The sequence below is a fragment of the Cryptomeria japonica genome, chromosome 2, assembly GCF_030272615.1.
Source record: "Cryptomeria japonica chromosome 2, Sugi_1.0, whole genome shotgun sequence".
Lineage (NCBI taxonomy): Eukaryota > Viridiplantae > Streptophyta > Pinopsida > Cupressales > Cupressaceae > Cryptomeria > Cryptomeria japonica.
The window spans coordinates 149,854,303-149,926,391 of record NC_081406.1 but is presented as its reverse complement, the minus strand read 5'-3'; the positions used below and the strand labels follow the sequence as shown (position 1 = coordinate 149,926,391).

The 72,089-nt window shown below is 34.9% G+C and overlaps 2 protein-coding genes across 6 annotated transcripts; one reads left to right on the top strand and one right to left on the bottom strand.

Annotated features, from left to right (window-relative positions):
• Positions 1 to 6,384: 6,384 nt before the first annotated feature.
• On the bottom strand, positions 6,385 to 9,039 carry LOC131071356 (myb-related protein 308). The gene is made up of 3 exons (XM_058007161.2): positions 8,743 to 9,039; positions 7,822 to 7,951; positions 6,385 to 7,460 (listed from the first exon to the last, which is right to left on the bottom strand). The coding sequence occupies exons 1-3, from the start codon at positions 8,873 to 8,875 to the stop codon at positions 6,746 to 6,748; spliced, it is 978 nt and encodes a 325-aa protein (XP_057863144.1). The 5' UTR covers positions 8,876 to 9,039; the 3' UTR covers positions 6,385 to 6,745.
• Positions 9,040 to 25,815: 16,776 nt separating this feature from the next.
• LOC131071355 (myb-related protein Zm38-like) lies at positions 25,816 to 48,044 on the top strand. Of its 5 annotated transcripts, none has more exons than XM_059216475.1 (5): positions 25,816 to 25,940; positions 26,800 to 26,935; positions 27,754 to 28,406; positions 46,372 to 46,501; positions 47,328 to 48,044. In XM_059216475.1, exons 3-5 carry the CDS (start codon positions 28,286 to 28,288, stop codon positions 48,040 to 48,042), a joined length of 966 nt encoding a protein of 321 aa, XP_059072458.1. In that variant the 5' UTR covers positions 25,816 to 25,940; positions 26,800 to 26,935; positions 27,754 to 28,285; the 3' UTR covers positions 48,043 to 48,044. The 5 variants fall into 5 exon arrangements, with proteins under 5 accessions (XP_059072458.1, XP_059072457.1, XP_059072460.1 ...); XM_059216474.1 differs by lacking the exon at positions 25,816 to 25,940 and adding an exon at positions 25,964 to 26,447; XM_059216477.1 differs by lacking the exons at positions 25,816 to 25,940; positions 27,754 to 28,406 and having other exon boundaries at positions 25,966 to 26,935.
• The last annotated feature ends 24,045 nt before the right edge of the window (positions 48,045 to 72,089 follow it).

Below are 72,089 nucleotides of genomic sequence, written 5' to 3'. Positions count from 1 at the left end.
CATGACACCAAGATTTATACGTGGAAAACCCGGTAAAGGGAAAAAACACGGTGGGAAGCCTACCCATAGTTAGATAATACTTTTGCAGTAAGTATGTGAATTACAATTGAGGGGCTTGCACTTGCAGGAAGGAAAATAGCCTAGAGTGTACTGCTCATCACAAAAGGACTCTCATTGACTACATAGAAGTCCAGACTACAATGCAAAGAAGTGTTGAACTGTAAAGATAGCATCTCCTATGCCTGAGTACAGTTTCAGTTAAGCTAAATACCAGAGAACTAAATCCTCTTATGTAAACCCAATTTGAACTCCAATGATCGACCAAATCCTCTGCCTAAATGATATTACATTATTCACACATTACATCCCCTGACCATAACCATGATGATCTATAATGAGATCTTACATCTATATATACAAACCCTCAACCATAAACAATTAGGTCGGCCACCAAATAATAAACCAATTACATAATTACAAAACATCTCGGCCTTAGACCAAACAAATAATATCCAACACATAAGACATCTCAGAAACACATCGAGAGGTCCAATCCACACGTTACATTAAAGTCGTTCCATAAGTTAGATCAACCGAGACCCAGTATAGGTCCACACGCTACAACAATGATCTCCATCGGCCAAGTCTCGAATCACCAAAAACATCCTAAATCTCCACCAGAAGCTGCACCAACACCACTTATGCAATTCATCAAAGATCTTCATCAAAAGCTCTGTCGGTGAAACCCTCGCCGGAACCAGAAACCAAGCTTCTAAGCAAACAAGATAGTATTTGATCACCAGACCAAAATCAACTTACTGAATATGAACATGAGTATCATGAACAAGCCAATTTCATAACCAAACCATACCAGAGCCTACCAAATCATGTCAAATCCAAACCAACCAGAAACCACTCAACCTATCAGGACCATAAGGGTGTTGGTAAAGCATCCAAATAGCTAGTGTTGACATCAATGCAACACATAATCAATTCCTCCAAATGGCCAACACAATTAGGGCAACACGACAAGGGATATCCTTAACCTTCGCAACTATGTATAAAGGGCCATCAGGTTCTCTAATGGTCTCGCTAGGGTCAAATGTAATACGAGGATCCTAAGGAAAATCTTGTGTTTCTACCATATTAACCAAGTTTGGAGCCATGCAAGTGAATTCTTCAAAAGTGAGAGAATTAGGCACAATCTCAATAACGTTAGAGGTATGAGATGGCAAGGGAACAGTGAAAATCTTAAGATTTTGATTAGGTGGAGCAATTGATTTATTCCCTTTATCATTCACACCTGCCACAGATATAGTATTATTATCAATCAAGTCTTGAACCTTATTTTTCAATGCAAAACATTTCTCAGTATCATGACCAGATTAACGATGAAATTGGCAAAAGGAATTGGAGATGCAAGTTTGGAATGATCAATTTGTTTTATAGGAGGAAGTTTGATAGCATTTCTATGCAACAACTGAGACATAATACTATGCAAATATTCATTCAAAGGAGTAAATTGTCTTTCTCTTTGGAAAAATTTAGAAATAGAAGGCACACCTGTTGTAGCATTCACATAGTTGTTGTTGATTGGATCATTGAACTTGATGAAGCTTTTTGTTGGTTTGAACTTTGCAAACGGTTGTTGAACACTCTCCCCCTTATCACTTGGAGCCATAGGAGTGGATTGCTCCATTTGACTCATGGCCAGTTGATAATTGTGGAGTGTTGCACACAACTGTGGAAAGGAAGTAAACTCAAACAAAACAAAAAGATTTTCCCTGATATCTTTTTGTAAATTAGAAATGAAAATTCTTTGAATATCATTATCAGGCACATGAAAAGAGATTTGAGCACACAAATTCTTATATCTACCAATGAAATCAGTCACTTTTTCTTTAACACCTTGTTTACAATGCATTAAATTAGTCAAAGTGATTTTAGGACCAATGTTGTTTTGAAATTGTTGGATGAAAGCATTTGCTAATTGTTGAAAGGAAGTGATAGAATAAGAAGGAAAAGATAAATACCATTGTAAGGCCTTATCTCTTAGTGTTCTTGTAAACAATTTTGCAAGCAATCGTTGATCATAAGAAAAATTAGTACACAAGGTTTGAAATATTTTGACATGCATAAGAGGATCACCTTTTCTATTATAGAGTTCCAATTGAGGGATCTCAACATGTTTAGGTGGCACAGATTTAACAATATCAAGAGAAAGTGGGCTCGCAACATCAAAGGTGGGAACACTAAACTTGGATTGACTCATAGAAGCAGTCTATTGTTTTAAGGAAGACATAGTTTGAGCAAGATTGTTAATTGTCATTTCGGTAGAAGAATTGATGCTAGAAATAAGTGATTGAGAAGGTGGTGTGATGTTGTGGAAAGAAGGTATGGACTGATAATAAGGTGGTGGGACATTATGATAAGTAGGCATTGGTGATGATTGGGTAGGAAAAGGGACACTTAAAGGAGGAATAAAGTTGTTAAAGGAATTTACCCCTTTTGTCACACTGATTTGTTAAGGAATAGTAGGAATACTCATGGAAGTAAAGGGTAAAAATGGAGGATTAAATGAAGAAGAGGGATTTCCCCCATGACCTATGGTTGTAGGAATGACATTTTGAGTTGAAGTATCCATGATGTTAGATGTGAAAGTAGGAATACTAGTCGCAGGATTAGTCAAAGGAATAGAGTAATTGACTTGTGTTGAAGTTTGTGAGTAACCTAGGGTTTCGGCATAACTCTTGATAGGCATGACATTAGAATCAACAATATGTGCAATGCCACACAATATATCAATTCCATTCTTATCACTTTGAAGCATACGTTTAAGACCTTCAATTAATGGAAGAGGTTCACTATTAGGGTATTCTTGGGACATCCATTGTTGAAAACTATCAAAGTGATTGTCCAATGTAGAAATTTGATCTAAAGAAACCCTAGTTAAAGCTTCTTCATCATCATGAGATTCATCAATAGGCACATGATTAGGATGGGAAGAGTTAGCATGATCTTGATTAAAGAAGTTACCCAAATTAGGCTCCATCTCTTCGGGAATTAAACATTGGGAAGCCCTTAAATTCTAATGCTTCGTCTAACGGGGATAGGATAGGTAGGACTAATAGTGGTAAAACTCATGCACTAGAGGGAAAATTTGAATTTTGAATTGTGAAACAAAACTTACAAAATTGAGTAATGCAAAATTCAAGAAAATAATGTTTACACAATTTGAACTCTGTTGGGGGAAGAGGATGACACAATTTCCAAAACAAGAAAGGAAATTGGAATTTTAAAATTAGGGCCAAGGGATGACCACTTAATTTTAAAATTAGAATTTTAAAAATCGGGCCAGACTATAATTAACCTCTTAATTTTAATTTTTTTCTTGAAAGTTGAAATGTTGAATTTTGAAGGTATTTCCGATTACCTTTCAAAATTCAGACAATGCCACGCCCCTGTCCTACCCCTTTCTCCAGGGCAGAATGCAAATGAGGTGATGCAGAGACCAAGGAAGAAGTTGTTTTTGCAAGCCGAGCACTCTCTGGTCTCCAATCAAGCTAGAGGATTTGAATTCGTATGCATGAAGACCCTAATGCAGTCAAAAATCACTAGGGTCGCAATTTTACGACACTACAGTATATATATGTATATATGTATATGTGTGTGTGTGTGTGTACATATATATATGTATGTATGTATATGTATATATATGTATGTATGCATGTGTATACATATGTATATATAAATGTATACACTCACCTATGTATACATATACATATATATAGACACACGCACACGCACACACACACACATTTGTATACATTATTAATGAAGATAATACAATTGGTTGAGCATTAAGTTACTCGCAAAGTCGGGTTTCATTACTCATATATCATTAAAAATTATAAGTCCAATTTAAAAATGTTTAAATTGATTTTATTGAAGATGATTAACATGAGGAAGACAACCTCGACCATACCAAGTGGTTGATAGGAACTCGACAACTTAACGACATAATACTAGAACTTGACCCTAACAACTCTAGGATAACCATTCAAACCCTAAAAGGTTACTTATATCAAAGATCTTGACAATGATGACAACTTTGACCTCTTCCCATCTCTGCGCTCCTCTCCATAATGATACTCTTCCTCCCTTCTTTGAGGGTGATAGAATCTCATGCATCCACTTAGACACGTGAAGTTAGTTAAACATAATCTTTTACCATACAAGGTATCCATATATAAAAGCATTGATTGCTCAAATTAACATCAGTCATTCCATAAATTCATCAAATAGATGTTCTCAATAATATTTAATTAATCAATATCATATCTCTAATTATGTAATTAAGAAAAAAAATGAAAATGTCCATGAAAGAGGGATGAAACAGAACTCTTGAATTAGAGTAGTAAAAGGAATTTATCTACATTTAAAAAAAATTATCTTAAGAATTTGCATAAATATTTCTCATTTTCCAACAATTTTCTAATATTTTTCAACTGCCAACTAAACAAGAGAAAATAAAGTAACACATAAAGACTCAATTGTAAATGATATAATCTTTACCTTGCTTCCCTTGCACCTGTACTTGAGCTTGAAGAGGTTTAGCATTCGAGATTGAGAAGTCTTCCAAAAGATCTTCCAAGAACCTCTTGTTGTACTATTGTGTCTATTTGTGTGATTAAGTGAATAAATGTGATTGTCATCAAAACCGATAAGTAACATCAACATTCAATGAATTCTTGAAAATGGCCTCCAAGACACTTCTTTTGTAGATGTTTAGGATAGAATATTGAGAATTGAGATTTGATCTTAAGAAAAATGGCTAGATTCACATGAGACCTTTGGACGAAGGAGAAACCTCTAAATCATGCCACATGATTGGTGCACTTGGAGAAGGCAAGGACTAAGATAATTTGGAGAGCTAGGATTAGTTATTTTAATTGAATATTAGTGCAAATTAAACCTTTTGACGCCATGGAGAAGAGTAATATGTCATGTGAGTCCTCTTACACATGTGTGAGATCACATAAATAAAATGGAATACAAAAGGTGAGTATATTTATATATTTATGATGATTATATAAGGATGTGGGATTTGACAATTGGATCCTCTAAGACATGTGTATCACATGTAGAAGATGAAGGGTGATGATCATTTCTAAGGTAAATGGATGGTTAGGATTTTGATGTAGGATTTTATTGTTGGTGTGAATAAGGTATTTAACCTAACTAGTTCCTTAGTGGGGACCTATTCATATGCTTAAGTAAACTTAGGTCCTAGGGAATATTTCTAGAGGCCTTAATTGTCATAAGGTATTGTCTTATCTTAAGGCATTTAATAATTGTTTCCTAGGTCACTTATTTTTTTTCAAGTTAGTTTAGTTGTCTCATAACATTGGATTAAGACACATGTCACAATCTTGTCTAATCTTGTTCTCAACCTTGTCTTTATAAGAAAGACATCCTATGCACATTTTATATTCAATCAACCATTCAAGAATCCATAATTAAGAAATCTATTCTTTCCATTTTCTCTCTCGTGAAAGGTTATTCTTGTTTTACATGTGATCCTTGAGTGTGGAGAGTTCACAATTCAACACCTACATTTGTGGCTAAAAAGGATAGATGTGATATATCATTAATTAGTTAATTTATTATTTTTAATCAACTAATGATTTAAGGTGAAAATGACATAAATGTATAGTTTATAATTATTTAATTTTTGGAACATATGAATGTGAAAGATGAAATTAATTAAATAAATATCAATCTACTTAATTAAGTATAACTATAGATAAAAGTGCTATGAAGTATAAATTAATTAAATAAATGCTTTGTATTTATTTAATTACTAATTAGAAGATTATTGAAAATGCTAATAATATAATAAAATTCATTTAATTAACATGAAAAGAGAATAAAATCGAGCATGGTTAGGTATAGACAATTAGTTCAGTCTACATTAACTATTTGCCAACAATTACAATAGTTGCAAAACTAACCATTTTGAGGTCTAACTAAGAACACCATAATAATATGGTAACTTCCTCAAGTTATCTTTAAATGCTATCAAATCTTTAATGAGTTAAGAAGGAATAAAAATTGGGTAAATAAAAAATTAGAACTGGCAACTTTATTGAATAAAATATATGAAATACAAGACAAATACATACCCACAAAAAATAATCTAGAATATTTAAATTTGATCTAAAAATAATTTCAACTTTAGAATACCTTCTTTACATTTACTTTTTCAAAATAATAATTATCAATTTACATCAATCATATGAATTAATCTAAACTAATTGAAACTAACTCGTATACATCTTTTTGATTAATTTAACTTTAGTTCATCTTCCTTCACAAGAATAATTTACAAATAGATCACTTTTCTACCGTACCATTAAATCAAATACCCTTTGACAAATTTGCCAATCTTACAAGTTGGCACATAATTTGGACAAATCCTTATCAAAATCAGTGTCAACCTTACTTCCCTTCTGAAACAATGGGCCAAGTTGAAAACCCTATTTACAGAACTTGTACTATTGATCTGGAGAGAAATAAAAATACTCAACAAATTGTGCACATGCCAACCTAGAACATAAATGTAGTCTACATCACTAAAAGCAGTGAAATTTGCATGCACTGTATTGCAAAATACTCAGTTATTGTTACAAAATCCACCACTATTACAGGAAAGAAGGGCTAGCCAAAACCCATGTTAAAGAGTCTAAGGATAATCAGAAGGCTCCATATTTGACAGAAAGGAGCACCAGAGATCATCTGCTGTGTCCTCCATATTATAGCTGTTGTCATCTGCAGCATTTGAAACAGCCAGTTGGTCATCAAACATTAATAAGTCATCTGTATCAAATGATCCAAACAAATCCATTTCATAAGGCAGTATACTAGATGAAAATGTTTCATCCCACAAGTTTAATGAATTTTCTGTGAATGAAGAAGTGGGATGTTCATCATCCTGCACAGGTCCACACTCCTCCTCTACTATTAAACTGCAGTCATGAGACAATATTTTAAGTTCAGATTCATTGGGAATGTTCTCTGAACAAGATTCAAGGGTAGATTGGCTAGAAATCACTGAAGAATGCTTCTCCGTAGTAGCCTTTTTCTTCCTTGGAGCTCCTTTGTCTTGATAATCCTTCTTTCTCTTGAATGTTCCAGTTATGACAACTGATTTTTCCCTTGTGGGTTGGTCTTTTTCTAATAAATTTTCTGTATCTGCTGATTCTTTAGATGTATTAATACTTGAGTTCTGTTCAGACTTAGCATGTGTCTTGGTCTGCAAGCTAAAACTTTGGTAGAATGGCTTGTGGGTCACTGGGTCAATTCCCCTATCTCCAAGTTTTCTGCTTAAGTGAGTGTTCCAGTAGTTCTTGATCTCATTGTCTGTCCTGCCTGGCAGACGCCCTGCAATCTGTGACCACCTGCAATGACAAAATGTGGCATGATTAAGTTCCACACAAACAACAAGAAATTGTTACATACAAATGTGAATAAGAGGCCATTAAGTTGACTTCCATCTCTAAGCTCTGGTTATATTCAAGACAAGTTCTATAGTTATAGATTATATAGATCATATTAGAGTTAAGCTTCAGGTCGTTGGACTAAACTCTCGATTAAAAAAACACCAAAAAATCTCAATATTTTAATCAATAGAAAAAAACTGAACATCATATCTGAATATCTTTAAGCAATTTATCACAAGCTCTTTTCTGAGAGTAAATAATGAACATGGTATACACAATGATGTTTTCAGATTAAAAAAAGTTGGTATATATGCTGTACCGGTTGCCTAAAAGGCCATGTAGTTTGATGATGAGCTCCTCTTCTTCTGCAGAGATATTTCCCCTCCTCAAATCTAAACGAAGATAGTTTATCCATCTTAATCTGCAACTCTTTCCACATCTCAGCAGCCCTACAAAACATGTTTTCAATGTATTGATATCATAAAGAAAGCAACTGCATACTCTAAACACTTAAATAATATTCCTACTGTTATATCAAGAAGATATAAATAAAGGAGAGCATGTCAAATACTTTCCTCTAAAATCTCTGCGATACAATAATACAACTGCAATGAACAACCACAGAGATATTTGAGTGGTTAATCTAATACCTAAGATCTTAAAACAAGATTATCATTTCATGCCCTCTGACATTCCTTCACACAACTTCTGCTCAGCTCAAAATCATTGACAAGCTATAGCATTCCTAGGACACCACACATCAAAATATAAAACTAAAACTACAATCCATTTCATTCCCTTGACAGGTCCTCACAACCGGTTTTCATCTCCTCAAACCATAAGCTAAAGAAATCGAGCACTGAACCATTTGAAACACACTGCACTACAAATTATTTTTAAAAAGCTCAAGATCAAGTAATAGATGACACGACAACCATTATCATTATCTCACACCGTTGTAATCCTAACAAACAAAAAGTAGAGGGATCCAAAGGAATAAATCATCTCAAATCCCCATTTAAACAACCCAAATCTAAGTACAACCATAAAGATTGATGTTAAAAATAGATATACAGTCGAATCCATGACAACTTACACTTTCACATTTTTGGCCAAACATCGATAATAAAAATAGATACACAATCAAATTCAAAACTACTTTTAAAAAAAATGATGCTAAACATTCAAATTCTAAATGTGGGTGGGAAGGAGAGGGGAACTCTTTTAATGATTATCAAACCTGCATTTTTGGGCAGGTCTCTCCAAGAACCCTCACCATGGGTCTGAATATATTTAGTCAAGATCTCATCTTCTTCAGCAGTCCACCTTCCTCTCTTCAGTCCAACCTGAGCACAACAAGGTGTTCTTCCCATAGTATTCCTTAACTCGAGACAAAGTCTTTGTTTATTAGATTATTCAGTAGATCTGTCTCGTTCTGACTAAAGTGCTTTCTTGGGAGCTTAATAATAAGAAGTTCGGAGAACTTTTAGAGATGGGGAGTTGGCCACGACCAGTGCCATTGTAGGTTGTGCAAGTATAAGTGGAAGTTTGTATATCATGAATAGGTTTATTATATTGCAAGGATATTAAATCCCCACGTAAGTACTGTGTTTTCAAATTGAATGCACGCCCACCTAATCTCTGTCATATCAATTCAATGTTTTCTGTGTCTATTTTTCCCACCATTAGAGTCCAAGGAATGACGGTACAGACTTCTTAAGAATCTTTTGAGCTGTCACTATGAAAGCTCTAGTTACGTTTTAGTCGGCAAGGTTCTTGTGTATTCCTGGGAATAGCTCCCTAGAATTCCCTAAATGAATCTTAAAACACAAAAGAATTGTACTAGAGTCTAGGCTTATTCCTTTCATCTGTAGTACTCTCCATGGTTCTATTAGAGACAGCGTAAGGGAAAGGAGTCGGTAGTGGACATAGGACCAATAACTTTCATCTTTTTGTCAACCTCACCTCCCTTAGTAGACATAATATGAAACAAAAAAAAAAGGGTAATGGAAGGTCCATTAATAAATATCACCTATACCAATAGTGAATAATTTTTTAGCTTTTTTGACCATAATTAGCCCATTAAGGGAAAGGAGTCAGTAGTGGACATAGGACCAATAACCGTCATCTTTTTGTCAACCTCACCCCACGTTAGTAGACATGGTATGAACCAAAAAAAAATGGGTAATGGAAGGTCCATTAATAAATATCACATATACCAATAGTGAATAATTTTTTAGCTTTTTGACCATAATTAACCTATTAATGGGACATTTGTGCACCACTATGCGTCATTTGTGCTTAACTGCTGGGAATTTGTCCACTACTATTGTCTATTTTGAGTTATCTACTATTGGCGCAAAGGTGATTATATATTGGACCACACTTTGAAATTTGTACTTTTTGACCTTTGTGTACATAACGAATTCCACAACGTGTATCGTTACTACCCACAAGCCAAAACAATAGCTTTAAGCAGTTAAGTCGCATACGAAGAGAACCAAAAAAAAAACATCGCAATTGGATGAACCGATTAGGAGCTTAAGATGCGCAAAGTTAGCTATGTCCACTACTGGCTCCTTTCCCCTAGAGTCATCCCCATACTTATGGGGTTTGCCAGAGTTAAGTGTAATGTAGAGAGACAACATCATGATTAGGGGAAAGGATTATGCAGATGAGCATGTTCAAATTGTTGTTATATCTGATATTTTTGACAATATTGTATCAATAGTTGTGACTTTAAAGTTGTTAGTGTTGATGATGACTATCTATAATTAAATAAAATGTATTCTTTAGATCTAAAAAACAACAAATCATGTGATGTCACATTAGTGCACTAATAAAACATGACTTAGCACATGTTGTGGTATCATATTTGATGATTTAAACCTAAAACCTTACTAATAAGCAGGGGACTTGCCAAGTAAATGTTGAACACACCCAAAAACTGAAAGGAGGAGGGGTATGGGAGTGAATCGGTCTTAACAAAATTCTTTCACTTTTGATTAGTTACTCATTCAACATCAATGAATAAAACAATAAGAACATAGAGAGTAACACCAAATTTACATGGAAAACTCCACAAGGGAAAAATCACAGGGACAAAAGCTCTTTGAATCTACCATCCAAATCCAACCTCACAAGTGAAAACAATAATACATTATACTTTATAGGATACAACCCAAAGGAAGCTGCAATTTCCTTAAGACAACATGCCCTTACAAATATTGACAATTTGAACTATTATAAAGATGCACCTGCCATATGTGGATGGTATAGTTCTCTTCTTTCACACACCTTCATCGTCACCACCTTTTTGCAAATGATTTGATCTTTTATATATATCCTCCACAACTTCTAAAGTCATCAACTAGGTTAGCTCCAAGATAGATCATATTTGAAAGCATGAAATAATTTGTCAATCAACCTCAAACACTTTTATCATGAAAGATAACAAGTTGTGGATCAACATAAGGTTAAATCATGCCGAATTTTTTTTTAACACATCTTCCAAACCAAGTGCAAACATTCAAGATCATATTGCCAGTAAGAGTAATATCCTTATCAGCCCAACAATAGAAAATAATCAGACATTGTTAACATCCATCCCTTGCACTACTAGAGAGAGACAAAGATTATTATGTGAATCAAAATATGAGCATTTCTATCCTTGCAAGGTGTCCCTATGAACTTCTTTTGCTTTGCAATATCCAATTGTTATGTGTTGGTGTAAGTACATGATCACTTGTACAAGCAAAGATAAATCATACTAGTTCAACTATACACTTTGGCATTATGAAAAATGATCTTGCGGTACCTAAAACATTTGGAACTTGAATTTAGTACATTCTTTGTACCTCTTTGATCATGTCCAAAAATCCGTGCAACCACATCTATCAATCTAAAGGAATGCAAAGCATTCTAGCTAGCTTCTGGGACACTTTACTTTGCTTTGGTGCAATTTGGAGAACAAACAACTCTAACTTTCTCTATAGAAGATGATGTGACATGAAAACTTGAATATAACCTCTTGAATGACTAACAAGCTTAACTTCAAAACCACAAGATAAATATATTGCAATGTGGAGGAATGTAGGCCAAATTTCACAGATACTATCTTAAGAAAAATGCATCGTTCATGCCTTAAACAATTTTCTCCACAACACAAGTAAACTTTGCAATACAAATGCTTGTTTGAGACTTACTACTTAACTCCTTGCAACATCCAAGAGCCAACCTCTATGATTGCACAACTAAAGCTCCACTACATGCCAATGACTTAATCATATGCATATCATAGATGAGACACAATTGTTGCACAACATATGAACATTGAAAATAAACTTCAAAAGATGTGGTGTAACAAATACTTACAATACTTTCAGACTGCTTCATGTCATGATCACCTCTGTAATGGACTACTAGACTACTTTACTGACCGCAAACATGTTGACTCGTCAACCATGCTAATTTTATGTATTCATCAAATCATTTGCACCAATCCATCTCTTATTTACATCTTGACCAAATCATCTCACTATATTTACATGTGAATCAATCCAACTCTCTACCATACTATAAGTTGACATCAATGACAACGTATTGCAACAATCTCCCCCTTTGTCACTGATGGCAACATTTATTTACAAGGTATCTTCTCTCCCCTTTGATATTAAGGGAAAAGGGTGAGCGGACATCATCTAACTTTGCTACGAAATTATACTCTCCCTAACTGTATTAGCCCATTGCAAACTCCCCCTGAGATATACCAATAGTTTCCTCAATATTGACAAAACTTGTTCCTATGTTTCATAGATGTATGTGCATTGTGTATTGATCAAAAAGACAAAAAATTAATGTTGATACATTCTTATCCTTTGCATATTTACATATTCACAAAATTGTCATATTAGCAACTATCTACAACTGACTTAAGAGGGTAAAATATTTTTGTAGATTACTTGAATTTGTGCTAGAGTTGTACCCTAATGAACGTTTGTCGAAGATAGGATATGATTTTGACATTCAAATTGAATGTATAGGTCTTTTGCCTCATCAACAATGGTTGGCACATTCATCTTTTGATCAACATTTTGTGCATCGATAAGGATGCTAGTTAAGGAAGCAATCCTTAAACTTACAACTTCCCTTAGTTTTCCAATCTCATCTTTGATGTGTTATTTTTTATCCAATAGTTGCTTTAACTATGAATGTAAGTTTTCAATTTGAGCCCCATTTTCTCCATCTTTGTCTTTTACCGAATCATATATATTGGCCATTTGTGTGATTTGTGACTCAATGGAGTTAGTCTGACCTTTTATGCTTTTAGTTGATATTGACCATCTTAGGGAAAACTCACATAGGGCAGTGACCTCATCCAAACACTTTTGAATGCCTCTTAAATTTTTCTGCAACTTGTTGTGTGCATTAGCACACATATCACAACCCTCTACCATTCTCTTGTCATTTATCTTCCCTATTGTTTCTTGTATAGCTTGTTTTTTTGTATGTGATGAGCGGATTTTGAAGGAGTCTAGCAAAAGTCTCAATTGTTGTGCGGGGAGCAAAGATGAATCAAATTTTACCTTTAGCGAATTTTCTTGAATTAATTTTATAGCTTCATCCAATAACTCGGTATTATCCATATGTTGTTGGAGTATCTCTTTCTTTGCTAAAGAATGAAAAATGTCTCCATTTTGCATTTTGTGAAGGGGTGATGTATTAGACAAATTTGTTTGTCCATCATGTGTTGACAATTGAAGCATTTGCGGAGTCACCACTGGTTGGAATTGCATCTGCAAGGCTAATAGGTCTTTGAATGAATTCGTTGAGGGAGAAGAAGATCATTGACCTATTTCAAAGATACCCTTAGTGGTATCATCTACCTAGAACTCAACAAATTTTTCTATAGTATATTGACCTTTCTCAAGATTCACCTTAGTGTTATCGTCTCCCTTGGTCCTATCATCTACATGTTTTGTGTCTACTGGAGGAGGAACATTGAGTTCATCTACATTTTGTGCATCCAAGTTTTGTTGTTTTGTGTTCTTCAAAGGAGGAGCAGTTCCCTTATCTGGATCATCATGTTTTTCTTGCTCAATTTTATCTAATGCGGGAATGTTAGAGGATGAAAGATCTACATCTTTTATAAAGTATTCCAGTATGTCTTGTATATTAGTGACATCTGGAGGAGGCACTTGTAATTAATTTGCATCCTTTCCTCATGTGAGATAGAGGATCCTATCTTATTGAGAGGATCTTTCATGACCCCAATTACTAGGACCTTCCTTAAGTCCATAGAAAAAAAAATCAAATGATCTTATGACACATGCAAAGAAATAAACTTTGTTGAAGCCACATTGTCACAACCCTCCTTTATCACCTTTGGATTAAAATACAAACTCTATTATATTTCTTTTGGATAAACTATTGAATGAATATTATAAAGGAATAAAAATAATAAAACACACACACACATGGAAAATATACTTTTTTTTCTTAATTGTTTATTTAAATTTCCTCACCCAAATTATGGCACATGTTGTAGGAAGAATAAGAAGCTTCTAGAGGCTTCTCCACCACCTTGCATGTAACTCCTCCCACTAAGTCTAATCAATTTGCATGAAGGCCAAATTTGGAGAGAATCTCTTTTTTTTAATTAAAAATTTAGGTAGTGGAATAAGGGAAATTTTCTTATAAAAGAGATACAAGTTTTCAAAAAAAGGAGTTGGTTATTCCATAAAGAAATTCTTCAAGTAAATTTCTCTTTTTGTAGTCATATTTCGTTTTTGAGAATAGCTAAGATTTTGATTTGGAGGTCTTCTTTCAAGTTTGAAGGATCACGAGAGATTCATAGGGGATTCTACACCATTTTCAAGCATCCAGGTTCTTTCAATTTAGTTTTTTTTTTATGCATCTTATCCTTGCTGCAAATTAGATTAGATTAATTTGTTTAAGAAATTAGATCCATTAGTTTCAAATTTTTGATAGGAATTAGATTCTTTTGTTTAAGAAATTAGATCAATCTTGGTTTAATATATATTGCTGAAATTAGTTTGAAATCTATTTTTGTAGTGGATTAGTTTGGAGAATTAAATATTGTCTTTCAATTCCTTGTTGTAGATTGGATATTTGTTAGTTTGAAGAATTAGAATCTTGTTTCTTATCTAATTGTTGTATATTGGATTAATCTTATTTTATATGCACACTGTGAATTTAAACTTAAAGAATAAAATCTTGTTTTTTTTTCTTACTATGAATGAATCAAATCTTCCTGTAGGAATAAATTTATCTCTGTAAATTTTAGATTGAAAATCATATTAAGAAAATACAATTATGAGCTTGCATTTACCAGCATAATCATCTATCTTTCATGGTTGGAAACGATTTATTTTTCTCTGGATTGTTTACCTCTGTGAATAACTCTCTGTGAGGAAGAAAAATATAAGTTTATCTCTATAAATTTTAGATTGGGAATCAGATTTTTAAAAAATACACTTATGAGCTTGCATTTACCAGCATAATTATCTATCTTTCATGGCTGGAAACGATTTATTCTCTCTGGATTATTTATCTCTATGAATAACTCTCTGTGAGGAAGCAAAATATAAGTTATCTCTGTCTAAACATCTGGCTTTCAATCACCTGTACTCTGCTGGGATTGAATTATTCTCCCTGGATTGTTTTATCTCTCTAGGTTATTCACTCCTGTGAATAAACCCTTATTATTACTTTAATATTTTTTTATCCTTATTGTTTAAAATCTACTCTCTGTCTATTTAAATTAAACTGGAAAACCATATATATATATATATATATATATATATATATATGTACACACACACACACACACACACACACACACATATATATATGTATGTATGTATGTATGTATGTATGTATGTATATATATATATATGTATGTATGTATGTATATGTATATATATATATATATATATATATATGTATGTATGTATGTATGTATGTATGTACATACATACATATATATATGTATGTATATACATACATACATATATATATATATGTGTGTGTATATGTGTGTGTATATATGTATGTGTGTGTGTATATATGTATGTGTGTGTATATATATATATACATATACATATATATTGGAAAACCATATATATATATATATATATATACCAAGTTGATTAAACTATCGCATGAGAAATAATGCAAAGTAAAATAACATTGCAACGCAGTACGTAGTAGGTATTGTGAATGGTTGCATGGGATAACGGTCGCAGGCGGAGTTAATAACTCCGCAGGGGGAGTGGTACCGTGGGGTCCCCCTCCCACTAATTGCTATGAGCACGCAATACCATATTCACGCGGGTAGACTATAACATTCATATTTCAAATTCTTTTTTTTATTATGGAATTTATTTGTTAATACTTGGTAATAAAGTTTTAGTTGTTAATAATTGATAAATTTTAGATTAATTTTTAATAGTTATTAATAAATTTTGGTTAATTGGTAATAATTATTAATAAATTATTAATAATTTTTATTAATGTAATTGGTAAATAAATTATTGACAATTATTATTAATGTTAAAATTAGTAAAGTAAACTTGGGAAAAATTTAATAATTATAGGGATTATCGTATGGTAGATTATTGTGAAAGAATGGGATCTCTCAATCCATTGAGGATTTAATTGATTCTTGGGCGGTAAATTTAGGCTTACTTAAATCTCTAAATCTTATTAATATGATTGATCCAAAATCACCAAAAGTATAAACTAATTGCCAGTAACTCTTCTTACAATAAGAGTAAACACTTCTTCATTTTGTATGCAAATGACACTATTTTACCTTGCTTTTATATTAATTCTCATTCATTATCTTCATGCAATTGCTCGTAAGCCCACAATCATCATTATCATGCCAATACATGTATTAAATTGTTTAGTTATTGAAGAATGGTATTTCTCCTTTTTCAAATAGTATTTAAGTGACACCAAAGTTCGCAAAGTTTAAGTTATGTACATTCATTTCATAATTATATTTCAAGCATGATGTTTTCATAAGCTCTTAGTTAAGAAACTAAACAAAGGAAGTTGGAAAACCAAAACCAAGTAGCGTTCGGTATATACAGTGCCTCTAGGTCACGCTTACGGGTAATGTCGTTGTGTTGAACTACTGCACTTAACGCCTAATAAAGCTACATCAACGACGTCTGTGGCATCGTCCCTATAAATTGTCGAGGAGTAATAAGGGACACTTGGAAGTTAAAATCCAAGGGGCTGGTAATCCCCCTTGGATCGATAATCTAATAAGATAATTCCTAAATGATTTTACATCCGTTGAGTTAAACCATAGCAAACCCCTTTTTAGGGCTGGTTGAGTAAATGCTTTTATGAAATTGATTTTGAAGAGATATTGGTGATCGACAATTTGGTTAAGGGTGACGCTCATGATAGGTGTTAGGATGTAGTTATTAGGCCACAAACAATAGGCCATCTTGAGCCTTTGTTTAAGTGCTACCATCGTGGGTAGCAACCACAGAGAAACTGTCTGGGACAATGACCTTAGAAAGGGTTGCGTACCCACAAATCAATTTACATCAAACCATAGAATAGAAAATAGAACTACATACTTTACGCCTTGATCTCGTGCCGAAGCGGGTATGTAGGCAGTCTTGGGACGGAGTGGTCCCTCGTACTCAGGCGTTTGTGGGTGGGGTCTAGGCTTGGTTGAGTAAGAATCCTAATTGAAAGATAAGATAATTAAATTGGAAAAGAAATTCAATGCATACTCGGAAGGAATCCCGTATGGATTCGCTTGACTTCCCGAGGCTTTAAGCTAAATTCCAAGGTGGAATTCAAGCTTGTATTATTTAATTACTCCTAAGGACGGTGACCTCGGTGCACTTTTGTTAGAAGAGTGTAGTACTTAGTGAGTGGCTCAGGACCCGAATGGTCCCGATGAGTCTAAGTCTCTAGCCAGAGCATCTCCTATCCCGTTTGGATAGATGCCTACCCCGTATTGGATAGATGGAATCTTATGTCCCGTATGGACAATTGCCTAACCCGTATGGTTAGATGCTCATCCCGAATGGATGAATGCCTAATCCTAAATGGATGGATGCCCAGAGTATGCAATTGAATAAAACATAATGATTTCATTAAACAAAAAAAAGAAGAATACTCAATTTTGTTGATTCAGTTATGGTGGGTTATTACACACATAATGAATCATATAATTTGTCACTAGTTTTCCATTTATAGAGAGTATAACATAGAAAGGGTCCACTTGGGATGGGCACTTTTGTAGCATGGTCCGATGATAAAATTCAAGACATCTTGTATCCTCTACCTTATGGTTTTATTTTGTCACTTTTTCTTCTTCAATATTTTCTTCACTTAACCTTTATGGCCACCATGATGATTTGCATTGTGTTTAAGATCAAAGCTATCCTCTATTCTTATGCTCTAATATTCACATTATCTCAATTAGTGGCATTAAGAATTTAAATTAACTTAATACTTGGGTCATTTCTAATGGAGTGTACTTGGGTAATGATACATTATTATATTATAGTACAAGAAGAGCGTGTGAAACTAGAATACCTTAATTTAATCTTCCATCTGTCAACTATCACTTTTCCTTTTGTATGTTAAATCTTGTACTAAAATTTGGATATTTTATTTTCATGTCTAAAACCCTAACATTATAACCATCATTTTGGTAACTTATTTTTCCTTCACCTTATTCGCTTTTCTTAGTTGGGGATCTTTCTCTCTTGGCTTCTCCTTGATAAATTCCATCCACAAGTTCTTATCTAAGTTACCTTGCCCCTTAGACTCTAATGAATCTTAGCCTAAGAAATAGGAGTTTGAATCAAGGCTCTAATTTCTTTGTCTAATGGTCGATTTTCAATTAAAAATACCTATTGAAGATTCTACATTATGGAAATCAAATTCTTCCATCAACAAAAACTTGTTGATGGTGAAATCCTTTAGGATATATCATATCCTTAATGTCTTTCTTGTGGCCTTCCTCTAGATAAAAAAATAAACACCCTCACTACAACATCCTTAGGATGAAAACATGTTAAAATTTTGATGAATGTGGTCTAAGTTTTATCTATAGGTGATGTCACTGCACTCATCACAATCATCACTAGGGTTAATAATTTCTAAATTCATAGCACATTGCATTGGTGAGTGTGGCATTTGTAAAGCCAAAAACTAAGGAGAATCTCCAATGTTATTGACATCAACCGTCTTTAAGATGTCTGGAGTCTTCTTATTTGTTACTCTTTTATGTTTTTGTGCCACTAATTACCCATTATTTTAAGTGGTGGTATAAGGTTAATCAAACAATCTCAACAACCTCTCATTTCTTTTATGATTGTACCTTATATTATTTAGACCTCCATCAATTCTATCCACCTTATAAATTAGCTCTTTTAATCTATGCATCACCCAATCCATCTTGTCCTCAACAACTAAAGCATTTCTACTTTTTCCTTTCAGGTCACTTCTTTTGCTTTCTTTACCAAAATCTCTCTTATTTCTTTCAAAAAATTAAAATTAAAATTCTTTGGATCTCTCTCAATCTATGAGGTTTCTTATCTGTCAAAAAGTACCCCATTTTTTTTTATTGTATGCATTGCAATACAAAACCAAACACATCAATTTGTTTTGTCTCATGTGAGTAGAGATTCTTTACATTTTGGTAAATATTAAGTTGAATTATGATACATACTCATTAGATCCCTTTGAAATGTTGGTGAATTCATTTATAATGAACTTGGGATTTGTTTTGTCCCCATAAATATATCTCTAAAATAATTTTGAAAATATTTTTAAGACTCAATACCATAATTAAGTAGGCCTTTGTACCATTCTCTAGCTATATCATCTAGTGACTAAAGAAACAACTTTATTAATATATCTCCATCTTCAATTGCTTAATTATCTATGAGGTTATTAAAATCTCTAAGATTATCCTCTCTAGATATAGCATTGTTTCCTTAATTTTTCACAAGTTTATACCTTTCCTCCATAATTACTCAGTTCATATAACCTAATATCCCAATGAAGTTTAGTTGACTATACCTTTTTAAATTTTAAAGAGGTATAGTAGGATCCTATAGCTTGTTATGTGTAGATCCTCCTTGATTTCTTCTTTCACCTCTATTGTTTACTTGTCTTCTATGACCTTCTTGGAAATCTTACATGTTTCTAAGGGCTTCTAATCTTCAAGTCTTAAATCTTTAGTGTTTGTCTTAGCTTATAGTATGATCAACTTAGCCCTTTGATTGGTCACTTTCTGAGTAAGAAATACATTCTTCTCCATATGTTCTAATCCTACTCTAGCCTATTCTCTTGGCTATTGTTTTGGATGATCATTTATTTGTTCATCATCTTTACCCTTATATCCTAATATCCCAAATCTTCTGCATTATTTGGGTCTTCCCTATACCAAAGTGGATGCTCCTATTCACCTCTAGGTATAAGTGGTATTCTAGTAGATGTATCATTTTTTTTCTCATTGTCTAGCTACAAAAGGCTCATTAAAATGGGCCAAAGCTTCCCTTTGGTTTATTTCTCTTTCAAACATACTCATTATCTTTTCAAAATTAGGGCCACTTCAAGCTTTAATGCTTTCATTCCTAATGTCCCTAAGAGTACACCTCTCACTGTCATAGTAAATTTGAGAATATTTACCATTACTTAGTACATCATCTTTAATTAATCAACTATAGGAGTAGAATTTTCACCTATATCTCTGGGCTATCATGTCCATTGTTCATTTCTCTAATTTTCTTCAACCAACTTCTTAACTAGATTATTTCTATACAACAATCATCTTCCTTCCATTTTATAGATTTCAATTACAATTCGAAAACCTTTGACAACAATGATTCCACCCTTTACAAGGAAACAAATGAAAAGGATAAACACAATAGAATTGTTAAGAAAACTTATTTAACAAATTTGGAGGCTCCTCTTAAATAATAAAATATAATTTGACATTGTGCCCAACAAATTCATCAATATGTTGATAGTTTGTTTTTTTACTAACCCCCAATTTTATGATTCTCACCAAGGTGTGATTTATTTGACCAAACTATGCACATGGTGGACAACTATCTTTAATTTGCAAATTGTAAAATGCCAATGAATGAGGGGATTTCAGCCCCTTCTATGTTTTGAGCCCTACCAAGCTTGTGGGGTGATCCCAAAGTTCTTTAAAGTAAAAAATAATTAAATAACCAAAGAAAATTCTCATAAAAACATGACTACATGTTTTGACTATTGTTGTTAGTTTTCATGGGATATTCCTTCATCAAATCTATAGATCTCATTTAGGTTGTTATGTTAAGTGATGTAGCTAAATATAAGACTTGCCACATTTCACTTGAGATGTATTAGAAAAAATAACATACACATCACTAGATTGATTCAATCGATTGTGCAACTAGTCTTCTATCATTTTAACAATCACATGATTATAATAAATGTAACATAAATTTATAACAACTGATTGCACATAATGTCCAAGAAAATTAAAATAAAAAAAGTAAAATATTTATTGTGATTTTCTTGATTTTATTGGGTGTGAATGGTCCACTTTCAAAATTGATGCCTAATTTTTCAATAGCATCATATTAAAATGAAACTCTAATGATAGAACAAACCCTACTTCTCATATGAGTTTAATGTTATTGGCTCTATCATATAAACCTTAAACCTTAAATTCCTTTTTCCAATTAATACACCTCTACTTAGTTATCCTAAATTATTTTAAGAGTTTCATGTATTAACCTAGAAAGATTATTGCTTCAACATACAATTGTACAAACATAAACTAGTTTTACAACACTACTTGAGTGCAAACTAGCATGGATTAACACGAAGATCAACAAATATGAACTCAAGTGTTCTTTGAAATTAATAAAACTCTTAAAGAACATAGGAGACAAAATGTATTGCAAGTAAAAGCACATCTTATATTAATTTTCTAAGAATTTTTTACATTAATATTACGAAATATCATATGAAGTTAGAATTAATGTTGCATTCATTTACAAATGTTACATTAATTTACATAGGTTACAATACAATTTTTAGCTTGCCTCGGGGGAGTTATGCGAAAAAAAAAAAACTCACCTTTTACACTGAATCACAAAACCCTTATATAAATCTAGAATCAAGGCTTGAGAGAAAACATGGCTTGATGAGCATGCAAGACTTTAATCCACATCGTTGTCATCGTCACTTGCATCCTTCGGCCTTAAAAGAGCTACTCCAAGGTGGAAGAACAAGCTAATAATTACCAAAATCCACTAATTAAGATCGTTAATTAATTTTTGTACCAACTCACATCCAAATCCACATGCAAAAGGTATGGAAAGGTCCACAAATCACACTACAAGATCATCTCATGAGACATGAAAAATTGGCTAATGCAAGAAAAATAGGCATGGCCATACCATCTTTATTCATTAAATTTGTGCCTTTCTAAGAAAAAAAGTGATTTTAGGGCTTGATTTGTTAGGAGCAAGGTCAAATCAAGCATTTAATGAAATTCTAATCACATCCAACAAACCACCAAGGAAAATTACTTTAATTATGTTCTAAAACTACACTTTTATCCTCTTATGAAAATGAAGATATGACACATCATCAATTGTTAGTACTTTTATTGTCATGTCAAACACTTTCTAGTGATAAAATAGTCTTCCAATCAATTCTAGTGAATTATAAAGAAAACCAACAAAAAATAAACGAGACTATAAAACTTCAAATTTTGGGAGGAACGCATGCCAAAAATCTATGGTTGATCTTGTTGGACTTCCAAGTTAGTAAAAAATTCATGCCAAAATTGTTGAACTCTACCAGATGCTGAGAAGGGGGAGGGGGGAGGGGGTGATAATCAACATATACTAAAACAATCAATTTATCCTTTTACTGATCATTCATTTTGTCTACCATAAGCATAATAGTAAATAACTAAAATAAAAAACCAATCACACATGAACACCAATATTTTTGTGTGGAAAGCCCAAACTGGGAAAAACCACGGTGACAATCACACTCATAATATATATGAAATTGTTTACAAAGTTTTGGCCAAGTGCCAGTGACTTGCAAGCTAAGGCACACAACCCTAGGGCAAGATACAATAATGACTTGCACAAACTAAAGATCACTTTTTCAGGGCAAAGATACAATTCATTTGATATAATAACATCAATAGGATTAAATTGTAGAAAGTTGCATCTACGAGAATGTTGATTTAGTATACATTAGAAATTGTCTTCATCACTGCTTAGTTGAATCTTTGAACCTTTACATCACTTTACATTCACTTTTCATTATACATTCAACTTCTTCCTACATCTACACAATGAGTCTAACCTTTATATCCCATCCACAACCTCAACAACATCAATTAGATCGGCCTAATCAGATGTAACATGTTCATATGTAACTATCGGCTCAAAACAATCTACAATGCAAATATGAAAGGCAAAAACAATGTGTAAAAGGTCACACCATGTTGCCACACCTTCTAGATACTCCTAAAGTGGCTCTCATCTGATTGCATGCTACCACATGGACCAAAACACCTTAGGTCAACCTCAAATGATAATTCAATTAATGCATGCCAATCATAACTTTCCAAAACTTCAAAGAAGACCACCAAATATAATTTAAAATGATCAACACAACAACATATGATATCAAGGAACCCAAAATAACTATTTGCATCACTCTATCGAACTGAAAGTTGAGGAATGTGTTGCATTCCTCATACCACTACACTATAATTACTCCAACCAGAACTTAGACTTAAATAAATTTAACTATAGAGAATCTGATCACCTAAAAACTGAGGTGTGAGGAAATTAACATCCATAAACACTTATCTGAAAACACATAGCTATCTGATACATATTTGCCACGTACTAGACCAAATTGCATGATAGATTGTTCACCAGAACAGTTACACTTCTTAGAAACATATCATCAATGTATAGAGAACTCTAAAAAAACTATGACACATCACCAATTGTCATCACAAATACCTTTACACACTCTCCATATAACTGCACATCTTCAGCACAACTTCACAAAATAAAACTACTTCCAGATCCAAAGTGACTCATTTGGACCCAACAAGTTTGACATCAATGACAACCTAAATTCATATTTACAACAATGTGATGCAAGGAAGGGGAAGTCCAAAGTGGAAACTTTGACAACATAAAGGCTTTTGGCTATTAGGATGTTCAGATCACCTTATGATGAGTACTTAGGTATTTGATGATCGACTGTCCAATGCTAGGAGGATTAGAGGAAAATTATCAAACCTTAAAGTTGTAGGGGAATGATGGAATTGAAATGAGGATTAGGGGAGGGATTCCTAATATTTCAATGCCAATAGACTTTGAAAAACAATTAACTATAAAAGGAGTGGGTGGTTGGGATCAATTGGGAGAGCATGATGATACAAGAAACTTTAATGAACCAAAACTCAAACAACATGCATAACTTAATAAAATGGCCCCTATAGCCCCAAACACTTACAAATTTTAGAATTTTGGGGGATATTAAAGCATGATGAATAGGCAAGGGACACCATAGAACTAATCACAAAAAAAATTGGAAAACATTCAAATGAGCACTTAAAAAAATCAGATCAATTTTCAAAGGTGAGTCACACAAAGCCAACATCATCACAAGAGCAAACAAAGGTAGTCCTACAATATATTGCATATGCGTGGTTTTGCTCCAACAAGGTGAACTTAATTAAATAAATATAAATTTATTTGAAGGGAGACTATAAAAAAAGGGGGATAAATGATAATTAAATAAATAAATTGAAAATAATTTATTAATGTTAGGGGGTCGATTGGAAAGGTAAATTAAATCATTGACTTTATTTAATTATTTTTTAGAAAGAATAAGGTTGATTGTGGTCAAATGTAGACAATTTTAGGTGTTTACATTTTGCCCCTATTTTAAATGGTGTTGTGACTAGATGAAACAATGTCATTTCAAAGAAGAATAAAATGTGGCGGCTTTAGAAGAGATGGGAGTAGTTGTAGGATGTCCCAATCATTGGAAGGATGGGAGTGAGAATGAGGAGGGAGATATCAATGTCATCATCTACCCATTCATGGAGTCGCTTCTTTTTTCCTCCTCTCAACAAAGTGGCTAAAAACCCTCCTTGTGAAGAAAAGCATATAGGCTAGTGTTGAGTAATGTTGAGGCAGTTACATGTGCAACTAAATTGAGGAGTGTTGGTATCACTTATTGTCCAAGACTCTTAGGATGGTAAGGACATCCCAAGACTTCTTTCTAGTGAGTCATCTCCTTGGGTGGTTCCTTGACAAGAAAATTTACCTCTACCTTCTCCTAGTATAAAAACCTGTACTTATTAGTAGTGTACATTTTGTGACAATTTACTATCTCTAGTTTTAAAATTTTCTCACATATATGTTGATAAGTAATACATATCTAATGCCAACTTTTTATTATAAACCTTTTTTTATAAAGTACTAATGAATAATTAATATATAATGCTCACAAATATGTTTACAAACAAAAGAATCTGTGATAAGTCAACCATAACTCATAATCATTGATTTTGTCGTATTCAAGTTACCAGCACTCATAATCATTGATTTTGTTGTATTCAAGTTACCAGCAACACCAACAAATGGTGAGGATATTCAATGGAATCATTGAGAATATTACAAAGACATTGTACAAGCATTATAACTGTCTTCTTCAATTTGTTTAAGATATTTAATATCAAATCTACAAAATCCGTGGTGGGCTCCTCAATAACCATCTAACTTCACTAAAGATATTTGAATTGTCTTCTTCAATTTATTTTAGATGTCCAATATCAAAATGTACTAAGAGTTTTAGATATTATGGTGGACTCCTACATTTCAACTTCACTAATAAATCAAAAAACCATCCACTTCAAATTTGTAACTCAAGTTCATATGAAAGAGGAAAAAAAGAGCCTGAACCTAATGGAAAACAACCTTGAGGTCATATTAGGTCATATTATAGCCCCACGCCAGGCAAACTGAATACTTTTAAGAATGTTACAAACACTGAATACTAGTACAAAATCACTTTCAATGCCAGCTGAATGGGTTTCTAAATCTCATATGATAGATTATGTTTAGCTAAAATTTTATTTTTTTATGATAGTTAAATTATATAAAATTAAAAAAATGTATTTAAATGGTGGAAAAGTCCTTTAGAGACAGAAGCATTGAATTGAAATGACTATGTAGCTTGTCTTCTATGTAATAATAAAACAGAAACAGTACTACGTGGGAGGTTCGAATCTCATATGATATTATAATAATACATGATGGGAAAACTTCCACTTCATGCACAGAAATCCTAAAATGGCTCTAGAAATTTTCACTGGTCGTGGCTCACTCTCCATCTCTTATAATTCTTAAAAATATTATTATTAAGCTCAATCATAAAATAATTTTTGCAAGATGAAACAGAGAGGCAAAGCTAGTGAATGATCTAATAAACTAAGGCTTTGGGTAAGGTCAGTTGGGGACTAACATGGGAAGAACATCTTCTTGTTCTAAGGTTGGGCTTCAAAAGGGGAAGATGGACTACTGAAGAAGATGAGATTTTGACTAAATATATACAATCCCATTATAGCTTTTTAAATTTTTCCCATTGGTGTTTATAGAATTTGATAGTTTGGTACTCTGTAGGATTGTACTACTTTTTTGGGTTTTTTGGACAGTAATTTGAGATGATGAAAATGGTTTTCAATCGATAGTCTAATAACTTGGGAGGTTTTTGGTTTCTTTTGTTAATGATTTGAGATGATGAGTAGTTGTGTTTAGACCTTATCAAAGATTGAAATGATTCTTCTTGTTACGGGTTTCTTCAAATCTTATAAGAAATAAGGTATGTATGTTTTGTTTGTAGTACAGTTAGGAGCCTCCCGCAATGACTACGGAGTAGTTCAATATTTCTATAAATCATCTGTAAACCCATATACAGACAGCCTGACATCGTAGGCTATAAAAGAATCAATCTTTCTTTCTTTCTTTCTTTCTACTTTTAAATTTCTAAATTAAAGATTTTAATTTTCGACTTAACTGTATATATGTCCTTTGTGCAGTTATTGTTATACAAAGGAAAGTGTGCATCCTCTTCTTCATTTCAATAATTGGGTCATAGCAATATGAATTATAGAGGTTTTTCAGTATGCAACTGTAATTTTTATGATTTTAATAAATTGGGTGATTGTTTGCAGGGCTCCTGAGATGTGGGAAGAGTTGCAGGTTAAGGTGGAGGTGGATGAATTATCTTCGTTCAGATTTGAAGCATGGAAATTTCATTTCAGATGAAGATGAGCTCATCATCAGATTACATGATCTGTTAGGCAATTGGTACAATTTTGTCTGTCAATTTATTATTGACTCTTTGAGTTGAATATTTCAGCTGTTTTTGAATTTGATTGTGTTTTTTTTATTTTTATTTTTTATATCAATGTTTCTTATTACATTCTGTGATCTATCAGAGAGTGCAAGGAGATGTATTTTATTCTACATCTCCTTGCACTCTCTAACATTCTGATTATGGATCACAGAATGTGATCTGAAATGTTGATGTGAAAACAAAAAACATACAATCAAATCTAGAAGCAGCTAAATGACACACTAATGGATTGTGCAAATCTGATAAAATTAATTGAATATTTTTGTTAGAGTTAGATTGATTTATTAAAAAAAATCAATACGACAGTTCTGTGGATGATATAATATTGCAACAACACTTCAAGTATGATTAAAGATATAAAATTTCCACAGTCCATAATATAATCTTGACAATATTTATGAGTGTGTTTATGTTATTTTTTTGTCTTATCAATATTTTAGATTGTTATAATGAATCATAAGCTATGAGCCAAAACATTAATAAACCAAAAAAAAAAAGAAGAAGAAAGAGGGACAATCAAATCTAAAAATATTCTAAAGAATTTTTTTTATTTATAGCCTATAGCTTACTAGCCCTAAAGGTTTCAAGAATGGCATTGAGGACCAGATGATCTAGGGTCCATTGATAGGTGGAGCTCATAATTGCCCTGAAGATGTTAATAACAACCTAGAGAATTAAGTAAAATCAGTACTCCTATACCTGCATATCCATTAAGATTTCCCTTAGAGGTATTATCTTTCTGTGAAACTTAATCAAACCATGGCTACAGATGGCTACAGATGGTCACAGATTGCAGAATGTATGCCAGGCAGGACAGACAATGAGATCAAGAACTATTGAAATGCTCATCTCAGAAGAAAGCTTGCAGACAGAGGAATTGACCCAGTGACCCACAAGCCATTCTACTGCAATTTTAGTTTGCAGCCCAAACAAGATCCTAAGCCTGAACTGTCATCTACACAATTAGCAGAGGGTATGAAGAAGGCCTAGAAATAGAGAAACCCATCTCACAAAATCCGGTCAACATGACTGGAGTATATAAAAGAAAGAACCCTTGCCATGAAAAAGAAGCATTAAAGAAGAAAAAGGCTAATATGGAGCAGCTTTCCTTGAGGATTTCTAACCAGTTTGCTTGTGAATCTTGTTCTGAGGCAATCTCTGATGAAATTAAGATAAAAATACAGTCTCAAGAGTGCAATATTTCTGTGCTGGAGAAGGATTAATGCCCCAGTTCTTCATTGACAATAACTTCATCCAGGTTCTGGGAAGAACCGTTTTCATCTAATATATTACTTTCTTCTATGGATTTGTTTGGATCATTTTACACAGAAGATTTAACAATGTTTGATAATCAGCTAAATGTCGCAGATGACTGCTGCAATACTCTGGAGCTTTTGTCTCACATAAAACAGATGATCCCAGGTCTTTCTTTTCTATCAAATACTGAGGAATCTTTTTATTCTCTTTGAAATATTTTCTTCATCATCTTTATTAATGGTGAATTGTGTAAGATCAAATGCTGTTCTTGAATTAAATTTTCTGTAACATAAGTTTTATTCCCTTCCACAAACAAAAAAAAATCTTTGAATTAATCAAAGAGAACCACAAATTTCCTTTCCTTTCTGTTGTTCATAACAGTATTAGAAAATTAGAAACATGAAATTTCTACAGTTCATAATTTTTTAGTTATTGTTTTTTTCTGGATTTGTCTGTGCAGATATTTTTATGTCCAACATTTCAGATCAAACTCTATGATTCATACCAAGGTATGAAATCATAAGAAGAGAGAAGTGAGAGTTTTAGCACTCAGGTGTCTAAATAGGAGAGAGGGTTTTAGACACCTGGGTCTGCTAAAACTAACTTCTCATGCTTTCATTCCTTGATGATAGATCATAGAGTTTGATCCCAAATGTTAGATGTAAAAATATCTTCATAGAAAAAACCAAAAATACAATAACTAGAAGATAAGAAAAGTGTGTTCCTTAAAGAAAAGGAAAAGAAAGAGAGCACTGCAAATTTTGCCCTCATATTTAAAGAGTTTACATCTTCTAGTCAACAATTGTTTTCTTAGACCACAATCACATTTTGCATAAAATCTTGGCGATTTGTATTGTGGCATCATGGCTTACATAGTTTAACTTTTTTTTTCATTTGAATTTTAATAAAAGAAATGATGAATTGTAATACATATGTTTGTTTTCTAGAAATAAGCCTATAATGTTTTGTTTACATGAATCACATCCTAAATTCTAATGTGGAAAGAAACACATTAAAAGTGGTCAATTTGCTAAGCCGTTAAGGCTATATGAACAATAAAAAGGGAGAACCTCATCAAGAGAAGGGCCCAACCATGTGGGAGATCATGCCCATCATGAATGGGTTCTCAACTCATAGTGGTGTCATCTTTGTTTTTATCTTCTTCTCAAGCAAGATCAACATTGGGAGAAGAAATCGCAAGGTCTAGGTGGGGAGACTTCCTACTATTAAGTTAGCTAGTATGACCACATTAAGAAGTGGAAGAATATCCACATGCTTGGGTTGATTGGTGATTGTATCTAAAATGGAGACATCCCTATGAGTCATGTTTGGAGCTATAGCTATAGCTACGATGTTGCCCATGTGATAAAGAGACACCCCCATGGTAGAGAGGCAACATTGTCGACAAGAGAAGGTGGCACATAAGCAATTGTACAAGGGACATTAACCCAATGCTCAATAGTAGTTTGCAAATGGAAAGTTCTAGAGCCATATTCTTAGAATAGACCTATGTATAACATGACATTAGAGCATATAATAGCTTTAGTATACACAATAAATGTGTGTCCACAATAGAACTTGAGAATGTAGTAGAATTTTCATCTTTCCAAATAGAAAAATAATTTCCTCTCTAGAAGAAATCTAAGATAGGTGTATCTCATTGGTATTTTGAATCAAACATAAGCTCATATGCCAAGAGTAGAGCTATGGTTTGAAAAGCTTAAAAAAAATCATGAATCCATCTCCATGCAATTTAGGCTCATGGAAGAAACTAGATTAAATGGTTAAGAGTTTATGTATGTCCATAAAGAGGATAAAGGGTAATAGAAACACCCAAGTGGATAAACAAGATCTAGTCAGGAGACCTTGATATAGGAGATGCCAAGAAAAATGAGTTGGTTTGGGTTCCACAAGTGTGTAGCAAACTATTTGAAAGTTGTACCACCATTGAGAAGCAATCAACTAGAGATTCAACCTAGCATTGAGCTTTGAAACCATTGGAAAATAGAGAGAAAGTCAAGATAACCCTTGAAAGGTGTGTAATTTTTCAAAGGAATATATAGATATCATTTCCAATCCTTCCACCATTGCTTGGTGTAGTGAATTTGGACCTTATGAATCATATTATGTGAAACTAATTTCAAAATGATGTTGAAAGACTCTAGATCATGGTTACCAAGCTTGTATTTGGCTATGACTTTAGGCCAAGAAAGCTAACTCTTACAGATTCTAGAAAAATGGTTTGAAATAGTACAAATTCCACATATGTACACCCTTAAAGCACAAGCCTAGAGAACTTTGGCATGGGGTCTATCCTAGCAAGTGATCAAATGAGACCACCAAAGAGATTTCTAGTTGATAGAAACCCTAGTTCTATATCTATTAGCATTCCAAATAAGTCATGAATTGATAGCTTCACAGGCATTTTAAATTGTTTTGGCAACAAAAGTGTCTTGAATTTACACTGGTTCCTACATAATGATGGTTATATCAAGCCATGTTATAATTTACATTCTTAACGAATTCCAAAAGAAATACCACACCTAAGGAGAATTTGTAGGATTCATTACCATTCAAGGACCAAAACATTCACCTCACACACAAATCCAACCCCTATCTATAAGTGCTCATTAATCCAATACCACTAGAGTTACAAGGAAGACAACAAAATCCCAAGTGAATCTTAAATAATTTCCCTTGCTTCAAAGAGGCTTAGATAAAATCCTTAATCAATGATTCCAACTTCTAGTAAGAGCCTTTGGAGGTGGCATAGCAAGAAGAGTATAGGAATGAGTAGTAGCAAGCACTTTGGAGAAAATCTAAGCATTCTATTGAGTGAAATAGGTTTCAAAACCCAAAAGGAAAATTTATTTTTAATGTGTAAGAGCATAATTTTGTAAAGAGTCAGAAAAGAAGAAAAAAAGATGAAGGGGATGCCAAGAAACCTAAACACCTCATGAGAAATCCATTTCTAGGTGTAACAATAAAACCACTTGCAAGTTTGGGTATGAAAGATTGGTGATAAACAATATTTTTGCTACTAGATGTTAGATCCAAAAGAAAGGTGAAAAGTATTTGAACACTACAAAGTCTAACATGCATCATCTTGTTCCTCCAAGAGGGTGAGAAGGGAATCATAAAGTAAAATAGTCATTAATAACCTAGACATGAGAATTAAGAAGAGAGCTACCTTTCACTTACTACTTAGAGATTGCATTTGCAAGCAAATAGCCAATCCTTTAGTAGTTGTAACATAAAGGGTTGAGGCTATAGAATAGCCATGACAAATGGAACAAAAAATCCTAAAAGACGAAGATTCGTTGTCCTTAATGGTGAGGCAAGTAGAAGCATCTACAAAAACCATTTGAATTAAATTAAAAAAATTGATGCAAGAGCATCTAGTGATGTAAGAGAAATATTGCATCACCCAAAAATATTGTCTATTTTGATTTCTATTGAGTTTGGTGAATAATTTTTTGATAAGGGCTAGGTTACTATTTTAGTAAGTTGGCATTTGTGGACATGTGGACACAAAATCTTACATATGTTGGTAAAATAGGTGTTGTACACCTTGCATAACAATGTTTATAATTGTAATATTTTATTTATTATGTGAGTTGCACATGGATGTGTAAATATTAGAGATTCCTTGAGAATATTTTGTGGGGCCACTTAATGAGTTGTATTGTAACATTGTAATATTATATTGTATTCATTTAATATTGGGGAAAGTAAATTTAATAAAGTACCCAATATTAGATGTGGGGTCAATGGGGTAGTTAGCCTATCGTATTAGTACATGGCCTTGATGTAATACCATTTATTAGTTTTGTTGGAGTTTGTGTCTATAAAAGCAACCACAAGGGTAGTTGTTTGGGTAATTCAAGTTAGTATTTGTAGAGGTTAAAATAATGGAATGGGATGTGTCATTACATGCTTGTTCACAGTGCTTGTTGATGGTTGGGATTTTGAAAGCTTTCATGGTGTATCGTAATGTTGCATTGTTGATAATACATGGATGATAGATGCTTTTGGAGGTTGGGTTTTTCCCTCATGAGGGTTTTTTCCTAGGGTGTATCTTGTGTCGTCTTTGATGGGTATGTTGTGTAGTCTCTTGCATGTGGATTTTGTTTATTTGCTTGATTTCTCAATTCGGTTATATGGAAATTGACTTTATGAAGCTACAAGTTTCCTTTTAACATAGAGCTCCAAAATGATGAAATGAAGTCAATGGTGAAGAAATCACCTTAATACCATTTGTCATTTGTGAGATATTAATATTTTCATTTTCAAATTCTCTTAATAGTTATTCTATGTCAAATTTGAGGCACTTGGAGGTTTTAGATGGATCTAAAAATTGGCCTAAAAATCAAAATGTCCCTTAAAGGGTATTTAGTGTAACTCTGATTTTTTGAGAACTTTCCAATGGTGTAAACAGTTAGTCAACCTGATGCCCAAATCAAAAGGTATGATCCTAGGAAGTTGATCTACCAAAATTCAAATTTTAAATTTGAAATAAAATATCTTCTTGAGTAGTAAAATTGATAGTTGACTTCTAGCATCCAAAATGGGAGTTACACTTTCCAAAAAAATCGAAGGCAACTACACTTTCTAGGATAAAGAAGGTGAACGGGGGTATTAGAGGACAATTCGATGGTGCAAATTGTGGCTTTGGATTACATATCTTTTGGATAGAATTAATTTTCTTTGTCATAAGAAATCCCATGTGGCTATAGCCTATAGTTTTCTAAGTATTTTAATTCATTTTCATGAAATTAATAGAAATTGGTTGCTTTCCTTCTTGCATTGATCTAGTTCATCTCTTTTGTGGTTCCATACACTTGTATTGGGTGGAGTAGCCCTTCATCAAAAATTGAGGCCTAAACTGAGAGCCTTGGGCACAGTGAAGATGAAACACCATTCTATTTTATCATAAGCTTTGATAAAAACAATGTTGATGAATATGACCCACTACAATGATTGCCTAGCCCATTATATGCATGTATATATGTATACATGTGCTTATATTACATATTGCATATGTTTACACATATACATATATACATACATGTAGACTTATTGTTCATATGTATACATAATTATGTATATATATTAAATTTTAAATTTTACTTAAAACATTAGACCATCATAATTCACTTGGTCCAATTCCTCATCATGAACATTAATTAAATAATGTTTAGATTGACATATTAAGTTTGAGATAAAGGAGGAAACCCTAACAACTTAATTGACAACTAAGGGTTGACTAACTAGAAAACCAAACCTTGACACTACAACCCTAGGCGCTAACCAGTGATTTTTTTAGTGGCTAATATTCGCCAATTGACTATTTTTTAAAATTTGGAAATCAAAATTTGGCTAATAGTTCAAGTTTTAAGGTAACCTAAATCGCCACATTTTTACAAAATTTTATTTCAACCTTATTTAAGTCGCCAGAGAATTTATTTTATTAAATTTTTGAACTCAAAGATTCGCCAAAATATTCGATGCATGGTTGGATCAGATTCACCAAAATTTTATTATTTATTGTAAAAAATTAAATCAATTCGCCAATAATACATTATAAAATTTAGCTACTTTAGGGTTCTACCAGCAATATTTAGTTGCCACTACTGATTCAAATTATAATCTAATGACCATCATTGCATTCCATGAGGTAAACTGTACCTACAAGTTGTAATGCTCATGTTGTTACTACTTATCATGTTGCCATTAGTTTTATGTTCAAAGTTATTCTATATACTCTAGTCGGTTACTACTACCGAGATATTCAGTCGGTATGCACAGTCTAGTCGGTTACATAAGAAAGTAGTCTCAAAGAGTAGTTTACACCGAGCTGTCTACCGAGTATCATTCCATGTCTACCGACCAGTAAAGATGACACACCGAGTTGATATACACCGAGTTAAACATGTTACCAGATTCATTGAACCTAGACATACTTATGAAAATGTGTTACAAGATCGAGGCACATAGAACCGTTATCACATTGGAAATTACACTTAAAGATTGTGTATGATTTTGAGGTCATCTAACCAATGAAATATCTTGCATGGTTATTCATTCGATAAAACATATTTGTAAGATCGAAGCAATGAATGGATCACCGACATAAGAGATCTATTTATACAGCATGAGTTAAGAATTAAAAGGTGTGTGTGCATGAGTGTAAGAAGACTGTTACAGAGACACAGAGGTCACCGAGAAGGTTTTTAGAGAACAGTCAAATAACAGAGTAAACAGAAGGGTTTACCGAGTTACTATATGGGTTACCGAGGTATGCTATAAGCAAGGTAATCTATTCTGAGCACATAGAATTTGCTATAACATTCCAGATGTAAAGTTGCAAATATTTGTAATTATTTATTGTAATATTTTTGAAGTTGTAAGAGAAACCTTTAATAGGGTAAAAGACTCTAATCAAGTCTATAAATTGTAAAGCCTCTAACTAGGTGTAGCATTTAGATTAAGTGTTGTAAAATCCTTTAGCAAGGTAGATCTAACAGATCTTGTTACTCCTAATAGGGTAAGCTATCAGAAATAGCTAAACATGTAGCTCTAATGGAGCACTCTTTATTATTGCAGTAGTGAAGTTGTGGGTGCCATCTCCACCGCAGTTTTTCTCTCTAACCAAGAGTTTCTGCATAACCAAAATATATGTGTTATGGAGTGAATCATGTATGATTGTTATCTATTTGTTTTAGCTTTATATTATGTTACTGCACTATTCAGTTTATGCATAACAGTAAAGTTATTATTGAAGAAAAGTTTTGAAGTATTGATTCACCCCTACCCTCTCAGTACATTAGCTTTCCATATTGGGCCTAACAATTGGTATCATAGCTTCAATCTTGGAAAAGGGTTTAACTGCCTAAAGAGAAAGATCTTATCAATGGAAGACTATAAACAATCTCGGAGGATTGTATATCTGCAAGAAGAACTGGATCATGCTAATCAAGTGATTGCAGACATGCAAAGGCAAATGCAAAAATATTTGAAAGTGAGAAGAAGATTATCTAATGATTTACAGGACTCTCAAGAGTTAGTGGAACAAATTGAGACATCATTTGAAAACAGTATATCTAAAGAGACTGAAGAAATGATTGGAGTATTGAGAGAAAAGAACAAAGCACTAGCTGATCAACTAAAAGCAATGAAAAGAGAACATGAACATTTCAACACACAGATGACTGAAAATATTGATGCACTGAGGACATCCGAGGATAAAGTAAGAGATCTAGAAAGAGAGAAACAACAACTTGAAACTTTAGTATCTGATAAGAACGATGAAATCACAAGGATGACTGGAATTCAACAAAATCTGTTAGATCAACTAGGTTATGCACATCATGAAGCAATTCTAAAGGATGATGAGAATCAAGCATTGAAACTTAAAGTGTCAAGGTTGACCGATGAACTTAAAATAGAGAAGAAATCCAAAGAAACACTGAAGAAGAGTTATGAAGCATCAAAGATGTTAGATGAGCAACTGAATACAAGAAGACCCAACAAGGATGCAGGACTCGGTTACAAAGGAAAAGACTCTACCGAGAAGGGAATTCGTACTACCGAGAGAGGAGAATTATCAAAGTAAGCTGGAAACAAGAATAACATCAAGAGAAAGAAGCCTATTTGCAACTACTGTGGAAATCAAGGTCACACTGCCAACATGTGCCAAATCAGAAAAGGTAAGCAACCAAATGTCACTAAGTCCAATGGTTATTGTTACAATTGCAATAAATGTGGACACACATCTAATCAATGTAGGGCAAAGTCTGTAAGCAATTATCAGAAGGCAAAATTCAAAGGGTTTTGTAAAAACTGCAATAAATATGGACATAGTACCAAGAAGTGTTGGTTTAAGGAAAAGAACTATATGTGGTATGCACATCGAGCAAATGCTAGAGGTTACCGAACTCACATAGATCCTTATTGACAGTATTATGCAATACCATGGGATTACAATACAAGGATATGGTGTGAATGTTGTGGAAGATATGGACATATAAGTGCCATCTATTTTATAAGGTTTGGAATGAACAACCGAAGATCATGGATAAATCCTGGTATGGCATGTTTTCATTGTCACAAAGTTGGACACTTGGCTGGAGATTGCAGAGATCAACCTAAAAAAGACACTGAGAAAATAAAAGAAAAATTAAAGATGATTTGGAAAAAGAAGGAAATTGTGTCAAATGAAGAAAGCACCTTACCTACCGAGTTAGGTGCACCTATTCCAAATTAATCGGTAAAGGTATAAAGGGACTGCATTCTCACAAGGCTAAATCTTAATAGTTCCTATTTTATTATGTACTTAATTCAAAATCTGCATAATTAAGATGTAATAGTAAAGTTTGAAATTCTATCAAAGTCTTTTAAAGCACTATACAGGAAAACTGTCAGGTCGGTGAATACAAGAAACCTGTCTAGTCGGTGAATGAAGGAAGTTTGGTTACTCGGTTAAAGCGAAAAAAGGAAAGAAAGTTAAAGTGAACCGAGAGCATTTAATGTTTTTGACCTAACCTGCACAGAGCCCGATAAGGCATATTGTGTACTTAAAAGCATTTTCGCGGTCATTTTCACTTACCAAGCCTGAGAGAGAGTAGCACAAAGCGAATCTAAGGCAATCAAAACCTCCTACAAAGAAAATTCAAGGTATTTACATCAATCTCAATGCATTACTAAGCTGATTTACCGATCGTATCTAGTTACCATTATCTGTAAGTATAAAGTGTCAGTCGTTTGAAATCCTGAAACCCTAAGGATCCTTTGTTAGCTTTTATCTGAAATCTAAAATGGCACCTAAGATCCAAGATCCCATTGTTGTCAAGAATGTAGAGAAGCCCTCACTAAAATACTCTTTGACTCCCAAAGTTGCTTCTGAACCGGATGACAAAACCATTTTTTCACTCATCCTGGATAGAGTGTTATTAGTCGAGGATGTGAGATTCTTCACCAAATGTCGTGTTGAAGAACTCAGTCATGTTGAAATCAAAGACACCTATGATGAGTTGTGTACCGATGGTAAATTGAAGAGCAAGTATGAGCACATCAAGATCAAGGGATTGATCGAAGCCCTAACCTATCCCCGTGTGTTCAAACCCCAGTGGGTGAAGTTTGTTTTAAGCAGAGTTCACGATGATTTCATGTGGCTAGAAGAGAAACCATTTAAGATTACCAAGGAAATCATTCATCTAATTACCGGTTACCCCATTTATGATCATGCTCGAGCCCAAAAGATGATATCACAGAAGGAATTGATCAGTTTAACCGGAGTGGAATCAGATTGCAGAGGATTGAAACTGAATAATGTCACTGATGAAGAACTAAAATTTGCCATAAGAGTAATGGGTTACTGTTTCTTCCAATCAGCAAGGGAAAACAGTGTACCCTGTGCAGCAGTAGACTTGGCATACAAAATTGTGAAAAAGGGAATGAAAATTGATCTATGTGAGGTGTTGTTGAAGAACCTATTTGAGAATCTGAACACCATCAGGAAGCCGAAGAAGAACAACTCGGCTAATACACTAAAGTTTGGATCATTACTTGTATGCATGTTTTTCTATTTTGAAAAATTCTTTCCATCAGTCGGTAAAGTTGTTTGGGAACTACACCGACCAATCACCCATCAGATTAATGACTTCATCAAGAAGTTAGGTGATAATTTCAATGATATCATGGATGACTACTTTAGTAGATTTCAAGAGAAAATGCATAACAGGTACCGAATTCCACCCCAGCTAGTGGAGAAATACAAAAATGACATATGTTTTGAAGTTGACACTGATTACTGTTATGTGAATGTTGTGGAACTGAGAACTCAATCTTTGTCACCTATGGGTTATGAGATTGATCTTGACATCACACAACAACAAATTGATGCATTTCTTACATTATTGAGGCATGCTACTGAGCTAAGGTATGGAACCTATGAGGAAGTGGAGGAAAAGGTAAAGATGAGTATTGTAGTACCCAAAGCTACAAGAAAGGCAACAAAGATGATAAAGGCATTGTCGGAGAAATTTGGAGAAGACTCTTCCTCTACACCTGTCAAAGGCACCATTGCCATTACCGAAGAGGAATCTGAAGCCCAAGAGGCAGAAATAACACTAAGCACTGAATTACCTAAGGGAAAAGTGTTGAAGAGAAAGAAACAGGACACATCAAAGGCCTCACCGACTCCACCTCCAAAGCGACCTAACACTAGAGCGTCTGCAACTTCACCAAGTAAGAAAACAAAGAGTGTTACTGCTCCCAAGGTAACAAAGACCTACAAGAAATCTACTCGGAGACTCATTTTGGCAAAAGAGTCTAGTGATACCGAATCAGAGGATGCAAGCAAATTTCAGATTGTCAAAAGCAAGAAGGTAAATGTACATAGTGTTGAAAAGTTTTGTACTAATCTGAAAGAATATGGAGGATTTGGTTCATTCAAATATGTAAAGTATGAAACCAAAAATAATGATGAGAAGAGACAAATTGAAGAAGCTGTCATCTGCACACTTCTAAAATTCCAGTTAGCTCCATTGGAAAAAGCAAAGTCACTTCCAAATGAACTCTACTTAAATATTGATAATAGGTGGAAGTATGCAATGGACTCAGAGAAATAGATCAGAGAAAGAAGTCTGGTTCATCTATTTCCTGACATGTCAGTAGCTGAAATAAAAGAACATCTGACAACCTACAACTCAAAGTTTCTTGTCAAACAAAGAGCATTAAAACTGATGAATGGGCTGTATATTGAAGTTGAAAATGAGACAAAAGCAAAGTGGCAGGAAATCTTTAAAATCAAGGATGCCGGTGAGCAAGCTGAAATTGAAATTGTTGATGTCACCGAGCAAGATCCTGATGTTACTGAGAAAGACCCTGCTGACACCATTCAAATAGATGAAGATATCATGGATACAGAGGCACCAGAACAGGAAATGATAGAAGGCAATGCATATGCAAAACTTGTATCTAGTGAAACAGTCTTGGAACAAGTTCAGCCTTATCCACCGGTCAAGCAACCTGTCTCAACCGAAACCCCTCATGACACAAATCAAGGCACCGAAGGTCACAAGTCTACAATAGGAGAAGGTACTACTCAAGAACAGACATCCCAAGCATCTTCTAGCACTGAGAATGTTGCAACTGAGACACCGAGTACTGAGACACCAAAGGACTCTACAGAGGCTAAAGAAACCGATCAAAATGTTGCCTCTACCGAGCAACCTACCGAGGGTCATCAAGCCTCACAAGCCATTGTCTTAGTTCCATCGGTGAAAGGTAAAGAAAAGAAGATGAAAAAGCATAGTTTTAAAGTTGATTTGTCAAAACCAATAGTGTCGCCCAATGTAGACATATCAAAATTAAAGGGGCAAGCACTCATTGATTTCGGTGAACTATGCAAAGCAAAGGCCAAACAAGAGAAGCAAATGGCCATTCAAAAGAAAAATAAGGTACTTCAGAAGGTGAAAGCACTCTTAATAGATATGCTACCTGAAGCTGCAGTATCAACTAATGCAGCCATCCACACTCAACTGGATGAACTCCTAACAAAGATAGAGACATCTGGAGTCAATGCATCAGAGTATTTGAGCAAGCTAAAAGACAAAGAGCTCACTGCAAAAATGATAGAAGAGGTACAGAAAGCTATAGCTATTGGCAAACTTAAACTTGTCAAATTTACTGCTGAGTTGACTCCTCAACTCAAGCACATTCTTTATTTATTTCAAAAACTCTGCACATTTTCTTTATTCATTAAAGACATTAAAAATAAAACAGAGGCAATTGAGAAAGAGATCACCGATCTCTTAAATAAGTTGACCACAGAGCCAAATTCAATTCAGAATTTTTATACAAAGCTACAACAGCTCATGGCTCAACAATTGGACCTAAGAAATGAAGAACACAAGATCAGGATGGACATAATGACACTTCAGACATTATTCCTTCCTCATCTTTCATCCATCCAAGAACAGATCAACCGAGCCACCTCCCTATCTACTACACAAGAGGGAAGCACTCTAGATGGCTTAATATCATTATTGGCTGATATTCGAGCACAAAATTCTTTAATGGACAGTGTAAAGAATGCACTCTCTGTCGCTCTCACCGAAGCACGGACCAAGTACAAATCCATTTTTGATCAGTTACCACCCCCGAATGGTAATTAAGTTTTGATGTTTGTCAAAAAAGGGGGAGTAATACAGTATTGGGGAGTGATATAGTATCAAACAAAAGGAGTAAAGTATACAGGGGGAGCATACCGAGCAAAGCAAGCAAAGTATCCAAGAGCAGTGAATAGGAATAGTAAGCAAAGATCAAGAGCGGCACACAAAATAGATCACCAAGCATGCAAAATCAGAGTTTTGTACAGTATATCGATAAGGGGAGTATATCTGGATATATTATTTCTTTGACTATTGTATATACTGTCAGTATAGTCAAATTTTGCAAGTATATAGATTATTGAGTTATAACTTTGAAAGTAGTTTTTGTCAAACATCTCAACTAATGTCAAAAGGGGAGATTGTTACTACTTATCAAGTTGCCATTAGTTTTATGTTCAAAGTTATTCTATATACTCTAGTCGGTTACTACTACCGAGATATTCAGTTGGTATGCGCAGTCTAGTCAGTTACAGAAGAAAGTAGTCTCAGAGAGTAGTTTACACCAAGCTGTCTACTGAGTATCATTCCATTTCTACCGACCAGCAAAGATGACACACCGAGTTGATATACACTGAGTTAAACGTGTTACCAAATTCATTGAACCTAGACATACTTATGAAAATGTGTTACAAGATCAAGGCACATAAAACCGTTATCACATTGGAAATTGCACTTAAAGATTGTGTATGATTTTGAGGTCATCTAACCAATGAAATATCTTGCATGGTTATTCATTCGATAAAACATATTTGTAAGATCGAAGCAATGAATGGATCACTGACATAAGAGATCTATTTATACAGCATGAGTTAAGAATTAAAAGGTGTGTGTGCATGAGTGTAAGAAGACTGTTACAAAGACACAGAGGTCACCAAGAAGGTTTTCAGAGAACAGTCAAAGAACAAAGTAAACAGAAGGGTTTACCGAGTTACTATATGGGTTACCGAGGTATGCTATAAGCAAGGTAATCTATTGTGAGCACATAGAATCTACTATAACATTCCAGATGTAAAGTTGTAGATATTTGTAATGATTTATTGTAATATTTTTGAAGTTGTAAGAGAAACCTTTAACAGGGTAAAAGACTCTAATCAAGTCTATAAATTGTAAAGCCTCTAACCAGGTGCAACATTTAGATTAAGTGTTGTAAAATCCTTTAGCAAGGTAGATCTAACAAATCTTGTTACTCCTAACAGGGTAAGCTATCAGAAATAGCTAAACATGTAGCTCTAACCGAGCACTCTTTATTATTGCAGTAGTGAAGTTGTGGGTGCCATCCCCACCGTAGTTTTTCTCTCTAACCAAGAGTTTCTGCGTAACCAAAATATGTGTTATGGAGTGAATCATGCATGATTGTTATCTATTTGTTTTAGCTTTATATTATGTTACTGCACTATTCAGTTTATGCATAACAGTAAAGTTATTATTGAAGAAAAGTTTTGAAGTACTGATTCACCTCTCGCCTCTCAGTACATTAGCTTTCCATATTGGGCCTAACACATGTGAGTTGAGTTTCTTTTCAATTGTTGGTCTCAATGGAAATCAATGGTATAAAAACAATTTTGGGCCCCATGAGTATTACAAATTTTAAGTACATTTTATCTGATGAAATACAAAGGGGGTTATTAGATTAATATAAATTAATGCTAGTAACTAAATAAAGTAGTGTTTACCCTTTAAACTCATTAATGATTTCCACCTTAAGCATCTACGTTTCTATAAGAATTTATTTTTTTTAATGAAATTATTTGCAATAGTAATTAATGCATAATTGTGTTATTTTATAAGATTCACCAAGATTTTCTACCCAAAAAATTTAATGTAAAAAAATTTGCTAATAAAATTAATATTTTGCTTTTAAAAAATGAAAGATTCGCCAATAAAAATTATTATTTTTATCTAAAATAAATAAAAATTTGCCAATATTTTATATCTTTCTTTGAGGAGGGGTTTCTTAAAGTTATCATTGGCGCTAACAACCCTAGACAAGTCTTATACTTACAGGCTTCATATGGCTCAGATGGCAACCTAACCTTCCATTTGTTTACTCCCTCTACTTGATGATACTTTGTCTCCCTTCTCGGAGGATGATGAGTAATGTGCATCCACTTAGTCATAAGAATGTAGTTAGCCAAAACTTATACACATTAAGCTTTATTGTTGTCATGACATTAGTTCACATATATACTCAACTAATAGCATTTAAACAAAAAGAAACCATGAACCCATGATTCATATAAAGTTCACGATGACATCACATTTCAAAGCAAAACAAACATAGCAGAATGTTTGTGTAAAAGAGGAATGTAACAAAAACTTTGACAACAAAAATGTTTTTTGGCTGTTAGGATGTTGAGATGACCTTATGATGAGTACTTGGGTATGTGATGGATGAAAGTCCAATTCTAGAAGGATTAGAGGAAAATTATCAAACCTCAAAGTTGTAGGGGAATGATGGAATTCGTACGAGGGTCAAGGGAGGGATTCTTGATATTGCAATGCCAATATAATTTTTTTTTAAATAACTATAAAGGAGTGGGTGGTTGGGGTCAATAGGGAGAGCATGATGATACAAGAAAGTCTAATGAGCCAAAACTCCAACAACACACATAAGTTAGGAAAATGGCCCCTATAGACCCAACACTTAAGAATTTTTAGACTTTTGCGGGATATTAAAGCATGATAAATAGGCAAAAGGCACCATAGAACTAATCACAACAAAATCTGGAAAACATTCAAACTCACTTAAAAAGAGATCAATTTTCCAAGCTAAGACACACAAAGCCAACATCAACACAAGAGCAACAATGCTAGTCCTTCAATATATTGCATATACATGGTTGGGCTCCAACAAGGTGAACTTAATTAAATAAATATAAATTTATTTGAAGGGAGACTATAAAAAAGGGGGATAAATGATAATTTAATTAAATAAATGATTTGAATGTATTTAATTAATGCTAGGAGGTCGATTAGAAATGTAAATTAAATGATTGGACTTATTTAATTAAATTTTTAGAAAGATTTTTTTTTTTAAATTATGCCCAGTAAACTTTTTAACATGACCCGTGATGCTAGTTTGACACTACATTTGGCTCCACGTGAAACTCTTTTGACCTAGAGCTATGAACCGGTGAGGCCACAAATAAGGGAGCTCATACCCACACTTACTTGATCAAACCCGCGAGCTCAATAGCCCAGTGAAAGCACAAGGCATACGAGCTCAATTGCCTAGCATGGATTTGAACCTTGGTGGTTGTTTCACCAACGAAGTCTTTTAACCGTGACACTACACGTCCAAAGACTGAAAGAATAAAATTGATTGTGACCAAATATAGACAATTTTAGGTGTTTAAATTTTGCCCCTAATTTAAATGGTGTTGTAACTAAACGAAACAATGTCATTCAAAGAAGAATAAAACATGGTGGCTTTGGAAGAGATGGGAGTAGTGGCAGGATGTCCCAATCATTGGCAGGATGGGAGTGACAATGTGGAGGCTGGAGATATCAATGTCATCATCTACCCATTCATGAAGTCACTTCGTTTTTCCTCCTCTCAACAAAATGGCTAGAAACACTTCTTGTGGAGAAAAGCCTATAGGCTAGTGTTGAGTAATGTTGAGACTATTATATGTGCAACTAAGTTGAGTGTTGGTATCACTTATTGTCCAAGACTCTTAGGATGGTAAGGACATCCCAAAACTTCTTTCTAGTGAGTCATCTCTTTGGGTGGTTCCTTGACAAGATAATCTACCTCTACTTTCTCCTAGTATAAAAACCTATACTTAGTAGTAGTATATGATTTGTGACAATTTACTATTTCTAGTTTTAAAATTTTCTCATATATATTTTGATAAATACTTCATATCTAATGCTAACTTTTTATTATAAACCTTTTTATATAAAGTACTAATGAATAATTAATATATAATGCTCACAAAAATGCTTTTAAAATTTGAAACAAATTAACAAAAGAATCCCACGATAAGTCAATCATATCTCATAATCATTGATTTGTTGTATTCAACTTACCAACAAAACCAAAGAAATGTGAATTGAGGATATTGAATGACTTCGTATAAGCATTATAATTGTCTTCTTCAATCTGTTTCAGATATTTAATATCAAATCTACAAAATCCATAGTGGGCTCTTCAATAACCATCCAACTTCACTAAGATATTATAGGTGTCTTCCAATGTATTTCAGATGTCCAATATCAAAATGTACTGAATGTTTTAGATATTTTTGGTGGACTCCTACATTTCCACTTCACTAATAGATCAAAAACCCATCCACATCAAATTTGAAATTCAGTTTCATATGAAAGAGGGAAAAAAGAGCCAACCCCTAATGGAAAACAACCTTTAGCCCATATTAGCCCACACCAGAATAAAAATGTCTTGTCAAATTGAAAATCACTTTCAATGCCAGCTAAATGGGTTTCTAAATCTCTTACCATAGAGTGTGTTTAGCCTTGTGAACAATAGTTAAAAAGAAAAATTGTCAAAAGGGGTAATAATTAATTAGTCACAACAAAGAGTTCAAAGCAAAAGGCCAATAGGCCCACAAAAAACAAATAATTAAACATTCCTATCCTCCGCAACTAATTGCTCAAACAACTGAGATAACTGCAAAGGCAAAGCACTTCTATCCACAACATTCCAATCCTACAAATGTTCAAAAAGCCTATTTGACCAAACAATCTGCTACTCTATTCCACTCCCTGGGAATGTGAGAAAAGGTTACAGATTCTAAGGACCTACTCGGGCTTAAAATCTGTCTAACAACCACAGATAAATGCAAATTAGCTCCATCCAGGTGTTTCGCATTTAACATTTTCACCATCATCTGTGAATCGGATTCACAGATAATCCTTGGAAGCCAAGCGCACAACTTTTCTCCACTGCATACAAAATGACAAGAGCTTCCATAAAATTATTCATATGATATTTAAATTATATATATGATAGAAAAAATGTATTTTAATAATAGAAAAGTCCTATAGACAGAGGAAGCATTGAATTGAAATGGCAGTGTAGCTTGTCTTCTATGTAATAATAAAACAGTACTACGTGGGAGATTATAGATCTCATATGATAGTAAAATTATATGTGATGGGAAAACTTCCACTTCATGCACAAAAGTCCTAAAATGGCTCTAGAAATTTTCACTGGTCGTGGCTGATTCTCTATCTCTTATGGTTCTTAAAATTTTATTATTAAGCTCAATCATAAAACAAATTTTTCAGAATGAAACATAGAAGCAAAGCTAGTGAATGATCTAATAAAGTAAGGCTTTGGGTAAGGTCAGTTGGGTAATAATATGGGAAGAACATCTTGTTGTTCTAAAGTTGGGCTTAAAAGGGGACGATGGGCTGCTGAAGAAGATGAGATTTTAACTAAGTATATACAATCCCATGGGGAGGGCTCTTGGAGAGACCTGCCACAAAATGCAGGTCTGATGACCATTAAAGCTTCTTTTCCTTTTTTCTTTTCCTTTTTCCATTAGTTTACAGGACTTGATAGTTTGATACTCTGTAGGATTGTACTAGTATTGGGTTCTTTTGACAGTAATTTAAGAAGATGAAAATGGTCCCCCAATTGATAGTCTAGTAGTCTAGTAGCCTTTATAGTTGTACTATATTTGGGTTCCAGAGAAAGGATGTTTTTGGTTTCTTTACTAATGATTTGAGATGATGAGAAGTTGTGTTTAGGCTCTATCAAGGATTGAAATGATTCTTCTTGCTATGGGTTTCTTTAAGTTTTGATTTTCTAGATCAATGGTCTTAACTGCATACAAGTATGTTGTGTAGTTTTATTAACATACAAAGTAAAGTGTGTTCCATCCTCTGGTTCATTTCAATCATTGGGCATAGCAATATGAAAGTATAGAGGTGTTGCAGTATGTAACTGTAGTTTTTATGATTTTAATTCACTGGGTAGTTGTTTGCAGGGCTTCTGAGATCTGGGAAGAGTTGCAGGTTAAGGTGGATGAATTATCTTCGCTCAGATTTGAAGCATGGAAATTTCAGTGCAGATGAAGACGAGCTCATCATCATATTACATGATATGTTAGGCAATCGGTACAGTTTTTTATGGCGATTCACTATTTGTTTTATGAGTTGAATAGTTTAGTTGTTTTTGGTTTTGATTGGGTGTATTTTATTTTTATTGTTTGTATTAACACTTCAGATCACATTCTGTGATCTATCATAGAATGCAAGAAGACATTTTATTCTATATCTCTTGGCACTTTCTAACATCTTGATGATGGATCACATAATAAATAATATGATCTGTAACTTTGATAAAAAAAAAGAAGAAAAATACACAATCAAATCCAAAATCATCTAAATGATACACTAATGATTATGAAAATCTGATAAAATTAATTGAATATTTTTGTTTACAGTCTGTAGATCATATGCCATTGCAACCACACTTCAAGTATGATTAAAGACATAAAATTTCTACAGTCCATATTATAATCTTGACAATATTTATGAACATGGTTGTGTTATTTTTTTATTTTATCAACATTTCGAATCAGATTTCATAATCTATCATCAAGATCAAATAATTAGAAAAAAGAAATGATAAAATATAATCTAAAACATTGATAAACAAAAAGATTAGACATTTGCCAACATAAAATTTTGTGCTCACATAACTCCTATTTAATAGCCTATAGCTTACTAGCACTAAAGGTCTTAGGAACGACATTCAGGACCAGTTGATCTAGGGTCCATTGATAGGTGGAGCTCATAAATGCCCTGAAGATGTTAATAACAGCCTGGAGATTTAAGTAAAACCGGTACTCTTTTTATTAGCAATTCCATGAAGATTTTCTCTTAGAGCTATTTCTTTTCTGTGAAACTTAATCAAGCCATGGCTTTTGTGGTGCTACAGATGGTCACAGATTGCAGAATGTATGCCAGGCAGGACAGACAATGAGATCAAGAACTATTGGAACTCTCACCTCATCGGAAAGCTTGCAGACAGAGGAATTGACCCAGTGACCCACAAGCCTTTCTACTGCAATTTTGGTTTGCAGCCCAAACAAGATCCTAAGCCTGGAATGTCATCTCGAGAATTAGCAGAGGGTATGAAGAAGGCCCTAATAACAGAGAAACCCATGACACAAAATTTGATCAACATGACTGGAGTATATAAAAGAAAGAACCTTTGCCATGAAAAAGGAGCATTCAAGAAGAAAAAGGCTAGTATAGAGCAACTTTCCTCGAGGATTTCTAACCAGTTTCCCTGCCAATCTTGTCCTGAGACGATCTCTGATGAAATCAAGATAAAAATGCAGTCTCAAGAGTGCAATCTTTCAGTAACAGGGAAGACTGAAGTGCCTGTTTTAATACGGGATGAATACCCCAGTTCTTCATTGACAGAAAATTCATCCAGGTTCTGGGAAGAACCGTTTTCATCTAATATATTGCCTTCTTCAATGGATTTGTTTGGATCCTTTTACACAGATGATTTAACAATATTTGATAATCAGCTAAATGTCGCAGATGACTGCTGCAATAATCTGGAGCTTTTGTTCTCACAGAAAACAGATGATCCCTGGTCTTTCTTTCTATTAAATACCGAGGAATCTTTTTATTCTCTTTGAAATGTTTTCTTCGTCACCTTTAGTAATGGCGAGCTGTGTAAGATTAAATTATGTTTATCATTAAATTTTCTGTTACATACGTTTTCTTCCCTTCCACACAAAAAAAAAACCTTTAATTGCTCAAGAGAACCAGATATTTCCCTTCAGTTGCCTATAACAGCATAAGAAATTTAGAAACATAACATTTCCCTAGTTCATAATAATGTTCAAGTTATTGTTTATTCTGAATTTATTTGTGTAGATATTCTTATGTCTAAAGTTTCCGATCAAATTCTATGATCCATCATCAAAGAATGAAAGCATGAGAAGACAGAAGTGAGAGTTTTAGCAGACACAGGTGTCTAAATAGATGGAGAGAGTTTTAGACACCCTGTTCTGCTAAAACTCTCACTTCTCATGCTTTCATTCCTTAATGATAGATTATAGAGTTTGATCTGAAATAAGAAAAGAGGAAAGAAAGCACCAGAAATTGTGCACTAAATTGTGCCCTAATATTTAAAGAGTTTACATCTTCTAGTCAACACTTGTTTTCTTAGACCACAATCACATTTTGCATAAAATTGTGGAGATTTGTATTGTGGCATCATGTCTTACATAATTTCATTTTTTTTCATTTGAATTTTAATAAAAAAATGATGAATAGTAATACATATTTTTGTTTTATATAAATAATACTATAATGTTTTGTTTGCATGAAAAATAAATGGAAAGGAATCACATTCTAAATTCTAAGGTGGAAATAACAACATTAATAGTGGCCCATCTGCTAAGCCATTAAGGCTATATGAGCAAGAAAAGGGGGGAACCTTATCAAGAGAAGGGTCCAACCATGTGAGAGATCGTGCCTATCATGAATGGGTTCTCAACTCATAGTGGTGTCATTTTTGTTTTTATCTTCTTCTCAAGCAAGATCAACATAGTGAGAAGAAATCGCAAGGTCTAGGTGGGGAGACTTCCTACTATCAGGCTAGCTAGTATGACCACATTAAGAAGTCGAAGGGTATCCACATGCTTGGGCCAATTAGTGATGATATCTAAAATGGAGAGATCCCTGTGAGTCATGTTTGGAGCTATGGTTATAGCTACGATGTTGCCCATGTGATGAAGAGACACCCCCATAATAGAGAGGCAACATTGTTGACAAGAGAAGGTGGCACACAAGCAATCATACAAGGGGCATTAACCCAATGCTGAAGGAGAGTCTGCCAATGGGAAACTTCTAGAGCCATTTTTTTTATAATAGGCCTATGTTTCACATGACATTAGAGAATATATTAGCTCTTCTGTACAAACTAAATGCTTGTCAACAAACTTGATAAGATAGTAAATTTTTCATCTTTCCAAATAGAAAAAATAATTTCATCTCTAGAAGAAACCTAAGTGTACTCATTGGTATTTGAATCAATTAGAAGCTCATATGCTAGAAAAAGAGCTATGGTTTGAAAGGCTTAAAAAAATCATGTATCCATCTTCATGCAATTTGGGCTCATGGGAAAAAGTAGATTAAACGCCTAAGAGTTTCCATATTTCCACAAAAAGGATAAAGGGTAATAGAAACACCCAAGTGGATAGACAAGATCCAATTAGGAGACCTTGATACAGGAGACACCAAGAAAAATGAGTTGGTTTTCCACAAGAGTGTAGAAAACTATTCAAAATATGTAGCACCATTGAGAAGCAATGAACTAGAGATCCAACCTAGCATTGAGCTTTGAAACCACTGGAAAATAGAGAGAAAGTCAAGAATAACCCTTGAAAGGTATACAATCTCTAAAAGGGATATATAGATATCATTTCGCATCATTCCACCATGGCTTTTGGTGTAGTGGATTTAGACCTTATGAATCAAATCAAGAGAAACTACTTCCAAAATGATGTTGAAAGACTCTAGAACATGGTTACCAAGCTTGTATTTGGCTTTGACTTTGGGCCAAGAAAGCTAACTCTTATTGATTCTAGAAAATAGGGTTGAAATAGTAAAAATCCCACATTTGTACAACCTTAAAGCACACGCCTAGAGAACTTTGGCAAGTGATATATCCTAACAAGTGATCACAAAAGAGATTTCTAGTTGTTAAGAAATCCTAGTTCTAAATCTATTAGTATTCCAAATAAGCCATGAAATTGATAGCTTCATAGGCACTCTAAATTGTTTTGGCACCAAAAGTGCCTTGAATTTACACTAGTTCTCACATAATGACAATTGTATCAAATATCAAGTTGTGTTAGGATTTACATTCTAAATGGATTCCAAAGGCAACACAACTCCTAAGGAGAATTTGTATGATTCATTACATTTCAAGGATGAAAGAATCCACCTAACACACAAATCCACCCCCATCTATAAGTATCAATTAATCCAATACCACTAGAGTCAAAAGGAAGACAACAAAATTCCAAGTGACTTTTAAAATCATTTTCCTTACTTCAAAGAGGCTTAGAAAAAATCCTTAATCAATCATTCCAAATTCTAGTAAGAGCCTTTGGAGGTGGCATAGCAAGAAGAGTAGTAAACAAGAGTGTTAGCAAGCACTTGGAGAAAATCTAAGCATTCTATTGAGGGCAATAGAATTAACAACCCAAAAGGGAAATTTATTTTTAATGTGTGAAAGCATATTTTTCTAAAGAGTTGGAAAAGAAGACAAAAAGATGGAAGGGATGCCAAGAAACATAAACATTTCCTCATCAGAAATCCATTTCTAGGTATAACAACCAAGCCACTTGCAAGTTTGGGTAGGAAAGATTGGTGATAAGCAACATTTTTTGCTACTAGATGTTAGATCCAAAAGCAAGGTAAAAAGTATTCAAACACTACAAATTCTAACAAGCATTATCTTGCTCCCCCAAGAGAGTGAGGAAGGAATCATAATAAAATGGCCATTAATAACCTAGACAGAAGAATTAAGGAGAGAACTACCTTTCACTTGCTACTAGGATATTGCATTGGCAAGAAAATAGTCAATCCTTTAGTAGTCATAACATAAAGGGTTGGGGCTAGAGAATAGCCTTGACAAATGGAATAAGAAATCCTAAAAGATGAAAATCGGTTATCTTTAATGGTGAGGCAAGTAGATGCATCTACAAAAACATTTGAATAAAATTAAGAAAAATAATGCAAGAGCATCTAGTGGTGTAAGAGAGATCTTGCATTATCAAACAATATTATTTATTCTGATTTCTATTGAGTAAGGTGAATAATTTTTCACTTAGGGCTAAAAATGACAAAGTTACTATTTTAGTAAGTGGGCATTTGTGCATGTGTGGACACAAAATCTTACACAGAGCTCCAAAATGGTGAAATGGAGCCAATGGTGAAGAAAACACTTCAATACCATCTTTCGTTTGTGAGATATTAATATTTTAATTTTCAAATCTCTTTAAATTATTCAAAGTCAAATTTGAGGCACATAGAGGTTCCAAATGGACCTAGAAATTGGCCTAAAATTTAAATATCCCTTTAACTCTCATTTTTCAAGAGTTTTCCAATGGTGTAAATGGTTTGTCAACCCGATGCCCAAATCAAAAGTTATGATCTTGGGAAATTGTACTACTAAAATTTTAATTTTAAGTTTCAAATAAAGCATCTTCTTGAGTGAGCAAATGGATGGTTGGACTTCTAGTGTCCAAAATGGGAGTTACACTTTCTATAACATTTGAAAGAGGTTACACTTTATAGGATAAAGAAGGTGAATGGGAGTTATAGAGGACAATTCATTGGTGCGGATTGTGGCTCTGGTATGTAGATTTTTTGGATAGAATTAAGTTTCTATCATAAGAAAGCTCATGTGGCTATAGCCTATAATTTTTTGTGTTGTAATTCATTTTTGTGAATTTAATAGAAATTGGTTGTTTTTCTTCTTGCATTGGTTTGGTTGATCTCTTTTGTGGTTCCATATGCTTGTGTTGGGTGGAGTAGTCCTTCATCAAAAATTGAGGCAAAAATTGAGATCCTTGGGCATGGTGAAGTTCAAATGCCATTCTATTTTATCATGAGCCTTGATAAAGATAATGTTAATTGAATATGACCTACTTCTATGATTTCCTAGCCCATTCTATGCCTTCAAAAACAACAATCATGTTGTCATGTAAAAGATAACTTTTGATGAACCCAATATGTTATGATTGGATAATAAGTGTAAGCAAGTAGAAAATGTAGCACAAGAACCTAGGCTACAATTTTGTAGGAGGTATTCAAAAAAGCGATTGTTCATCGATTGTATATTTTTTCAAGATTGTGATCCTTAGGTATAAATTTAGTATTCCTTGTGTTTATGAGATTCCCTCAAGAAATAATGGAGAAATCTTCTTGGTAGACCTACTAGTGGTATAGGTTAACTATATCCCATAAAGATTTATAAAATTCACATGGGAAGTTGTCACACCCTAGAATACTATCATTGGCCATAGAGAAATATGCTTCACAAAGATCCCCAAGAATGAGGTTTTAGTCATAGAAGGCCTTCTACAAGGTAGAAAGCCTCATGGGGACCACATCTAAACATAGTATTAAAGAAATTGATCAACTTCAAGTGAAGGCAATTTCACTTAGAAAACCTATTGATAATCATAGACAAAAGATTAAATAATGGCAAGTTTAGAGAGAACTTATTAACATTCTTTAATGTGTTTAATCTTCTATGAAATTGGCAAGATCGAAAGGATTGAAAAATTCCTTGGAGACCTTATCCCCAATGTTGAGCCAATGAAGGGAGGTCTTTAGCTAAGCTCCCCAAGCTATATGATTATCCATGATTTATTTTTATTGGCAAAGCTAATCCATGCACATTTATAGAGATGGAAAAAATGGTAATGCCTTTATCTTGGTTGTGGCATGATAGAGTTCCAAGGTGGTGGTGTTATATGATTGGTGGCAAAAAATATCAATTGGGGCCCATAGATATATAAAAATGGGTTGTAATTGGAATAATTCCACCATTGTATCCAACAAATACTAGGGAAAAGTCGAGGATCAATAATCCAAATGCAAATAATTTGAGCCATTGTGGGCTAATAACTCAACAAAGAAATGTCCAAATAGAACTACATATTTGATGCTTTGGGCCCCACCATTTTCTATTGAATACAAAATTAAATCAAAAAGTGGTCTAAAAGGGTAACTTCTAACAAGGGATCCATGATTAATTGACAACAATTAGAAAGGGAGAAAAGAGGTTTATTGGATGACATGGCCTTGCCAAGGCATATGAGAATTATACAAATACCATTTTGCAATTTTTCTGCATAAATTGTGGATAATTAGGAAAATGGAAGCCAACATTAAGATTAAAGAGATAATTTATTATGATAATTAGGGAAATGGTAGCCAACATTAGGATTAAATAGATAATTTTTTATGCATATGATACCAAGCTTTTCACTCCTTGGTTGTCCAATGCATAGGAAATTAGTTACATTTAAATGGCAAATCAACTACACTCAAGTCTGTACACACAATTTAAGAGGTTTCAATAAATGATTCCATAATCTACTAGATAAGAGATCTTCAAATAGCATCATTGGAAGTATAGATATTAACAACCCTATGAGAGTGGTTTTTAATATTAAAAAGGATTGCAATATATGGCTAGTGGGGTCACATCCATGAGCCACCATGTGTGACTTATACCTAGATAAAATAAAATGGCAATCCCACCACATTTATATTCATGACCATTATGTAAACAATGACTTTCTGACTGGATGACACAATGGATTGTAGAAATCACAAAACCATTAATTTTTAACCCTTGTAAAAAAGACATCAAGGTCGGGAAATCATTAATGAATGTCTCATGCGTGTTTCGTTAAGGACGTGTTAGACCACTTAAATTTCATGAAATAAAATTAAAGAATAGTGGGAATCAAGGGACGTTCCATCACGACTGAGCTCATTACGAGCTTTATGTTGGTTCTTTAGAAAATCTTCCTTTGAAAGTTTTATCAAATTAGAGGAAAGAAACCTAATAGAAACCCTTTTTCTTCTTAGCTACAAGCCTACTCTCCTCTATATCACAAACTAGACTGTGATAAATGAAAAGTACATGGTAAGGATGGCCAAGTATCTACTTAGGAACAAAAAACACTATTTTCAATCACTGCTCTATTAAAAAGAGACATGTTGACCACTTGCAATAAGTACCCAAAGTTGAGTTGAGAATCACTAGCCTCAATTGTCTTATTTGGATTTAGAATCTATAGTCCGATAGTCTAAAATTGTGGTTTTAATCTTTGTAAGGAAAGCAGAGTGCGAAAACGCTTTCCAAAATGTCAATTTCTTAGAGAGAAGCAGAGATTACTTTTAATTCCAATTACAATCATTAAGATGCACAATGCAGGAAACATAGCAACACAAAGAATTTTCAAACACAAAATTTCATGTAGGAAAATTCTTACGGGTTAAAAACCCACACACCAAAGCACTACCCACTTGTATTACAGTTAAAAGTAATTACATTCAAGATACAAGATTTCATGCTCTAACCTAGCCTTTGTTCATGAAACAATACATATTACAAAACAATTTCAAAACACACAGTTTACAAATACAGACAGCCTGCACTTCAACATCCAATAGAACCATCAATCGACCATCATTACTTTGCAACTTTTTTCCAAAATTTTATATCTCCTGCATAGAAAATGGTTTGATTCAGTTTCCATGGCTTCCAACCGTTTGACCCATGAGTTGTCGAATAGACACAGAGAATTCTCAACGAATTCCCAATGCTCCAACTTGGACCAATTGTCAAAGACAACTCGGCAAGTCAACATGAGTCCATCGTGGTCCCACAACATTTCATGGCTTATCGCCAAGAGGTTCACCTTTGACAATGACTTAGAAGTCTCTCATCGAATGTCAATGTCAATATCAAAATCATTTGTATCATCCAAACAATCCTCATGTCTTATCGACATGGTCTTATTGGTCAAGAGTATGTCTTCAGCATCCTTCTTGAAAACTCTTATCGTGATGCAGGAGTATACCTAGTTCTTAGCGCTCTTGCATCAACCAAAAACATTTTCTTTTCAATTTGTTCATGTTTTGCATTTCATTCTGCGTTTCTTTGCATTTACCCACCAGATCTTGCGGAGATGGATTTTGTTCGTGGACATGTTCATCCACCTTATCCTTGGTCCGCGAGATGTTTGGATCTTTTCCCGGCAAGTTATCGCTTCCGGAATCCAAGACAATTTTCTGACTTAGAACACCGAAACTGCTTGGACCTATTTGGTTGTAGCTTGTGGAGCTTCAATTCGTTTCTCCCAACGTTCCTTGGCATGTGGTTGACCTTCCTTTTTGTCTGCACTTCATCCTTTGGATTTTTCGGAGGATTCTCTTTGGCGGAGGCCAACCTAATGGTTTTACACATTTCATTTTGTTCATCGGCATTTGATTCTTCTTGGGTTGACGTGGACCCCTCTTGACCATATAAATCAATGTAATTAAGCTTGTAGGAATCAGTTCTACGAACATAGAGATAGATTTTGAAATTAGAGGTTTGGAGTTGACCGATACTATAGCTGAGCATGTATGTATTCAGGCCAATGATTCAAATATTGTAGCACGCATGTTGTCGGCAAATTGTAAATGATTTTCATGATATAATTCACTCAGTTATGCATTGCCTCCATCAGATTGCCTTGTTCCTATTGTGTTTACTCTTGTTGAATGGTTTGGACTGTTCTCTTTGAGGACCCTCCTCACCATGACTGCAGCAAGTGGTATTAGAGCGAGATTTCATTCTGGAGATCGCGTTGTCTAGTAAGATTTTGTTGTAGGGTGGAAGATTGTGGATCTGACCTGCAACTACAGAGGACTTGCGTGAAGATTGCGCGAAGAGGAAATAGGAATGGTGGAGTGCGTGGAAATGGAGACCCTATTGTAATGGAAATGTTAAGAGGAATTGCAACCCGATTAGAAGCTGTTGAAATGGCCTAGAGAAGAGGTCGACATGTTGAAGATGTGAGTGAAGATGAAGAATACCAAGTGACAGCTGAAGAACAAGTAGCAAACCCATCGACGAATGACCCAAATGAAGAAAGGTTTATAAGAGCATTGTTGAGAGTGAATACCAAACCTCATTTTAGTCCACCGGATTATGATGGCAAGTTGGATTTGGATGAATTGTTATATTGGATCACAGAGATGAAAAGTATTTTGATTTTGAAGGCACTGCAGAAGATAAGAAGGTAAGATATGATTGCACTAAGTCGAAAGGTCATGCATCTCTTTAGTGGGAACATTTACAGGTAGATAGGAAGAGAAGAGGTAAAGCGAAGATCAAATCATGGGAGTGGATGGTTACCAGGTTAAAATAAAAGTTTATGCTAGTTGATTATCAAGTGAATCTATTCTGGAAGTTACAATATATCGAAGCGTTCTACATGTTGAATATCAGATCCGAACACACAAATGATGAGGTTGAACAAGTTGCGAGGTATTTGAATGGGTTGCAGATGTCTATACAAGATGAAATCAGTTTGATCAAGTTGTTGAGTGTTGAGGAAGCTTATCAATATGCCTTGAAAGTAGAAGAGAAGTTGAACAAAAGACATGAGCAGAGACAAAGAGGTAGAGGCGGAAGGTTTTTCGAAGGAAAATTTCAAGGAGGAAGATGATATTTCAGAGGGAGAGGAACATGTACAGATCAGACCAAAAAAAAAGAAGTTAGCAAAGATGTTAGTTCATATTGGAAGGATGACATAAAATTTTATCAGAGAAGAGAACCTAACGGATACCAGAATGAGGGTTATGGAAAAGATGATAGAAGACAAGACAAAAGAGTGTTTAGAGGGACTTGTGTTAAGTGCAGAGGAACAACATTGGAATAACAACATTGGTGGAAGAAGACCATATCAGATCAACTAACAAACCAAACGATGCAGAATTCTTGATGATGAGGAAAGCTTTGTGTCATACCGGAGATGATGAAGAACCCTTACAGAGGAGGAATTTGTTCAACACTATATGTAAGGTATCCGGTAAGTGTTGTAAAGTTATAATTGATAGTGGTAGTTTAGATAATCTTGTTTTGGAGGAGATGGTGAATAAGCTGAATTTGGAGAGATTGAAACACCCTAAGCCTTATCAGATAGCATGGATTCAGGATGATCATAAGATATTTGTAAGTGAGCAATGTTTGGTGAAATTGAAAACTGGAAATTATCATGATGAAGTTTTGTGTGATATTATGCCTATGGATATTTGTCATATCTTGTTGGGAAGACCTTGGCAGTTTGATAGACAGACAATACATGATGGGAAGAAAAACATATACACTATTGTTGTGAATGGGATGAAGCAAATCTTGTTTCCCTTGGAGGAGCCCCTGAAGAGTGAAGTATGTACGAATGCTAGTATTTGTTTGATTGATAGAAGGAGATTCATGTATGGAATGAGACATGAGAATGTGTGTTTTGCCTAAATTCCTAAAAAGACTAATAATCAGGAGCATGAAGAAGAACAACCAGAGGAGATAAAGGAGTTACTGACAGAGTATATAGACATCATTTCAAATATTGTACCCAATGGATTACCGCCTGTAAGAAGTATCAGTCATTGCATGGACCTGATTCCTAGAGCTAGTTTGCCTAACAAAGTAGCACACCAGATGACACTGGTAGAGAATGAGGAGTTGAATAGATAAGTGTAGGAATTGTTGAAGAAAAGTTTGATTAGAGAAATTTTGAGTCCTTATGCAATACCAATAGTGTTAGCACCTAAGAAGAATGGATATTGGGGGATGTGTACTAATTCCAGAGCAATAAATAAGATCACAGTGAAGTACCGATTTCGTTTGCCCAGAATGGATGACATAATGGATTGTTTGAGTGGAGCCAAATACTACACAAAGATAGACTTGAAGAGTGGATACCATCAAATCAAAATCAGAGAAGGAGATGAGTGGAAGACAACATTCAACACAAATGAAGGACTCTATGAATGGTTAATGATGCCTTTTGGATTGACTAATGCACCAAGTACTTTCATGAGGTTGATGAATGAGGTATTGAAGAAATTATTGGGTAGGTTTGTTATTGTATATTTGGATGACATTTTGATTTCAGTAAGACAAAGGAAGAACATATGTTGCATTTGAGACAAGTTTTGCAGAGGCTGAGAGAAGAGAAGGTTGTTTGATAAACATTAAGAAGTGTAGTTTCATGAAGGAAGAGTTAGTTTATTTGGGAGTTGTTATATCTGCAGAAAGATTGAAGATGGACCTTGAGAAGGTAAGAGCAATTGTTGAATGGACTACATTGGAAAGCATTAGAGATGTAAGATCATTTCATGGATTGGCTAGCTTCTACCAGAAGTTTATCAGAAATTTTAGTTCAGTTTGTAGCCCTGTGACAGAAACAATTAGAGGAGATACAAAGGATTTCAAGTGGATGACCGAAGCAAATAAGAGCTTTGAATTGTTGAAGCAAAAGGTGATTGAGCATCCTATGTTATCTTTACTAGATTTTAGTAAAGTATTTCAAGTGGATTGTGATGCAAGTGGAAATGCAATTGGAGTAGTGTTAAATCGGGAAGGTAGACCGGTAGCATATTTTAGTGATAAGTTGAATGATGCAAGGAGGAGATATTCAGTGTATGATCGGGAATTTTATGCCATAATTCAAGCATTGAAGAAGTAGAGACATTATTTGTTGCCTAAGGAGTTTGTGTTGTATATAGATCATCAAGATTTGCAGTATTTGAACAGTCAGAGTAAGTTGAATCAAAGACATATGAGATGGGTAGAGTTCTTGCAGAGTTACACCTTTGCGTTGAAGCATAGGAATGGGAAGAAACAAATTTGTTGATGCATTGAAATAAATTTGTTGACAGAGATGAGAGTGACAATGTTAGGATTAGAGGAGCTGAAGAACTTGTATGATGATGAACTGGATTCTGTAGAACCTTGGAAAGCATGTAAAGACCCGGTTATAATGGACAAGAGTAAGTGGTTAGATAATTTCATTTAGGATGAGATGTTGTTTAGAGGATTTTAGTTGTGTATACCTAAGAGTTCTATGAGGGAGAATTTGATAAGGGAGAAGCATAGTGGAGGATTAGCTGGACACTTTGGTGTTGATAAAATAATGGCTTTGGTGAGTGAGCATTACTTTTGGCCTCATATTCATAAGGATGTTAGGAAATTTGTGCAGACCTACAAATTTTGTCAACTTGCAAAAGGTAGTAGTCAAAATGTTGGATTGTATAAGCCTTTGACAGTTCTGGAGAGACCTTGCGAGGACATAAGTATGGATTTTATACTTGGATTGCCTAAGACATGGAAAGGAAATGATTCTATTTTTGTGGTGGTGGATAGATTCTCGAAGATGTCACATTTCATACCTTGTAAGAAGACATCAGATACAGTGCATGTAGCTGACTTATTTTTCAAGGAAGTGGTGAAGTTGCATGGATTACCTAAAAGTATAGTTTCTGACAGAGATGCTAAGTTTGTCGGTTATTTTTGGAGGACACCTTGGAAGAAGATGAAGACAAATTGAAAATTCAGTTCTACTTTTCACCCACAGACTGATGGACAGAAAGAGGTAGTAAATTGGAGTTTGGGATCTGATGCAGGAGCATCCTTGGTTCTTGGCAATATTGCATCAACCAAAAACATTTTCTTTTCAGTTTGTTAATGTTTTGTATTTTATTTTGTGTTTCTTTTCATTTGCCCATCGAATCTTGTGGAGATGGATTTTGTTTGTGCACATGTTCATCTACCTTATCCTTGGTCTACGGGACATTTGGATCTTTTCCCAACAAGTTATCGCTTCCATAATCTAAGACAGTTTTCTGGCTTAGAACATCGGAACTGCTTGGACCTATTTGGTTGTTGGCGAACCTTGTGGATCATTTCCTTATCTTGCGGACCTTCAATTCTTTGTTCCCAACGTTCCTTGGTGTCTGGCCAACCTTCCTTTTGGTATACATTTCATCCTTTGGATTTTCTAGAGGATTCTCTTTGGTGGAGGCCAACCTGGTGGTTTTACACTTTTCATTTTGTTCATCGGCATATGATTCTTCTTGGGCCGACGGAGATCCCTCTTGATCATGTAAATCGATGTAATTAAGCTTGTAGGAATTAGTTCTTAGAACATAGAGATAGATCTTGAGATTAAGAGGTCCGAAGTTGACTGATAATGAAGTTGAGCATGTATGTGATGCTCTGCAAAATGGGAGATTGTTAGACAAAAACCTGTCATTGTATAACATATAAGAAACACAAGAAACAAAGAGAAATGTTAGTGTTAATCAACCAAAGACTAATCTAAGCAGGCATACCAAGAGAGATACTAAAAACATAATAAAGCATTTAACTATGAAAATAAATGCAAGAAGACATCTCCAAATGTCTTCCACCATGCTTGTAGCTCCTCCTCCCTTGTTCCTCTCCTCTCCAAGTTCCAAATTAGTGTAGCTCTCAGCAGCTTTTTGCACTATGGATGCCTTATGGAGGTTCAAGATTGAAATGCTTTAACTATGCTATGCAAATGTAAAACAAACTAGTTATGATATGCTATGAAATGAACTAAGATTTATTTTAATCCAAAATGACAATATATTAGTGATTTATGTTTGCTCTTCTCTAAAATTGGCTATCAGTTAAATGCATACAAGCTTTCAGGATCTGGATTATGAAAAAATGAGCTATATTTATAGGAAAAATGGAGCAATGGATGGTTGAGATTGAGTAACCTCAACAAGGGTCAGGATTGAAGGGTTTAAGATCCATGTGAGGACTTTCAACCCAATCCCAGGATGACAAGTGTCAACATGAGAGGGGTTGACGGGAGAGGGAAGAAGCATTAAACGCTTGACATGACCTGAGGGTTAACTTAGAAGGTAAGGTTAAGGTTGAGTTGAGTGAATAAATTCATTATTCAAAGAATAATGCTTTTATCCAATGGATAAACTCTTGTGCAAGAGTTAGTGAGGATAACTATGGTCAAAGCAATAAATGCTTGAGGAGACACATGGGTTACATGAGGGTTGAGTTAGGGGTCAAAGTCCCTAACCATGGGTGCAAGTGGATTTAACCATAAATGGTTATGTAAGAGTCATTAATGGTCATGTAAGAGCCATTAGTGGTTTGGAAGACTTTAGAGGTTAGCTTGTTGGACACATAAAGCATTAAATGTTTTTCAAAGACTTTGGAGTCTTTGAGAAGTGACTCCAAGTTGCTTAGGAATGTGACAATAATTAAGGGATAGATTAGGCTAATTAGAAAGGGGTTTAGAAGAATCTAGAAGGGGATTAGGATTGCAAGTGGGTTTGGTGGGTGAGGGAAAATAGAATTTTTATTAAAATAAAATTAATTTATTTCAACAAATAGGTGCAAGTTGCATTTTTAGGAGAATGCAAGTGGGGGGGGATTTAATGATTTAAATAAATGTTTATTTAATTTATTTAAAAGAGGAAAGGGGATTAAATTGAATAAATATGATTTATTCATTTAATTGATTGTGAATTTGGTTTAATGAATTAACTAAAATAAATTGAATAATTTATTTCATTAATAGGAGAATACTTGAAGATGAATTAATTAAATATTAATTTAATTAACTGTTGGCTAGTGGGTTTTTAATCAAATAAATAACAAATATTCATTTAATTAAACTGGACAGATTTATGTGACTACATTTTCCCCTCTTTGAGACAGTGTGGTTTATTGCATCGTTTCAAAGAAATAAAAATAGGTGTGAAGAAATATGCCCCATAAAATGTTAATTTAATGGGTGGTATGCGCCCTCTAGAGATGGGCCGAGAATTTTGAAAAATCGGGCGGTCTCTCGAAAAAGAAAGAAAATTGACGGGGTGGTAGAAGAGAAGAATTTAGCAATACTGGTGAAAGAATAGAAGAAATGAGAGATAAAATGGAGAAATGGGAGGCTTTGGAAGTTCACGGGGACCACGGCGGTGAGCAGGATAAAATTACGGTTACAACGAAAGGTATATATGGGGGGAAAGGGGTGAAAACAGGTTCATTTGCATTCGTCTCCATAGTGATTTCTGAGCTCTGATAGTGACTGTTTTGAAAGAGCAAGCAGCAGTCAGGATGTTGGTACCGATAGCAGATCATCGGCTAGAGTGAGTTCGTCGATTTCAGTGGCCAGATGACTACGGACCAGCGGTATGTGAATTTGAAGTTTTGATTTTGATGCATTTTTGATAGGTTTTTTAGCTTGTCCAAGTTGAGTCAAAACAATAGCGCTAAAACTGTGGTTTGGCATTGTTGTCAATTTAATTAGCGCTATTGTGCCGCTATAGTGCTATTGCATAGTGGTTTTAGCGTGTTTGAAAAGTGTAGCGCGATTGCATAATTGATTTAGCGCTTTTGTGTTTTTAGTGCTAGTGAGCATGCTTGTAGCACTTTTATTTTTATGTGGCGCTATTGTATAGTTGTTATAGCACTATTGTTGGTTTAGCGCTATTGTGTACTTGATTTAGCGAGGTTGTCAGCATATTAGCACTATTGTTTGCAGAGTAGTGCTATTGTGAGGAAAATAGATGCCCCAGTGTGTTGAAAGAGAATCTCTTGATGCCAATGATGGATGAATAGAGATGCGAGTTGTTTTGAACCATAGCAGCCCTGTTGAGACTTAGGTCATTAGGATAAATGCCTGTTGTAGTCTAGGTGTGCCATGATTGCTTACTTGTTGAGACCCGAAGATACTTGATCAAAGTATTGGTTGATAGTTTAGGTTTAAACTTAAGAATGTTTGAAACAAAACAACTGATGATGATGATTGATGCACGTGTGTAGGAGGAGCTTCGCGTCTTATAGATGCGGCAGAGGCACCTAGCCACACAGGTGTTGCGTGATCGATTGACAGAGGTCGAGGTTGAATGCATTGCAGCGACAGGCCTGTACAATGTTATGTATATGCCCGTGATTCGGACAAATCACGGGTTGATCACAGCATTGGCAGAGCAGTGGTATAGTGAGACATGCACGTTTCACTTAGCACAAGGGGAGATGACGGTTGCACTGGAAGATGTATGGTGCATCCTACACATTCCCATTCGAGGAGAGCTGGTGACGTATGATTGAGCTTGGGGGACAATAGCAGTGCAGAGATTTTTTGATGAGGATGTATTCATTGATGATGGTTCAGTAGCATGGGAGGATATAGCTTCCTTGTATGAGCCATTACCATCTGTGTTATCAGGGATTGTTGGGGGACTGCTATGCCCAGATTAACGATCGCATGGTCTGGCCATTGGTTGGGGCCAGGTTATAGAGCAGATGATGACATAGGGGACCCACTTTTCATGAGGATCGTGCATTCTATCGCACTTATATCGGGAGCTACATGAGGTAGTATACCGAAAGGTGAGCTCATTGGGAGTGGGGATCACTCTTCTTCATATTTGGGTGTGGGAGCACCTTCTTGTGACTCTATTAGTGAGTCTGATATTTACGGTAGTAGAGCAGCCCTATGTATATATGTATGGCGGTATGATGAGTCAGCCCCACTTGGGGAAGTTAGAGTGGTGGCGGCGGGCACTGGACGATTTAGATACAGTGATATGGAGGTCGTATATTGAGTGCGAGCCCTGGGAGAATGATGCAGAGGCCTTGTCGTATGTGTTTATGACACGATACCTCATTGGTAGGACAACCTACAATGTGGAGATACAAGTACCTGGGAGAGTGTTGAGACAATTTAGATGGAGGCAGGGACTGCCTAGTGGATCTGGAGAGTATGCACAGGTGGTCCGAGAGAGGTTCCAGTCGGGGCCAGTTTTACCTTATGATCAGGCTTTGGCAGAGTTCTCGACTCTATAGGTGAGACCATGGCAAATGAGGCCAGGGATGGTAGATGCAGGGGTTTTTGAGGAGTACACACAGTATATCGCGGCATATCCGATTCCTCGGATATTAGATCTTGCAGAGCCTATTCCTTCCTTCGAGGAGGAGAGGAGATAGAGATCGAAGAGGAGAGGAGGTTGCATAGGTGGACAAGGCAGAGGGGATGGAGGTGGTGGGGATGGAGGAGGAGGTGATGGAGGACAAGGAGGAGGGGGAGGAGGATTTGGAGGAGGTGGTGGATTCGGAGGTGGAGGTGGGGGTGGTGGACGGTTACAGCGGAGAGGGAGAGGTGGGCAGCCATTGCGGCTATCACAGGGACCTTTGATGTAGGGAGGCATGAGATTAGGTTGTAGGGATGCAGAGGAGGGACAAGCACCTATGGATACAAGGGAGGGAGCCACTAGAGTGGGAGCCACTGGAGAGGCACCTATGGATACAAGGGAGGGAGCTACTGGAGGATATCTGCGGGACCATATGATATTAGTTTTGCAGACGCAGCTAGAGGATATGGAGGCGGAGGTGGGAGATAGAGATGTGCAGCTATTTGCATGAGAGTCAAAGCTGACTGTAGTGTTGCGAGAGAGAGATTAGGTCGTTGACAGGGTGATCCAGTTACAGGAGTGAGTGCGGGCCTTGGAGGGAGAACAGGGACATGAGTTGTTGACTGATTCCCTGGCGAGAGAGTTGCGGAGAGCAGGTGCAGAGGTTGATTACTGGCGGGGCTTGTATGAGAAGGAGGTACCATCTAGTCAGCGAGCACTGATTTATTCACAGATGCGTTGGGAGAGATCAGAGCGGTCTTAGAGGATGTAGAGCAGTGGTGGTGTGATGGGTTCTCCACGGCGAGGTAGTGTAGGTGGTGCAGGGGGTAGTGGGGGAGCAGGTGGTGATGGGGGTACGGGTGGTGATGGTGGTGTAGCATCTGGTCATAGTGGCATCTGAGAGAGCATTTATGTATGCTATCATATTGTCATTTTGGACTGTATCTTGGATGGCTCTTGGTAGCTGATATGTTTGGACTTCATTGTTCTCTGATACATGTATGTTTTTGCGATGATATGATATATTAGGAGATCCCATATTTTGTGATGATATGCATGTTGATGATATGTATGGTTTTATGCAGGATGATGATCTATGATGTATGCTTAGATGGATATTTGTGCTTGCTATATGTAGGTGTTTTATGAGATGATTTATTTATATGATGTCTATATGCATGATTTATATGATGTCTATATGCATTATTTATGAATGGATTGCTCACATGTGGATGCAGGTTGATATGCATGATTTATTGGTGTAATGCCTTATGTATGTAATGTCATGATGATGATCTATGCATGATGCTAATGATGTTAATGTTGGTATAGATAGTACTTGTGCTTTATGTCAATGATGAGATGATGATATGCAGTGATGTTTGATGTAATGTATGAATGATTTATGTAAATACATCTAGATGGTTAAAAATGAATGCAATATGGATAAACAAATGTAAAGTACAAATGTTTATATGATGATATCTAAATGAATGTATATGTAAAATGTATAAACCAATGTTGAGACAAATGGTTTTGTTATGATTCTAAATGTTGATAAAACATGACTAAGTGAAATGATAATGTGATGATAATGCAACTTATGAGTAAATGAATAACTTCACCTTAATGTAATTAAGAGGATAATGGGTGCTTTTTAATGAATCCTAAATGAATTTTATTGTAAAATGCAATGAATAAGTATAAGAATATACTAGATGGAAAAATTAATGCACTTAACTAATGGATAGATAAATAAATGTATGCAACTTATGGAAATCTAAACAAATGTATGGTAAACAAGTTTAAATGATGATAAATGATGAGTGTAAATGATACTAAATGAATGCACAATAATGGCTAATAATGGCGGTAAATGCAAAGGATGACAAATTTATCGTACAAATGAATCTAAATGTTGTGATTGTGCAACGATGGAATGATAATGAACTTTATGTATGTAAATGCAACTAAATGATATTAAATGCACTTGAATGAATATAGAAGAATGAGGTTAATAAAACCTATATGCAAGTACATGATAATGAACTATATGTATTTAAATGTGACTAAATATAGTGAAATGATGATGTGCTTATGATAGATGAATGCAAGGTTGTTTAGACTTTGTATGATACACTGATGATGTATCAGAGAACTCTGTCGTGATTGTATCCAAGACCAATTCATTTTTCAAATAATGTCTCATATTAATCTTGTTCATACTTGCATACAAAACCATGCATATGAATAATGAATGATTAAATGGATGGGTGACATGCAACAGAATGAATTATAAATAGATGAGATGGAATGACGATCCATAGTGCTTTATTTTCATCATTGAGCATGATAGTATCAATCTTGGACGAGGCAGTAGGAACCAAGGATGGAGCATTGTACCTAGAAACAAACAGCATAAATAAAGAATAAAGAATATGGACCCTCCATAATGGTTCATGCTCATATGGTCAAGGTATACATTGTAGTCAGCAAGTCATAGTGATCCATGACTGTATTTTGCATAAGATCACGTAGCTTAGTGAACTTCCCACTTAGACACCATTAGTACATGCCCCAGAGCTTCATTGGAATAATTTGTAGAAGATGCATAAACAATGCTTAGGAACCATCCCGGCGACTCTAATCACTTGCGGATATCCCGGAGTAGCGTAGGAACCTGATATAAATGAATAAATAACCTACGAACCAACCAAGTACTTGATAGCTTAAACAAAATTTTCTTGTCAAAGAAAATGAATGTCATCTTGTCTTTGTTTTGGTAAGGAAGGATGCATCCTTGTTTAGACAGTTTGCAAGTTTGATTTTGATTGTTTGGTTGATGTGATAAGTGGTCATCATTTGAGTATTTCAAAATGTGTGATTGGTATCTACTTGGATTCGTATGTACAATGTGTTGCTATGTGTTTGATTGGTTTTTTATTTTTTCTAATGTTTTTGGATTTTGATTGTTTTTTAATGTTTTTGGTATTTTGTGAGACGGTTTTCCGAATGAAGAACCCAATGAATCACAAGTAATGTAGAATCTACTTCCATCAATAGGTTAAGGGCATTGCCCCCAGTTTAGACATGACTATGAAAAAGTGGGATGCAAGATGCATGAAGTACTATCCTTGATTGCAGATCAATAACAAGCCATGGTTTGAATGATGGATGTGTGGATGCAATGAATGTGATCGCAACAAGTCTAAAAGACAATGGAGCCATAGCCTTTATGAGTGGTGCCTATTTGCCAGGTTTTCACCATCGCACTTACCCAAGGTGCCACTGGAGTGGTTTGTTCACCGTTTGGATGCATGATTTTTTCTTTACTATTTTGATTTTTTTGTTTTTCTTCAAGACATTTATCTGAATGTTTTTTATGTTTTTCTGGTATGTATGGGAGCCTGGTGCTCTGTACAGCTTATGTATAAAACTGTTTGAGGTGCATGTTGTTGATTGGATCTGTGAGTGGTTCTCCTTCTGAAATAGCCAACTGATATGCCTCGGATCCAAATACAGCAGTGATAACATATGGACCCAGCCAGTTTGATGCAAACTTTCCTTGATGTTCCCTGTTTGGTTGGTTACGAGGATTCTCTCAAAGAACAAGATCACCTACCTCAAATGTACGAGGTCTAACTCGATGATTATAGCTTATGCTCATGCGCTACTGATAGGCTTTGAGGTGATTGTATGCAGCTTGTCATTTCTCATCAAGTAGCTCTAAATATTGGAGATGTGAGACTCTGTATGCGTCATCATCTATCAGATTATGCAAGGAAACTCGTAGAGATGGTATCTCAACCTCAATAGGAAGGATGGCTTCTGCTCCATAGACCAGTGAGTAGGGATTTGCACCTGTAGGGGTTCGAATGCTAGTTTGATATGCCCATAGTGCTGGATTTAATTGAACATGCCAATCACGACCGGCATCATTGACTGTCTTCTTGAGGATTCTCAATATGTTTTTGTTTGATGCTTCGGCCTGACCATTTCCTTGTGGGTAATAGGGAGTGGAAAAGCGGTGTTGAATGTGAAAATTCTCACAGAGTTCACGAACATCCTGATTGTTGAAAGGAAGACCATTATATGTGATGATGGACATGGGTACACCATACCGACAAATGATGTAATTTAGAATGAATGAGACGATCTTCTTTCCAGTGACTTGGGTAAGTGGAACAACTTCAATCCACTTTGTGAAGTATTCCGTAGCGGTAATGATGAACTCGTGGTCGTTGGATGAAGATGGATGGATTTTACTCACAAGGTCTAGTCCCCATTGACAAAAAGGCCATGGTGTTGTGATTGGTTGTAATTCTTGTGCTAGTGCATGTATCAGGTCTCCGTGAACTTGGCACTTCTTGCATTTTCTATCAAAGTAGTATGAGTCTTTTTCCATGGACGGCTAATAGTATCCAGCACGTATGATCTTCTTTTCTAGTGAAGGACCACTTGCATGAGTTCCACAAATTCCTTCATGTACCTCTTCCAAGGCCTTTGTTATCTCATCATGTTCTAGACATCAAAGGAGAGTACCATCAAGACTACGTCAGTATACGGTTTCAACAATAATGATATATCGAGTGGTTTGGTGAATGAAATTTTTACGTTCGTTATTCAATTGGTTAGGAGGAAGTGTGTGATCGTGGAGTAGGTGTAGAACTCACCATACCATGGGGATTCAGAACTGACTAGGCGACATATCATCTCAGATTTGGGGATATCATAAGCGGGAATCCAAAGCTATTCTACCAAGAACTCATAGCATGTTGAATTATGTGGAATATCGAGGAGAGATGCAATAGTAGCCATAGCTTCAGCAGCTCGATTCTGATCTCTGGGTATTTGCTCAAAGGTGATAGTAGTAAATGATGCATTTATATTTTCCACCATTTGCTTGTACGGCATGAGTTTGTCATCCTTGGTTTGATATTCATCTGTTACTTGTCGAATGACCAGTTGGGAGTCACCATATTTTTGTAACTCTTATTTCCATTGTATGTCTAGTCTAAGTCTTGTCATCAAGGCCTCATACTCTGCTATGTTGTTCATGCATGGAAATATGAGCCTGTAAGACTTCAGGATGCTGTCACCTTGAGGTGTGATAAATAGAATGCCTACCCCCGAGCCATGCCTAGTGTATGAACTATCAAAGTATAGTTTCCATGGTGGTGCTTATGTGATCATGAATATCTCTTCATTTGGAAAATTGGAAATGAGAGGATGATCGCCTATGAGGGGAGCATCAGCCAACTAATCTACAATAACTTGACCCTTGATAGCCTTACGGTCCACATACTTGATGTCAAATTCACTTAGAATCATCACCCATTAGGCCAAGTGGCCTATCAATGCTTCTTTGTTGAGTAAGTACTTTAGTGGATCGATCTTGGCAATGAGTTGTGCTTTATGTGTTAACAGATAGTGCCTTAGTTTAGTGGCTGCCAAGAAAAACTGCTAGGCAAGCTCACTCAATAGGTGTGTAATTGAGTTCATAGCTGACCAATGTGTGAGAGATGTAGTAAATAACATATTCTTTCCCTTCTACATTGTGTTGAGCCAGTAGTACTCCCAATGTTGTATTTGTTGCTGAAATGTAGAGCAATAGAGGTCTACTCGGATCTGGTGGGATCAGCAATGGTGTATTCATGAAATAGTCTTTAAGTATCTAGAATGCTTGTTGGCATCTGGTATCCCATTGAAAGTGGATGTTTTTGTGTAGGAGTTGTGTAAAGGGGTGACACTTATATGCCAGTTGTGCAATGAATCTTCGGATGGATTGTAGCCGCCCTTGTAATGTCCTTAGCTGACTGATATTCCACAGAGGTGGCATGTCCATGATTGCTTTGACTTTGGTTGGGTCGACCTAAATGCCTTTGCTTGAGACAATGTATACTAGAAGCTTCTCGGAGGTTACTCCAAAGACATATTTCTTTGGGTTGAGTCGAACATGATATTGTTCCAGTCTATCAAATTTTATCTAATATTTCCAGATGACATCCTCTTGTGAGTAATTTTGCCAGTAAGTCATCAACATAATCTTCCATTATGGCATGCATCATATCATGAAAGATGGTTGGCATTTCTCTTTGATAAGTCACTCTTGCATTCCTTAGACCAAAAGGCATTACATTCCAACAGTATGTTCCCCATGGACTTGTGAAGGTTGTGTTATGTTGATCCTCTAGTGCGATCTTTATCTGGTTGTACCTTGAAAAGCCATCCATGAGAGCAAGCATGGACTGTCCTGTTGTTAGGTCTACGATTATGTCGATATTTGGTAGGGGGAAATCATCTTTAGGACATGCCTTGTTCAGATCTCTGAAGTTAGTACAAACATGGATGCACCCATTCGGTTTGCCGACAGGCACAATGTTGGATATCCAATATGCATAATCAATTGGTCTAATAAAACCAACATCCAGGAGTTTCTTAAGTTTTGCTTTGACTAGTACTGCGATCTAGGGATGCATCTTGCGAAGTTTCTGCTTGACAGGCTTGGCTCCTTCTGCTACATCGAGATGATGCATGACTAAATTCAGATCAAGACCAGGCATGTCTGCGTATGACCATGCAAAATTGATCTAACGCTTCTGGAAGAATTCGACAAACTTAGGTTGTTCCTCTGGAGTTAAAAGAGATGCCAGATGTATGTGGTGAGGAGTTTTAAGAGTCCCTACATTAAATTATTTTGTCTCTTCAATAAGGATTGTTGATCATTCCTGCTGTGTACTAGAGGGGAGGATGTCAAACTGTAGACACCTAAAATTGTCATGTCTAATTAAATAAATATTTTATTTATTTAATTACTTTAGCCTAATTCTTCTATTAATTACATAAATATTTATTTATTTAATTAATTCATGTATCCTCTTCTAACCTTATTTCTCATTTAAATAAATACATTTATTTATTTAAATTATCCTTTTCCTAAATTAAATAAATATTTTATTTATTTAATTGATCCCACTTCTTCTATTAATTAAATGAATCTTTATTTAATTAATTCATTCATTAACCTTTTCTACCTATGACACATGTCATTCATCTCTTAATTCATACACTAACTACCCTCTCATTATTTTATTATTTCCTCTACCTACCCTCTAATCATAGCCAACCATTTATCTTTTACACCTCTCAATCTTATCCCTCCATTTCTTATAGTGTCTTCTATATAAGGAGATGCTTCCTTCATTATCAAACCCCAACTAACTAAACTACTTGATTACTCGACTACACTACGCCTTTGCACTCTCATATGCGATCCTACTTGCAACCACATTTCCATTCTTTGTTGAGCTCTTGTGCACGTATAAAATCTGAGAGCAAATATATCAAGCAAGATCAATGGAGATAGGAAGAATGGAGATCCAAACCCTATTGGACATGTGATGGTATAATCTTTGTGATTTCATTTGATTTGCATTGTCTTAGGTAATCTTCATATGTTATGGTGGATCTTTGTTGTTATTAGGCTAGGGTTTTGTGGTTGAATTCATTTAGTCTTTCAACATTGTTGTTATCCACTTTTCAACATAAACATTTTGGCACGCCCGGTGGAAATCTTGTCCCTTTTTTTGCATTTAACATCTTTTGTTGCAGATTTTGTTTTGAAGTTGCAGATCTGACATTTCCGACAACATTTTGACTTTTTCGCGTCTGCGCACTTTCGGATCGCGTTTTTGATTTTCCGCCACGTCTGTGACATCTGGAACCACGTCTGCGTCTTCGACAATATTTTATTTTTGTAGATTTTGGGAAACGTGTTTGTGTTCTGTAGTCGCGTATGTGAAGTGTTCAGGCGCGTCTACGTTAGGGAAACACGTCTGTTTTTGGGAGCCGTGTCTGTGTCAGATCTAGGCACGCATGTGTGTTCTCGCAACGTCTGTGTCTGTGACAACTGCATTTGTGTTCGGTTGTTGCATTTTTTTGGTTTCATTGATTCAGTTTTTCGTCATTTGGATTTCAGATCTGGTTTATTTTGAGCTAACATTTTCAGATCTAGCTAACTAAATTAGTCCAGCTTGTCTTGAAAGCAAAATCGTTTTGTCGAAGGCCCCTATTTCACAAAGTCTTTTGGATTTAAATTTACCTAACTTGTGCGCTTGCAGGAAGGGGTGATTATTTCAAACAATCCAAACTACTAATAGATCTTTGTTGCAGGACCTTGGCAAGGGTT

Coding starts and splice junctions, on each gene's coding strand:
- LOC131071356 (XM_058007161.2), bottom strand. CDS start 8,875: ATGGGAAGAACACCTTGTTGTGCTCAGGTTGGACTGAAGAGAGGAAGG. Junction 7,952..8,742: donor AGACCTGCCCAAAAATGCAG/GTTTGATAATCA, acceptor CATGTTTTGTAG/GGCTGCTGAGATGTGGAAAG. Junction 7,461..7,821: donor CATGGCCTTTTAGGCAACCG/GTACAGCATATA, acceptor TTGTCATTGCAG/GTGGTCACAGATTGCAGGGC.
- LOC131071355 (XM_059216473.1), top strand. CDS start 45,742: ATGGGAAGAACATCTTGTTGTTCTAAAGTTGGGCTTAAAAGGGGACGA. Junction 45,875..46,371: donor AGACCTGCCACAAAATGCAG/GTCTGATGACCA, acceptor AGTTGTTTGCAG/GGCTTCTGAGATCTGGGAAG. Junction 46,502..47,327: donor CATGATATGTTAGGCAATCG/GTACAGTTTTTT, acceptor GTGGTGCTACAG/ATGGTCACAGATTGCAGAAT.